General features: G+C 42.8%; 1 protein-coding gene across 1 annotated transcript; it reads left to right on the top strand.

Annotated features, from left to right (window-relative positions):
- The first annotated feature begins 12,261 nt into the window (after positions 1-12,261).
- LOC311106464 (uncharacterized protein) lies at positions 12,262-67,060 on the top strand. Its single transcript, XM_084148800.1, has 22 exons — positions 12,262-12,543; positions 15,566-17,040; positions 19,868-23,522; positions 24,072-24,236; positions 27,867-27,905; positions 28,838-28,956; positions 29,476-29,635; positions 29,853-29,992; positions 31,233-31,359; positions 31,893-31,928; positions 38,939-39,096; positions 39,497-39,623; positions 42,642-42,787; positions 45,847-45,973; positions 47,903-47,932; positions 48,047-48,159; positions 48,466-48,598; positions 49,162-49,301; positions 63,061-63,184; positions 64,706-64,864; positions 65,545-65,707; positions 66,517-67,060. Exons 1-22 carry the CDS (start codon positions 12,541-12,543, stop codon positions 66,603-66,605), a joined length of 7,428 nt encoding a protein of 2,475 aa, XP_084004926.1. The 5' UTR covers positions 12,262-12,540; the 3' UTR covers positions 66,606-67,060.
- The last annotated feature ends 5,029 nt before the right edge of the window (positions 67,061-72,089 follow it).

Genomic DNA, 72,089 nt, shown 5'->3' with positions numbered 1-72,089 from the left:
GACTATTCTCTCTGCTACCACACGGTAAGCAGTACTGGAGTGCCAAGTCTAGGTCCAAAAGACTCTCTTTAATAGCTTCTACCCCCAAGCAATAAGACTGCTGAACAATTAATCAAATGGCCACCTGGACTATTTACATTGATGATTTACAGCAATTTCGAAATTGGGAAGTGCATCATCAGTTCCTCTTGTCATGTTAGTCATTGCATACCTTATAGAGCTATTTATAACTTGTCAGAAATGTCCAGTTCAACTAGCCCATGTCAGCTAACGTTTTTTTATGAAGGTTTTTTAGCCCATTGATATTGTTGCAATTTTGTAGTCACTCAAATATCACATGAATACACATTAGACATGGCAAATGTATAGAATTGCAGGTAATACGTTTTAAACCTGTAAAATTCTCTCCACCAACAAGAGGGGTGTGGACCGTTTGTGTCATAAACAGTGCTTGTGCCCATAGAACTAGACATGGCACGTGTGCGCGGACGCAGAGGGGGCGCGGGATGTTCCCCATTACTGGAAGGGTGGCTCCGAGTGGAAAACGTTTGGGAACCCCTGGACTCTAGTACACTAAAGACCCATTTATACCTGGTTCTAACATGCGTCCTTCGTCCTGATCTTGTCCCACATTCTGATTGTGCCCACATTTCTACACAGGTGTAGACGATTAAAAGACAGGTTTAATCTGATTAGGTACTCAGACAAGAATTAAGTCTGGATATCTTATAGGTGTAGACGGATCTGGATAGTGAAACCATTTAAATAATCATTATCCCGCCCTCTAAAATAATTGACAGGGGACGCCATTGGCTTGTGCCGTTAATATGTGTCTTAAAATAAATAAATATTATTTTGAAAGAATACAGTTGGGCCTTCCTCTGACACCGCCTGGTATATACAGTTGAAGTCGGAAGTTTACATACACCTTAGCCAAATACATTTAAACTCAGTTTTTCACAATTACTGACATTTAATCAGAGTAAAATGTCCCTGTCTTAGGTCAGTAAGGGTCACCACTTTATTTTAAGAATGTGAACTGTCTGAATAATAGTAGAGAGAATTATGTATTTCAGCTTTTATTTCTTTCATCACATTCCCAGTGTGTCAGAAGTTTACATACACTCTCTTAGTATATGGAAGCATTGCCTTTAAATTGTTTAACTTGGGACAAACGTTTTGGGTAGCCTTCCACAAGCTTCCCACAATAAGTTGGGTGAATTTTGGCCCATTCCTCCTGACAGAGCTGGTGTAACTGAGTCAGGTTTGTAGGCCTCATTGCTCACAAACGCTTTTTCAGTTCTGCCCACACATTTTCTATAGGATTGAGGTCAGGGCTTTGTGATGGCCACTCCAATACATTGACTTTGTTGTCATTAAGCCATTTTGCCTTTGGAAGTATGCTTGGGGTCATTGTCCATTTGGAAGACCCATTTGCGACCAAGCTTTAACTTCCTGACTGATGTCTTGAGATGCTGCTTCAATATATCCACATAATTTTCCTTCCACATGATGCCATCTATTTTGTGAAGTGCACCAGTACCTCCTGCAGCAAAGCACCCCCACAGCATGATGCTGCCACCCCCGTGCTTCACGATTGGGATGGTGTTCTTCGGCTTGCAAGCCCTCCTTTTTCCTCCAAACATAACGATGGTCATCATGGCCAAATAGTTCAGTTTTCATCAAACCAGAGGACATTTCTCAAAAAAGTACGATCTTTGTCCCCATGTGCAGTTGCAAACCGTAGTCTGGCTTTTTTATGGTGGTTTTGGAGCAGTGGCTTCTTCCTTGCTGAGCAGCCTTGCAGGTGATGTCAATATAGGACTCGTTTTACTGTGGATATAGATACATTTGTACCTGTTTCCTCCAGCATCTTCACAAGGTCCTTTGCTGTTGTTCCGGGATTGATTTGCACTTTTCGCACCAAAGTATGTTCATCTCTAGGAGACAGAACACGTCTCCTTCCTGAGCGGTATGACGGCTGCGTGGTCCCTTGGTGTTTATACTTGCGTACTTTTGTTTGTACAGATGAACGTGGTACCTTCAGGCGTTTGAAAATTGCTCCCAAGGATGAACCAGACTTGTGGAGGTCTACAATTTTCTTCTGATGTCTTGGCTGATATCTTTTGATTTTCCCATGATGTCAAGCAAAGAGGCACTGAGTTTGAAGGTAGGCCCTGAAATACATCCACAGGTACACCTCCAATTGACTGAAATTATGTCAATTAGCCTATCAGAAGCTTCTAAAGCCATTACATCATTTTCTGGAATTGTCCAAGCTGTTTAAAGGCACAGTCAATTTAGTGTAAGTACATTTCTGACCCACTGGAATTGATATACAGTGAATTATGAGTGAAATAATCTGTCTGTAAACAATTGTTGGAAAAATTGTGTCCTAACCGACTTGCCAAAACTATAGTTTGTTAACAAGAAATGTGTGGAGTGGTTGAACAATTAATTTGAATGACTCCAACCTAAGTGTATGTAAACTTCCGACTTCAACTGTATCTGTCAAATTATTTGCATACAGGGAGGGACCACGAGATCTAGTCACAATGCGGACACAGTGGACGGATAGGAGACACATTTTACTTCCATGTGTAAAGCAATGACTACAATGTGTGCACAATCTGAATGTGGGTAAGATCTGGACAAATGAATTATTTTAGCACCAGGTATAAACAAGACTTAAGTCAGCACTTTTCACAAAGTCTCATGGTTTCAGTTTGTTCAGGGGTGACTAACTTCGTCCACCAGTATCTTTTAGAGAGAGAGAGAGAGAGAGAGAGAGAGAGAGAGAGAGAGAGAGAGAGAGAGAGAGAGAGAGAGAGAGAGAGAGAGAGAGAGAGAGAGAGAGAGAGAGAGAGAGAGAGAGAGAGAGAGAGAGAGAGAGAGAGAGGGATGCTGAAGGAGGGTGGCGGAAACTGGACTGACTGAAGGAGGTAGAGAGGGAGATGGAGATGGAGAGAGAGTGAAAACTATTGAGGAAGTTGAAGAAGCTGCACATGGTTTTGACTCTGGAACCAAAGTCCCATAGCCTGGAGTCCACCACACTGAATGCACAATCCATTCACTACACACCACACTGTAGTGAAACCACACAATATTGAAACAAAGCATGGATTCTGTGTGGAATCCAGGCTACCAGAACCATGAAACACAGAGCAAACTGTGATATAATAGCCTATTATTACGAACTTGTGTGGACTGATGTCTCTGGTGAGTGTGGGTGGGCGGGTGTGTGTGTGTTTTTGCCTGTGTGCCTGCTTATCTGTCTGTCTGTCGGCCCATCCTTGCGTCTCTCAGTCTGTCCGTGAGTACGCATGTGTGCATGCCCTCCGCTATATTCATTGAGCAAGACTCTACGCACGATTCATGATGTTCTGTGTTTCTGTGCTGAGCTATAAATTAAACCCCCTAGAGTCGATGTCCCCATCAAAATCCGTCTGTTTAAGCCTTCCGCATATGCAGTGGAAGGTGGCCGAGCTAGAGCAGTGTTTGTCAGAACATGAGACATCCCGAAAATCGGTCTTGTCACGAAAACGTCTGTAGCGTGTGAACCTCTGAACCTATCTACGGAACGATTAGAACCTTACAGACATAATTGTATACTCCGTTTTGCTCTATGGCCCCCGCGAGTGTCACAGGACTCATCTGAAATAGGTACCGACGATCTGCCAACTTCACTGATCTGCATATGAAAAGGTGAGACTCTCATGAACACGTACATGTCGGTTGTTTTGCACTAGGATGCCCACAAGACTCGTCTGAAGGTAGCCCGGTACCAGTTAAAAAAACGAATGCAAGTATACAGTACATACAGTACCAGTCAAAAGTTTGGACACACCTGCTCATTCCATGGTTTTTCTTTAGTTTTACTATTTTCTACATTGTAAAATAATAGTGAAGACATCAAAACTCTGAAATAACACTTATGGAATCAAAAAGTGTTAAACAAATCAAAATATATTTTCTATTTGAAATTCTTGACAGTAGCCACCCTTTCCCTTGACAGCTTTGCACACTCTCAGATATATGACAGCCACTTTAGAACAAACTTATCTTTGATTTATTCCATGTATGATTCTGTTATTCAATGCGTTTCTATGGGCTAATAGCAGTAAGGCCAAATTCAATGTTTCATTTTTTTTATACCTAAAGGGGTCCTAATTCAAAGTCAAATAGCTAAATTATCCTTGGTATGACCATCTTAAAATAATTCCATATGATAGCTTAGTAGAATCCCCCTTAAGGATGAAATGTACGGGCATGTCTATTTATACATGAAGACACTGCAGTTATGTGGGAATGCATTTCTGATCAACTGAAAGGGTCAGACCTAAAATGACCTGTACTGCTGTTTTTCTAATAAACAGCCTTGGCTTCGGGTAATAATCAAATAATCTATTTACAGTTTGGTGCAAATTCACTGAAGGCATAACATGGCAAAAACAGACGTGGGTTCAAATAGTGTTCATTTTTTTTACAAATACTTACAGCAGTGTAGATTTAGCTTGCATGGCTCAATGGAACCAATGGAATAGTCCCAAAAGTGCATACCCTGCCCATCTTGTACCTTAGGCAGGCGTTATCAGACACTCAAAGTATTTGAATGGAGACAAATACTATTTGAACGCATCTGCGCCTTTGAGTTTCTTTTGTGTTGGTAAATGACATTTGCATAATGTAAACAGCAAATAAAAGTCATAGGCAAGCTTCAGAACATGCAGCTGCATCTAATCTAATCTCCATTTCCTTGAATTAATCTTTGTGATTGACTAATATGTTTCATCATACAAACACATTAGTCAATCACATATCTAGATGACAACGGGGAATATTGGAAGTTGTCCTCATACATACAGTATCTATGAGATACAAGGAGATTGTCTCATTGTAAATTGAATAGGAGATTACTTGAAGCTGCATTCACCTTAAAAATCTTGCGTCCCAAATGGCACCCTAATCCCTATAGTGCCCTACTTTTGACCAGAGAACTACACTGCTCAAAAAAATTAAGGGAACACTTAAACAACACAATGTAACTCCAAGTCAATCACGCTTCTGTGAAATCAAACTGTCCACTTAGGAAGCAACACTGATTGACAATACATTTCACATGCTGTTGTGCAAATGGAATAGACAACAGGTGGAAATTATAGGCAATTAGCAAGACACCCCCAATAAAGGACTGGTTTTGCAGGTGGTGACCACAGACCACTTCTCAGTTCCTATGCTTCCTGGCTGATGTTTTGGTCACTTTTGAATGCTGGCAGTGCTTTCACTCTAGTGGTAGCATGAGACGGAGTCTACAACCCACACAAGTGGCTCAGGTAGTGTAGCTCATCCAGGATGGCACATCAATGCGAGCTGTGGCAAGAAGGTTTGCTGTGTCTGTCAGTGTAGTGTCAAGAGCATGGAGGCGCTACCAGGAGACAGGCCAGTACATCAGGAGACATGGAGGAGGCCGTAGGAGGGCAACAACACAGCAGCAGGACTGCTACCTCTGCTTTTGTGCAAGGAGGAGCAGGAGGAGCACTGCCAGAGCCCTGCAAAATGACCTCCAGCAGGCCACAAATGTGCATGTGTCTGCTCAAACGGTCAGAAACAGACTCCATGAGGGTGGTATGAGGGCCCGACGTCCACAGGTGGGGGTTGGGCTTACAGCCAAACACCGTGCAGGATGTTTGGCATTTGCCAGAGAACACCAAGATTGGCAAATTCGCCACTGGCGCCCTGTGCTCTTCACAGATGAAAGCAGGTTCACACTGAGCACATGTGACAGACGTGACAGAGTCTGGAGATGCCGTGGAGAATGTTCTGCTGCCTGCAACATCCTCCAGCATGACCGGTTTGGCGGTGGGTCAGTCATGGTGTGGGTGGCATTTCTTTGGGGGGCTGCACAGCCCTCCATGTGCTCGCCAGAGGTAGCCTGACTGCCATTAGGTACCGAGATGAGATCCTCAGACCCCTTGTGATACCATATGCTGGTGCGGTTGGCCCTGGGTTCCTCCTAATGCAAGACAATGCTAGACCTAATGTGGCTGGAGTGTGTCAGCAGTTCCTGCAAGAGGAAGGCATTGATGCAATTGAGCACATCTGGGACATCATGTCTCGCTCCATCCACCAACGCCACGTTGCACCACAGACTGTCCAGGAGTTGGCGGATGCTTTAGTCCAGGTCTGGGAGGAGATCCCTCAGCAGACCATCCGCCACCTCATCAGGAGCATGCCCAGGCGTTGTAGGGAGGTCATACAGGCACGTGGAGGCCACACACACTACTGAGCCTCATTTTGACTTGTTTTAAGGACATTACATCAAAGTTGGATCAGCCTGTAGTGTGGTTTTCCACTTTAATTTTGAGGGTGACTCCAAATCCAGACCTCCATGGGTTGATAAATTTGATTTCCATTGATCATTTTTGTGTGATTTTGTTGTCAGCACATTCAACTATGTAAAGAAAAAAGTATTTAATAAGATTATTTCATTCATTCAGATCTAGGATGTGTTATTTTAGTGTTCCCTTTATTTTTTTGAGCAGTGTATATAGGGTAGTGCACTATATAGGGAATAGTGTGCCGTTGGGGATACAACTAAGAGGTGTGTGGTGACTACAAGTAAATGCATTCAAATGAGGAGACTGGATGCTGACAAACACAGTCCATTAATTTGTTTCTCTGCCAAGGGAGGTAATTTGTCGAACACTAAATCTGCCGTCCACCATTGTCCCTTGACAAATCTAATGTTCTCATAAACAGGAGACAGGTATCATTTGTTTTCTTGAAAAGTCTGCGGTGACAGAGACATTTATACATTACTGCTTACCTTGATGGACATTTTTTTAAGTATTTCATCGTGTTCTCTCTCTAACACTCTCTCTCGAAGTCCTGTTAGCATACGGTTAGGTGTTATAGGGTAGCTAACATTGTTGAGACACTTAGCAAAATGTATTTGCCACTGCATCCCTTCTGCATATTAGATACTGAACAATTAATTGGAAATAATTATTATATATTGCTTTTAGTATATAATAAGAAAAAAATATATATGCCATTTAGCAGACGCTTTTATCCAAAGTGACATGCATTCATACATTTTACGTATGGGTGGCCCTGGGAATCGAACCCACAACCAGGGACTGTATTCATGAAGCTGATCTAGTATCAGTTCACGCCTGTTCATATACTGTTATTCATAATGATTAAAAGGATAAACTGATCCTTTTAATCATAAAGGCCTGTCCGTCTTTTATGAAGACGGACAGGCCTTGGATTCGTATCCCAGCGGTGCCTCAAATTTGTTACCCAGTATTTGAGTTTTTAAAATTAAAATGCCAAAACTATTGATTTTTTATAATGTAATCACAAGCTAACAGTCGGTTTACATATGCAACTTGACTTTGAAAACTGAACTGAAAGTTTCACAGCAAGAACACATCCATTTGGTGTTGTGACTGATTTATTTAAACTGTATACAGAGTAGCCTGTGGCACTTGCTCTCTCTGTTACATAAATGCAGAAGTTGAGAACGAATCACTGTGTTTATCGTTGGAGAAAGAATGTCTCTATGGCAACTCCGGACTGAGTGGGAGGGACGGAATTATGCGTTCTTACATCTCCTCTGAACGAAGTGTTCCATCAGCCTTCGGATGCATCTTAAATGGCACCCATAGTGTTCTGGTCAAAATGAGTGCATTATAAAGGGAATATAGTGCCATTTGGGACACAGTCTTCGTCCTCTCCCAAAGCAATGTTCTGTTAGGTCAGCAAAGCAGAATCCAATCTGGAAACCCAATCAATGAATGGATGGAAGACGGTGGGTGGTTACTAGTGACTGTTCACTGACTCACATTCTGTACACACACACTCAAGTGCACACACACAGAGATAGAGATAGAGAGAGAGAGAGAGAGAGAGAGAGAGAGAGAGAGAGAGAGAGAGAGAGAGAGAGAGAGAGAGACCCTTGTCCTCATTGCATAAATACACTATTCATAAAATGTATTGCGGTACTCTGACACAGACTAGAATTTCCACATTAGAAACATGAATGCCTGCTTTTGTTACAATGACTATGTATTTCCATCCTGCATGTTGACCATTTGCTTCCATGCTTCAGGGTGATGTTTCCCCTAGGTACAGATCTACAATCAACTTCCCCTACCCCAATCCTTACCTTAACCATTAGTGGGGGAAATGCTAAACTGACCCAAGATCAGTGTCTAGGGACAACTTTGCCCCCTAGTCCTGCTTCCATTGAGGAGTGTGGTCCTTGAAGGTGTAATGACCATGTATTACCAGAGGGTGGGGCAGTGGAGTAGTACTAATTATGGTTTACAAAGTAGGAAGTTGCCCCTAGTTGCAGATCTGACATCAATTTTGTGTATTCCACCCAAATGGTTAAGGTTCGAATTCAGGGAAGGTAGTCTGATCCTAGACCTGTGCATAAAGGGTAACTCCTACACAGAGTTCTTATTTACCAATATGGATGACAGTCTGTTGAATGAGTTAACACCTTGGTATGTCGACAGCAGCGATTCAGTGAAAGAGAATGAGACATAGTGACAAGATGATGGCTATGAGATTAATGGGAATGCAATGAAACCGTGGTGGGTTGGTCATTGCATTATCAATCAAACTACAGGAACAGTGTGACTTCCACTGTATAGAACACTTGATCAACAGCATACTTCAATGCTAGGAATGTTATCAGGAAATTATACAAGAGTGCAACAGTGTTCATTAATCAAAGATCAAAAAAACTTTGAGGAAGAAGGCCTATTTGACCACATAGCTAACGTTCATGACAACTTGGGATGGGGGGAGGTTTTAGCGGGTGGAAGAGCGAAGAACAATTGGAGGTTTACTCAGTAGCAGTGCAAATATCATGGTACAGCTATACAGACACTCAATCATTATGGTACTTTTTAATGGTAAGTTTACAAACATACATTATGATAAATATAATTGAAACTTGTCTCTCATTGTGGTAAAATGTGAAATAAGTATAGCCAGTTATAATTGTAATGGCTTAGCAGATAATAATAAAAGACAATCAGTATTTACCTGGCTAAAAGAGAATGAATATAATTTATATTGTTTACAGGAAACTCATTCAACATTTTTATATTCAGTTGTGTTGAAAAAGGACTGGGGGGGAGGGGGGGGGGGGGGGCAAAATATACTTCTCCCATGGGCAAATAAAATCAAAAGAGGTGATGATATTAATTAGCAATAATTTTGTTCCGAATGTGCAAATTGTCCAAACAGATCCGCAAAGTAGATGGATTATTTTAAATATGTTATTGGACCATAAACAGATTTGGCTCATTAAACTATACGGTGCAAATAATGATGATCCACGCCTCTTTGAAAATATATAGAATAATGTATCAAGCCTACAAGCAATACAAGACTACTATTATGGTGGGAGATTATATTACGGTTTTAAATACCTCAATGGACCGTAAAGGATATCACACTACAAGGTATCACCCTCATGGACTTAAGGAAATCACGAATATCATGGACATATTGGAACCAGCTGATGTATGGAGGCTTAAATATCCTGACCTAATGAGATATATTGTACATGGCGGAGGCTCAATCAATTTAGTCGTCTTGACTACTTTCTTATGTAATTCTCGCTGGCACCAAAAGTTAAAAAAGTGTTGATAGGGGACAGAATGCGGTCGGACCATGAAATAATTGGCATATACAGTGTGTTCGGAAAGTATTCAGACCCCTTGACTTTTTCCACATTTTGTTACGTTACAGCCTTATTCTAAAATGGAATAAAATTAAAATAAATCCTCAGCAATCTACACACAATACCCCATAATGACAAAGCGAAAACAGATTTTTTTGAGATTTTGCAAATGTATTAAAACGTATATGCAGAAATACCTTATTTACATAAGTATTCAGACCCTTTGATATGAGACTCGAAACTGACCTCAGGTGCATCCTGTTTCCATTGATCATCCTTGAGCTGTTCCTACAACTTGATTGGAGTCCACCTGTGGTAAATTCAATTGATTGGACATGATTTGGAAAGGCACACACCTGTCTATATAAGGTCCCACAGTTGACAGTGCATGTCAGAGCAAAAACCAAGCCATGAGGTCGAAGGAATTGTCCGTAGAGCTCAGAGACAGGATTGTGAAAAGGCACAGATCTGGGGAAGCGTATCAAAAAGCAGCATTGAAGGTCCCCAAGAACACAGTGACATCCATCATTCTTAAATGGAAGAAGTTTGGTACCACCAAGACTCTTCCTAGAGCTGGCTGCCCGGCCAAACTGAGCAATTGGGGGAGAAGGTCCTTGGTCAGGGAAGTGACCAAGAACCCAATGGTCACTCTGACAGAGCTCTAGAGTTCCTCTGTGGAGATGTGAGAACCTTCCAGAAGGACAACCACCTGTGCCACTCCTCAGTAAAAGGCACATGACAGCCCGCTTGGAGTTTGCCAAAATGCACCTAAAGACTCTCAGACCACGAGAAACAAGATTCTCTGGTCTGATGAATCCAAGATTGAACTCTTTGGCCTGAATGCTAAGCGTCTATACATTTTTACTGAACTGTAATTGAAGTTAGTGGTTACTACTGGTTTCAGATGGCGAGAGACACTGTCCGCCATGTTTGGTGTTTTGGTAAGGGCTCGGATTGACGTCACACACCCAAGAAGCCTCAACCAATCACTTGACGGATATTAATTACTTTACCTCCGGAAAGGAAGTTTCACAACCGGATATGTGATAACCCTACATCTCCCAAAAAAAGATTGTCAAAGGGAAAAAAATTATCTAAGACATTTAAAAAAAATGAATTGTTAATAGTATCCTTATTTTTAAGATATCAATGCTAAACTTAACATGGTTCATCATGGTAATGTCTTTGATGACCCTAAAAGTTTCAAGTTGATAGGCCATTGTGAAGTGGATTTACATAGGATTTAAATTGACATTTAATAACTCAGCCATCTCTTAACCAATCCCTTAGCTTTTCTCAAACTAAGTTAAGTGATGTACCATGGGCCTACATACAATTTGGTGTTATTTGGACTTATGGTTCATGAGAAGAAGCTTTCAAAGTTTTTCAAACATTTCCAAGATGGAGGAAAATCTATCTCGATGGACCTTATGGGTCCTTGAAGTGAATTTGTTCAGCATGAGGAAAAAACCCTACATACAAAGTTTCAAGTCTCTAGGTCAAACGGGGCAGCGGATATGAGGGTTTAAGTGAGACTGCTTATAACAGCGCCATCTATAGGCCAATCGGTGCCATTCTTTTTTACCAAGGACTCATGGCCTCTAGTTTCTGTGTGCCAAAATTTGAAAAATAGTTACCAATCTGTGCTTGAGTTATTTGACCATGTCAAGGAAAACAATTATCTAAGAAAAACAATGGGTTTCACAGCTTCACAGCTTCACTGTGAACCCCTAATAAGGGGACTACTGTCTGCCATCACTTTGACCAACTATCTATAAAGAAACAGTGACAGGAAACCAACCAAACGTGGCATTAGGTAAAGGTTAAACAAGTGATTATAGCCTTTTACTTTCTCTTGGGTTTATAGGGGAGCAGAAAAGATTTAATCAACAATGTTACCTTTATATTGACAATGTGGAGTGATGGGATTGGGTGGTATTATTTTGGGACGTAACCTCTCTCTTGTTATTTGTTCTAATCCTCACATTCTAGGTCACTCCGTGTAGTCAGTAAATATCCCAAATAGTGTCCTACAGTATCTGTCTATTTCTAAGTAAAAAATATTAGCCTTTAATGACTGTGAATAACCCGTTTTTCTGGGATGTGTCTACATGTATTTTCTAAATTATTGTACATGTTAATTAAAGGCCTGTGTTTTTGGATCCCACCAGCGTTAGTATAAGGACGTTTATGCAAAACAGTGTTTAAATGTTTAATAGGGTTGGAGAGAGGCAGATTTCAACTCCAATAGATCAATAATTAATCAGGGGGGAGGTGGGGTATCAATAGGTGTGTGTGTGTTGTGTGTGTGTGTGTGGGTGGGGGGGGGTGCTTGCGTGCGCCCATTTGTGTGTGTGCGCGCACCCATGTGTGTGTATGTGCGTGCGTTCACCCTGTGTGTGTGTGTCTCGTGTTTGTGTCTTTGAGAGTGTGTTTATGTTTGTGTTCGACTGAAAGTGTACAACAGACCGCCATAAATGTCATACTGTGTCACCAGTCTTTCTCCCTGGGGTGTTACCTGAGCTGGGAAGATTCCACCTGTTCCTCAGCCCTCCTCTGAGAAAACCACTCAAATGACATGGATAATGCGATGTTATTGGCTTCATTCAAAAGTTGTCTCTCAACACTTGACAAGGACATTTGGACTCATACAATGAATTTCTTAGGTATTAGGTTGTAGGAAAAAGTGCTGCTTCAGACATTACCTCACCTCAGAGAGGCGGTGGCCGAGTGAGAGTTATTTTAACCGGCTCTTTCTCATAGTCACCCCGGCGAGTTCCATCTGAACCGATTCATGGGATATTTGGAAAGGATTTTAAAACGGAGGCGTTATCATGGTAAGATCTCCCTCTCTAACGATCGTCTTTAACCATAATTAGGGTATGGCAGAAGCCATGCCTGAACTTGTGAATTTGTCTAACAAATGAACTGGGCGTGTTAAATGAGGCAAAAATAAAGGAATGCCACTGACATTTTGGTAGACTGTTTCAGGATTAGCTGCCTGTTGCACGCCAAGCTTTTATAAAGGGCACTGTAAATACTTGAAGTAGGCCTAGGGAATGCATCTGTTCGACTTGGTTTATCTTTCTGAGTGATATATAAATAGTCTGTTCTACTAACTTTTATTTAGGCTTCTATTACATTCTATTATATTATTATATTCAGTGTAGGAAATAACTATCCTATGATTATGATATTTGACTGACTTAAAACGCAAGTTGATGTTTTATTGGGATGCGTCTTGTCCATGAGGCAGAACGATTTCTGCTAGATGGGCCAGGTGCAAAGTCAACGTTGGCTATATTGTAAAAATACATGAATAAAACAATTAAAATAAATGTTGCTTTTTGGTCTTAATTTAAGATTAGGGTTGGGCTTTAGGGTTAGAAGTGTGGTTAATGTTAGGGTTAAAATACGATTTTATGACTTTGTGGCTGAGCCAGAACAAGATTAATGACGAAAAACGCTAACCTGAGACAAAAACAGTATTAATATTGCCGACTAGGCTAATGACCATTTGACCCACAACAATTCTATCGGACTCCATAAAAGTGGAAAAAATAAATTAGGCAATTTGTAAATATTTGTTAATGTGCCTTGTGGCTATATGGTAATTCTATTCACAAATAGACAAACAAATAGAAAAGACAAACAGACAAACAAAAACGGTATGTTATCCTGAGACAGCCAGTTATTTTAAAGGTTCATTAGCCTAGTCCTTAACCACTTTATGAAAAGACTGACTTGAGCAGCCCACCTACAGTTGTTGGTAAACTCTTTGAAACTAGACTGGGCCTTGTGCAGGCAAGTCCAATGCATTCCCGAAGAAAACTTGTGACAGATATTTTACCACTAGGCTGCGTGTGCGCGCTGTTCACACATAAATAATTAACCAACTTCAACTCAGCCCGCACACATATCTCTGATTCTGCTGTCAAGTCGTCTCCCGCATGCACGTTATTGTTCTTCATGCTTCCTCTGTTGACATACATGGAAAATACTTTTACAACAAGTTTTTTTCTTTAAGTCACTATTGCATACTTCTGACGGAATTATGAGACTGTCCTATTCTGTACTTAGACTTGACAGCTGTTAATTTAGGGTTTAACACTTTGGAATGGGAGAAAAGTTTTCCTCTGTAATTTCAGGTAAGTTGTTCTTTAGACTTTTCTGTCGAAAAAGTGAGGTCTGATATCTATCATGTTCTTATGTCTTTTAAATTTTTGATGTATAGGCCTATTTTTTTTTCTTGTTTGAAATGCTCTCAAATAATAATAATTTGCATAAGTGCATGTTCCTTTGCAACAGAGCTAAATAGATGTTATTATTAGGATGATTATATATTATAATTCTGTTTTATGGTCTATAGGTTTAAATGTTTTAAAGCCTAAACCATGTTGACATGTAGCATAAAGACTCTGAATGGTATGGTACTTGGCTCTTGGGTGAGTTGAGCACCTATAACAAAGGAATAATTAGTACAGTACTACTGTTGCATGCATTCATTATGTTGAGAGCTGCACAGAACCTGACATTGACAAACACCAAATAACCCTTGACCCCTCCATCCTTTCGCCTCTCTGCAATATTGACTGTGCCATATTCAACTTATAGTACACTTACTTAAAGATAGAATCCTTAGTTGAAACAATAACAAAGCGGTGCCCCGGCTTCTGTTTTGGTAAAAAGCTGAGGGATGGACCTGGAGAAATGTAACCACTCTCAAATTCATAGACATAGCTATGGATGCAAGGACTGACCATCCATGATATAAAAAATATAGTTTTAACCATGTTTTGAGGCTATACATAGTTTGTTTACATTTACATTGTTTACACACATTGGTGTAAAACAAGTTTATATTTTGGGTTGTGATGGGGTACAACAGTTGAACTAAGCTCATAAGGCATACTAAGTTGTATTCTTCAAGAATCAATGGGTATATATCATTCATATCATCAAGTACACATATTGAGGTAGCAACTAAGGATTCTAGCTTTTTTTTAGGGGGTAGATCAGCTTTAATATTGCAGATAGATTGTAACTTCCATCAATGTAATTGTCTGCATCACTTCCAATCCCCCATATGTTTTATTTTCTTCTCGCAAATATATATATTTTACAATAATTCTATTTTGTTTGTTTTTACTGCTGAACTTCCTCTACCCTCGATGATTCTAGCTTTTAAAGCCTGTAGGTATAATGCATTATGATGCTGTTATAATTTATTTCACCTTTATTTATACAGGTAAGTCAATTAAGAACACATTCTTATTTACAATGATGACCTGTCAAACACATCAATAAACAACACAACAATAAACAACATTTACACTATACCTATCTATATACACATCAATTACACAATATATGAAAAGCAAACACAAAACACAAAAAGTAAAACACAATCATATGAAACAAACATTCTTCAGTAAAAAGGCCCTCTAACATCCACCTGAATTGCCCTAGAGGCACCAACTCCACCCACTTTAAGGACTTTTGAAGATCATTCCACATGAGGCCTCTTCATTGTACGACTTGCTATAAGCACATCTGACCCCCTTGTACTGTCTTATAATCATGACATAATGATCCTGACTAAATTACTGTCTATTTGAGTCATTGGAAATCTCCTACATAGAGGGACATAACATAGCTTTGTAATAAGACATTATAATGGCTCATACATGCTTATAACACGTTATAATGCATTATACCTGCAGATTTTAAGTAAAGTGTTACCACTTATGCTTATGCATGTACAGAATCTGCATGTGTATTGGCACTGGCAGTCGGTGAGTATGTCTTGAGGTATGTGCGGAGACATGTCTAATGATTTTTCTGTCTGCCTCTACTCAGACACCAGAGGAGCACAGTACTGGTGTCCTGGGCCGGATCGGGAGCTGGTTCTCACCCTGGAGAGGAAGAGGAAGCCCCAGGAGTCCCAGTGACTATGCTTCCCTGCCCCTGACGGGTGACCAAGGCCCCAGGCCAGAAGGAGAGGGGGCCCAGGAAGACCCTGTGAGGGGAGAAGAGGAGCAGCAGGAGGAGGGACAGAATTCCCAGCCTGCCAAGTGGCATCTCTCCAGGGATTTTGAGGAGACGGACGCCAGAGCGTCTACCCACAGGGACAGGCCCCTCTCTGCAGCCAGCAGCCACAGTGAGCTGGAAGAAGAAGGAGAAGGAGGAGGTCCTAGGGAGGAGGAGGAGTGGTGGAGTGCCTCGCAGGGAGAGGAGGAGGGAAGCAGTGGAGCGAGCAGGAATCCTGCCCCGGAGAGGAATGCCAGTCATCTGACATGTGTGTTTATATCCGCCCCTGAAGAGGGAGGAGCCTGGGAGGACTCTGACCGGCAGGAACACACCCAAGCTCACACACACACCCAGGCCCAGCCCCAAGCCCAAGTCCAGGCAGGCAAGCAGTTGCATGTGTACCTGGAGGAGACGAGCGTCAGCCAGAGTGGAACGTACACCTACACAAAGCAGGAAGTGCTCCTTACTACCACCACCAGGGTGAAGAAAAGCGTCCAAGTGGTTCCCAGAGCGAAGTCATCCAAGAGTGCTGATTTGTCAGCAGAGAACACCAATACAGAGGAGAGGTCCGAGCAGCGCAAAGACAGAACCTGTCTCAAAGCTGCTATCGGGGTAAAAGGTCATAGCAATTACAGTGCCCTGGTAGGAGTGTCACTGAAGTCGCACACAGAGACACAGAGGGCTATTTCTGAGCTCTCGGGTGAGAAAGAGTCCGACACAGACAAAGATACAGACACAGACACAGACATAGACATAGACAGAGACACAGACACGATGGGGCGTAAGAACTCAGCAAGGAGGCGGTCCAGGAAGAGCTCCTCCGAAGACAGAGGAGGAGCCAGTTCTCAGGAGAACACACCCACCAAACCCCAGACTGCAGCCGAGAAATCACCTACATCCTCAGATAATAACACACCTACACCTGGAGACGCCACCCCCTCCTCCTCGAAAGACAAACATGCCTCAGTGATCTCACCTGAGACAGGTAAGCAGGGGTCAACCACCTCCAGTGGCGTTACAATGGAAACAAGGAAGGGAGTAGAAGAAGCCCAGGAGGACCAAGACACACCTGTACATGCCATCTTAGCGGCTGGGGAAGGGGACATGGACATACACATGCTCAAAAACACTAGCCAGTGCCGGCTGGAGAGGCGCACAGAGAGCGCAGAGTCCAAACGGCTGAGCATAAAGGTATCACACAGTGAGGTGAAGTTTTTTGCGAAGAAAGTGATGGTGAACCCAGAGAAGGATACAGAGGATAAGGATACGGATAAGGGAAAGGTGAAGCCCGAGGTGAAAAAGAGGTGAGTTGTTCGTTTTTACATGTAGGTTGATTACTAGATTGCTGTATTGTTAGATAACCTACTTCCTGACTTCTCTGTTTATGAATCACATATGTCATTTAAATAATTGCAAAGACCTCTGTTTATAGTGAAAAAGAGAGAATGATATTGTACAGTGCCTTGCAAAAGTATTCATTCCCCTTGCCGTTTTCCTATTTTGTTGCATTACAACCTGTAATTTAAATGGATTTTTATTTGGATTTCAAGTAATGGACATACACAAAATAGTCCAAATTGGTGAAGTGAAATGAAAAAAATAACTTATTTCAAAAAATTCTAAAAGATAAATAACGTAAAAGTGATGCGTGCATATGTATTCACCTCCTTTGCTATGAAGCCCCTAAATAAGATCTGGTGCAACCAATTACCTTCAGAAGTCACATCATTAGTTAAATAAAGTTCACCTGTGTGCAATCTAAGTGTCACATGATCTGTCACATGATCTCAGTATATATATATACACCTGTTCTGAAAGGCCCCAGAGTCTGCAACACTACTAAGCAAGGGGCACCACCAAGCAAGCGGCATCATGAAGACCAAGGAGCTCTCCAAACAGATCAGGGACAAAGTTGTGGAGAAGTACAAATCGGGGTTGGGTTCTAAAAAATTATACGACACTTTAAACATCCCACGGAGCAAGATTAAATCCATTATAAAAAAATTTAAGAATATGGCACCACCACAAACCTGCCAAGAGAGGGCCGCCCACCAAAACTCACGGACCAGGCAAGGAGGGCATTAATCAGAGAGGCAACAAAGAGACCAAAGATAACCTTGAAGGAGCTGCAAAGCTCCACAGCGGAGATTGGAGTATCTGTCCTAGGACCACTATAAGCCGTACACTCCACAGAGCTGGGCTTTACGGAAGAGTGGCCAGAAAAAAGCCATTGCTTAAAGAAAAAAATAAGCAAACACTTTTGGTGTTCACCAAAAGGCATGTGGGAGACTCCCCAAACATATGGAAGAAGGTACTCTGGTCAGATGAGACTAAAATTGAGCTTTCTGGCCATCAAGGAAAACGCTATGTCTGGCGCAAACCCAACACCTCTCATCACCCGAGAACACCATCCCCACAGTGAAGCATGGTGGTGGCAGCATCATGCTGTGGGGATGTTTTTCATCGGCAGGGACTGGGAAACTGGTCAGAATTGAAGGAATGATGGATGGCGCTAAATACAGGGAAATTCTTGAGGGAAACCTGTTTCAGTCTTCCAGAGATTTGAGACTGGGACAGAGGTTCACCTCCCAGCAGGAAAAGTATCCTAAGCATACTGCTAAAGCAACACTCGAGGGGTTTAAGGGGAAACATTTAAATGTCTTGGAATGGCCTAGTCAAAGCCCAGACCTCAATCCAATTGAGAATCTGTGGTATGACTTAAAGATTGCTGTACACCAGCGGAACCCATCCAACTTGAAGGAGCTGGAGCAGATTTTCCTTGAAGAATGGGCAAAAATCCCAGTGGCTAGATGTGCCAAGCTTATAGAGACATACCCCAAGAGATTTCAAATCAAATCAATTTTTATTTGCCACATGCGCCGAATACAACAGGTGTAGACATTACCGTGAAATGCTTACTTACAGCCCTTAACCAACAATGCATTTATTTCTTAATAAAAAAGTAAAATAAAACAACAAAAAAGTGTTGAGAAAAAAAGAGTGAAGTAAAATAAAATAACAATAGGGAGGCTATATACAGGGGGGTAACGATGCAGAGTCAATGTGCGGGGGACCGGCTAGTTGAGGTAGTTGAGGTAATATGTACATGTGGGTAGAGTTAAAGTGACTATGCATAAATCATTAACAGAGTAGCAGCAGCGTAAAAAGATGGGGTGGGTGTGCAAATAGTCCGGGTAGCCATGATTAGCAGTTCAGGAGTCTTATGGCTTGGGGGTAGAAGCTGCTGAGAAGCCTTTTGGACCTAGACTTGGCGCTCCAGTACCGCTTGCCGTGCGGTAGCAGAGAGAACAGTCTATGACTAGGGTGGCTGGAGTCTTTGACAATTTTGAGGGCCTTCCTCTGACACCACCTGATATAGAGGTCCTGGATGGCAGGAAGCTTGGCCCCAGTGATGTACTGGGCCGTACGCACTACCCTCTGTAGTGCCTTGCGGTCGGAGGCCGAGCAGTTGCCATACCAGGCGGTGATGAAACCAGTCAGGATGCTCTCGATGGTGCAGCTGTATAACCTTTTGAGGACCCATGCCAAATATTTTCAGTCTCCTGATGGGGAATATGCTTTGTCGTGCCCTCTTCATGACTGTCTTGGTGTGTTTGGACCAGCTGTAATTGCTGCAAAAATTGGCTCTACAAAATATTGACTTCGGGGGGGTGAATTGTTATGCACACTCAAGTTTTCTGTTTTCTTGTCTTATTTATTGTTTGTTTCACAATAAAAAATATTTTGCATCTTCAAAGAGGTATGTATATTGTGTAAATCAAATGATACAAACCCCCCAATTTTGTTTTTCAAATCCAGGTTGTAAGGCAACAAAATAGGAAAAATGCCAAGGGGGGTGATTACTTTTGCAAGCCACTGTATCTGTAAAGGGAAAACTATCTGTAAATCAAAATACCTCCTACGTTTGTTGCCATTTTAACTCCAATCTCCATTTAGCTGATGTACAAGATTAAAGTATTGTCAAAACACTAAATCCATTGAGATATTGTTACTGTTGTGTGTGAAATAAAGCAAATACAGTGCATTTACAGCTAGATACATTGAATATCAAGGTTTGCGTTCACATTGAAAATATATTCCAACATGCTTCTTTGTTTTCATTGTTCACAGACCACCTGATCTGAAGAAAGTGGACGAGGAACCCAAGACCACTCAGCCTATCGTGCGGATCGCAGATAGGATCAGCCTGTTCGAGGGAAGAGCGACAGGGGTTGCCAGTCCCAGTAAGTCCAACCCCAGAAGTGCAGACGTCATAGAGCGGCCAAGAACAGATGTAAACAAAGAGCTCGGGTTGCCAGATCAGCGGGCGAAATTGGTGGAACGTGGCAACGCCAGTTCCAGCTCGACCCCCCCTGTTCCGGAGAAATTAACGACGGTCCAGGAGTGGGCAAGGAATTTTGCAGAGGCTCAAAACATTGAGGATAAAACAAAGCTGACTCACAAGTCCTCTGGTATGGCTGGAATGTCCCAAAATGCTACCGCTTCTCCCACTTATGCTGTGTCAAAGACAACTAAACAGGACATTCAGGGAAAACTGGCCATCGCAGAAAAGACTCCTAATCGGACCTCCCCGAAGAAAGAGATAACATCAAAACCAGCAGAGCCAGATACCACCACAGTATCCGTCATACCAGTTCCTAAAGCAGATCAGACAGACTCTAAACCAAAGGACAAAGAGGCTACTAAAACAGTGGCGCTACTAAACAGACCTACCAATATTGAACTAAATTATTTAAGCCAGCTGACCCCTCAGGTGGACTCAACCAATAACGTCAGCCTCCAGCCCAAAGTCCACAGCAAACAAAACTCCAGGTCCAAGAGACAGAAAAGCAAAGGAGGGGAGGCAGCCAATCCCCTGAGGCCGAGCATCGACATCAAACAGGAAGTGTCAAACACTGAACAGGAAGTGGTCAACAGCAAACAGGAAGAGGCAGGCACCACAAAGAAAATGTCCACTGCCTCTGAGCAGGAAATTAAGACAGTCACATCGCCACAATCTAGACAATCTGTAGGTGTTAAGTCAGATGTTGAAAAACAATCTGTCAGTCAAAACAGCCAGCAAACAGACAGTAAAACTGAAGGTAAACAAGAAGAGACAGGCACAAAAAATAAAATGTCTGCTGCATCTGAGCAGGAAGTGAAGATAGTCACATCGCCACAATCTAGTCAATCTGTAGATGTTAAATTAGATTTAAAAAAAGAGTCAGTTAGAGAAAACAGCCATCAAGCAGTCAGTAAAAAGCCAGCGACCTCAAACGAGTTGATAGTGTCATTGTCAGTTGAAAAAGGCGATTCTAACAAACTGTTAAAGGAAAAGACAGAATCACTCACACCTCCAAATGTCAACAAAGACAATAAAATGGCTACCTCTGATCCTATCAGTGTAAGAAAAGAGCCCAATATTAAAACTGTAGACATTCTACCCTCACAGAGTTCTAAGGGAGAGAAGGCAGAGGGGGGAAGCTCTGGGGAGACCTCTACGGTTAAGACAAATCAAAATGTTCCCAAGGAAAATAACAAAACCTCTCTGCCCTCACATTTGCCTAAGAAAGAACAGCCTCCTGTTCCATACCCCACTCCTGTGGAGCAAGGCTCACCTGTCCCACACACTCAAGTCGACAACAAACCAAAGCAGCCTGAAAAGAAAGCAGCAGAAATGGCAAAGCAGCTTAATAAAAAGACAGATACAAAGACAGATTTGCCTTCAGGCACTAGACATGACACCCCGGAGACAGCCGCTAGCAATGTTAAGAGCAAAGAGGACACAAAGCTCATTACAGAGCTAGTCACATCCAAATCAGTGTTGAAACAGACAGATCCAGCTGTCCAACCCTCTGTAACTCCTATTAAACCTCCAGCCTCACTACAGGCTCCCACACAGCCCGTCAGCCAGACCTCTTTTCAGTCAGATAAAACTGTCGGTAGTGTAGTCACCCAAATTGATAAGTCAGCAAAGGGAAAAGACAATGATAAATGTGTAGTCGAGCCTCCTAAGGAAGGGTCATCTACACATGTGCCTGAGCAGAAAACTAAATCTAACCATCAGGACCCTGTATTAAAAAAGCAGCAAACCAAGGCCTCAAAGCAACCACAGTCCGTAAAGTCATCTGAGGCTAAAACAGATAAACCTAGCAATGACACACCGACACACGGAGTGAGCCTTACCCCAGAACTGACCCCCTCGAAGCCTAGTATTACAGTGCCAGTAGCAGGGAAGGACCCCACTGTAAAAGCAGAAACCAATGCTTCAAAACCTTCATTGGGTTCTACCCAGAAGTTTTCGGACACCAAAGCCTCAGGACAGACAAGGGGTCAGAGGGAGAAAGAACCTCTGGTCCAAGTGAAGAGGCCTTTACCGGCACCAAACACAAAGAGCAGTGAGGGTCTAGGGCTGGATGTTGGGAAGGAGAGCTCCACTGTAAAGACTATAGCCCCAGAGGTAAAAAAATCTGAGGATGTGAAGGAGAGGAAAGCTCTGCCAAGCCAATCACAGAGTGAGGACAGAGAAAATACAGTGACATTGCCCTATGGAAAGTTGGCAGAGGGTATAGGGGAGGCACCACAGCAAAAGTCATCTACTACTACTACTGTGGTAGAAAGGTCAGCTGGTGACAAGCCAGAAATTGTGGTAACAAAGCCTCCTCCTGTTGTGAATGATGAGATCCGCCCGGTAACACAGCCCCAGACAGCCACTGAGAAAGCAACCTTTCCCCCCAGTCCAGACAAAGCTCAGAAGATACCCTCTTCTACTGAAACCACTAAACAGAGCCTAGTCTATCCCCAGCATCCATCCCTGAATAAGCTTGCCTTACTGGGAGGCGGTGGCGGTGGCTTGTCCCCCCAACGGGACACACCTTCCAGCTGGCTAGATGTGGACCATCGCTTCCCCAAGCCGAAGCTCCTCCGCCCCCCCGAACCCAAGCTCAGCTCGTCGGTCAGCGAGAGCGACCTCTTGGACAATTCCGGAGAACTGGACTACGACGACTTCATCGAAAACATCAAACGCCTTGGTGTGCCTTTCTCGTTGCCACCACGGAAGAACCACCACCACCATCATCCCAAGCCACCCTTCACTATGCCAGCCATACGGGAGGACCGCTTTGAGAAGCCCTTTGACCCTGACGAGTTCCAGTTCAGCCTGAGGAGGAAGAGGGAGTTCTGTGTGGAGACGAGCCAGAGTCTTCTGGCTAGTCTCCAGAGAAGTGAGGTCAAAGGGGAGCTAAAGCCGGCCAGGGCCAGCATCATGCTCAAGAGCCTTGACACCCATTCCAGGCTCCTCTTGGAGAGGGAGAAGACCACCATGGCAGAGGGCGAGGAGGAGGAGAAGAAAGAGGAGCAGGGGAAGGTGGTGAAACCTCTTATGTCACGCTTGGAGGGGAGCTGTATTCTCAGTACCCTGATCAGCTCCTCCACCCGGGGCAAGAGGCCCGGAGCCCAACCCCAGAAGGACATCACTCCAGGTGGGGAGATGTCGCCCACAGAGGCCCCTCACCTCCAACCCAGCCTTTCACCAGTCACTAAGCCACCCCAGACTACCCCCACTTCCTCTGGGGAGGCTACCATCCAGAGTCCTCCTAACCTGGGGAACAGACCCACTACCCATGCTGCTGTGGTCAGTGATTCAGGTCCTCCTCTCCCCTCCTTTTCTCCACTCCCCTCCTTTAATGACATCAAGCTGCCGGATTATTTAGAGAAGTACCTTTCTCCCCGGGAGCCTGCTGCAAGATTAGAGATGAGCATAGGGCAGGAATCGCTCAACTCTGAGGTCAGTTTTCTACACAACTCTCAATTCTATTGAGTAGTGCTTGCATCATACACCACATGTTTAATCTAAAGCTTTTAAACATCTCAATTGCAGTTGTTCCCAAACCTCTCTTCGGATGCTTAACCTTACAGATGTGTGAGTACTGGCATAGACCAAATAAGTGGAACGGCTGGGGCTACTTGTGGAGATTCTTTGGGGAAAAACTGACATTGAGATGTTCAAAAGCTATAGAGTGAGAGATCAACCTTGTTTGCATGGTGTGAAATGCAAGCAGTACTGTATGTACAGTACCATACAAGTTAATCTCACAAGTGCTAACAAGCAGCAAAGTTATTGGACAATGATAAGAATCATAATGTATGCATTGCCCGTTGATCAGAGGACATTCTCACAGAACGTAGATGTTCTGTTCCGTGTTTAAACAGGTTACCCTATTTCAGTCCGTTTTTTTGTATTTCATAGGTTTTTTACAGAGAAGCCTATCTAACTGCCTTATATATTGACCTTTATCTGATGGGTTTTTAATTGTTATTTTTTGGGTTATAACAGGGAGGGATGAAGCCACTTGGAGGAAGTGGTGGTGGAGGCTTGAATATCAGGCCTGGACTAATAACGCTGGATGGAAGACCTATGAGTCTTTCTCTGGTTCCTCCATCCTCACTACCCGAGGTCCAGCCCCCTCTGGCTGGCCCAATAGGGACTTGTGCTGACCATGTGAGTGTGTGTGGGAGGGGTGTGTGTGCGGGGTGGAGGTGGGTAGAGGGGGTACACATGTGTGTATTTGTGTGGTGGGGGTGTGGGGGGGGGGGTGAGTATAGTGTGTGGGGGTGTGTGTTATATAAAACAGTTAAATTAATTATCTTAAACATGTAAATGAAACAAACCAAATTCTAACCGTGAGTTAGAAACGCCTGGCTCACAAACAAGTTTAGATCATTAAAACAAACACTGACAAGCAGCTCTTGAATCTGGATTTTATGACACTGAAGATAACAATCTGGAGAACATGTCACAGGACTGTTTTGTTAGCATTGATGATGTCATCCCCACAGTGACCATACGTACATACCCCCACCAGAACCCATGGGTTACAGGCAACATCCGCACTGCGCTAAAGGCTAGAGCTGACGCTTTCAAGGAGCGGGACACTAATCCCGAAGCTTATAAATCCCGCTAAGAACTCTGATGACCCATCAAACAAGCAAAGTGTCAATAAAGGACTAAGATCGAATCTTACTGACGCTTGTCGGATGTGGCAGGGGTTGCAAACAATCACGGATTACAAAGGGAAACCCAGCCGCTAGATGCCCAGTGATGCGAGCTTATCAGCTAAATGCCTTCTCTGCTCGCTTCGAGCAACACTGAACCATGCATGAGAGCACCAGCTGTTCCGGATGACTGTGTGATCTCATTGACTACAGTTTAGCGTTCAACACCATAGTGCCCTCCAAGCTCAACACTAAGATCAGGACCCTGGGACTGAACACTTCCCTCTGCAACTGGATCCTGAACTTCCTGGCGGGGGTGTGCGTGCTTAGTCCCCTCCTGTAATCCCTGTTCACCCACGACTGCATGACTCCAACACCATCATTAAGTTTGCTGACGACGGTGGTAGGCCTGATCACAAACGATGATGAAACAGCCCATAGGGAGGAGGTCAGTGACCTGGCAGTGTGGTGCCAGGACATCAACCTTTCCCTCAACGTCAGCAAGACAAAGGAGCTGATTGTGGACTACAGGAAACTGAGGGCCGAGGACGCCCCATCCACATCGACGGGGCTGTAGTGGAGCGGGTCGAGAGCATCAAGTTCCTCGGTGTCCACATCACTAAGGAATTGCCTTGGTCCACACACACCAACACAGTCATCAAGAAGGTACGACAACACCTCCTTCCCTTCAGGAGGCTGAAACTATTTGGCATGGGTCCTCAGATCCTCAAAAAGTTATACAGCTGCACCACTGAGAGCATCTTGACTGGCTGCATCACTTGCAAATGGCAATTGCTTGGCATCCGACTGCAAGGCGCTACAGAGGGTAGTACATATGGCCCATTGCATCACTGGGGCCAAGCTCCCTGCTATCCAGGACCTCTCTATACCAGGCCGTGTCAGATGAAGGCCCTAAACATTGACAAAGACTCCAACCACTGCACGCCAAGAGGTACCGATGCACCAAGTCTGGAACCAACAGGACCCTGAACAGCTTCTACCCCCAAGCACCCCCATCCCCCCCTTTGGACTAACTGTTTTGACTCATCACATACACTGCTGCTACTGTTTATTATCTATCCTGTTGCTTAGTGACTTTACCCCTACCCATATGTACAGTTGAAGTTGGAAGTTTACACACACTTAGGTTGGAGTCATTAAAACTCGTTTTTCAACCACTCCACAAATTTCTTGTTAACAAACTACAGTTTTGGCAAGTCGGTTAGGACATCTACTTTGTGCATGACACAAGTCATTTTTTCAGACAGATTATTTCACTTATAATTCACTGCATCACAATTCCAGTGGGTCAGAAGTTTATATACACTAAGTTGACTGTGCCTTTAAATAGCTTGGAAAATTCCAGAAAAGGATGTCATGGCTTTAGAAGCTTCTGATAGGCTATTTGACATCATTTGAGTCAATTGGAGGTGTACCTGTGGATGTATTTCAAGGCCTACCTTCCAACTCAGTGCCTCTTTGCTTGACATCATGGGAAAATCAAAAGAAATCAGCCAAGACCTCAGAAAAAAATTGCAGACTGGTTCATCCTTGGGAGCAATTTCCAAACGCCTGAAGGTACCACGTTCATCTGTACAAACAATAGTACGGAAGTATAAACACCATGGGACCACGCAGCCGTTATACCACTCAGGAAGGAGATGCGTTCTGTCTCTTAGAGATGAACGTACTTTGGTGCGAAAAGTGCAAATCAATCCCAGAACAACAGCAAAGGACCTTGTGAAGATGCTGGGGGAAACAGGTACAAAAGTATCTATATCCACAGTAAAACAAGTCCTATATCGACATGACCTGAAAAGCCGCTCAGCAAGGAAGAAGCCACTGCTCCAAAACCGCCATAAAAAAGCCAGACTACGGTTTGAAACTGCACATGGGGACAAAGATCGTACTTTTTGGAGAAATGTCCTCTGGTCTGATTAAACAAAAATAGAACTGTTTGGCCATAATGACCATCGTTATGTTCGGAGGAAAAAGGGGGTCGCTTGCAAGCCGAAGAACACCATCCCAACCGTGAAGCATGGGGGTGGCAGCATCATGCTGTGGGGGTGCTTTGCTGCAGGAGGGACTGGTGCACTTCACAAAATAGATGGCATCATGAGGAAGGAAAATGATGTGGCTATATTGAAGCAACATCTCAAGACATCAGTCAGGAAGTTAAAGCTTGGTCGCAAATGGGTCTTCCAAATGGACAATGACCCCAAGCATACTTCCAAAGTTGTGGCAAAATGGCTTAAGGACAACAAAGTCAAGGTATTGGAGTGGCCATCACAAAGCCTTGACCTCAATCCTATAGAAAATGTGTGGGCAGAACTGAAAAAGCGTTTGCGAGCAAGGAGGCCTACAAACCTGACTCAGTTACACCAGCTCTGTCAGGAGGAATGGGCCAAAATCCACCCAACTTATTGTGGGAAGCTTGTAGAAGGCTACCCGAAATGTTTGACCCAAGTTAAACAATTTAAAGGCAATGCTACCAAATACTAATTGAGTGTATGTAAACTTCTGACCCACTGGGAATGTGATGAAAGCTGAAATAAATCATCCTCTCTACTATTATGCTGATATTTCAAATAAAGTGGTGATCCTAACTGACCTAAGACAGGTAATTATTACTAGGATTAAATGTCAGGAATTGTGAAAAACTGAGTTTAAATGTATTTGGCTAAGGTGTATGTAAACTTCAGACTTCAACTGTACATATCTACCTCAAATTACCTCATACCTCTGCACATCGACTCAGTACTGGTACCCCATGTATATGTGGTCCTCTGTAGCTCAATTGGTAGAGCATTGCGCTTTTAACACCAGGGTAGTGGGTTCGATCCCAGGGACCACCCATACGTAAAAATGTATGCGCACATGACTGTAAGTCACTTTGGATAAAAGCGTCTGCTAAATGGCATATTATTATTATTATATAGCCACGGTATTGTTACTCATTATGTATTTATTCCTTGTGTTATTATCTTTCTATTATTTTTATATTTTTCTCCCTGCATTGTTGGGAAGGGCCGGTAAGGAAGCATTTCACAATTAGTCTACACCTGTTGTTTAAGAAGCATGTGACAAATAACATTTGATTTGATATTACAGTATTCATGTGGCTTTTGTGTTTCAGAGAGAGGCTATAATCGGATTCCACAGACGCCCAGGAAAGGTAGGCACAGCTTCACACAAATATTTTGAAAGACTGAAGACAGAATTGAAAGAATGAGCTGGATGGAAGAAGAAGCTAATGTCTGTGTCCCAAATTACACCTTAATCCCTATGTAGTGCACTACTTTTGACCGTGGCCCATAGGGCTGTAGAGAATAGGGTTCCTTTTGGGATGTTGCCATTGTGTTGTCGAAGACATCTACTTCGTATGGCTTGGTATCGAGGGCAAACGGGGTTGTGAGCGAAAGGATCTATACAAATCTACAGCTGGATATGTTTAAGAACAAGCTATTCTGTACTGGCAAGAGCTCTGTGCATTGTGGAATCCCTATTGGCCCTGGTCAAAAGTAGTGCACTATAAAGGGAATAGTGTTCCCATTTGGGAGGCAACCTCTCTCTTGGTATTTTGTGAGGTTATATAATACTTGAAGACTAGAATTAGAAGTGAATGGAATGAAACATTCAAACAAACTCTCATGATAGCTCCACCAACTTAGTAATATAATGAGTCACCCACTGAGTCATACGATGTGATGGAATATCAACATCTGATTCAGAGAGTGAGAATTAATGTACTTCCTTCTCTTGATGTTTTGAAGACAGTTCGTGTTGGTAGTAGGATCATGGAAGTTTGCTTCTTCAAAAATAGATCAAATCAACACGTTTGAAAACGAGGCAGCGACAGCATTTTTCTTTTTCTCTTGATGCTTTGAAATGACACATGGTTTTCTCATGTTAGATGGTGTTGTTCGAGCATTTCCTTTTCTCTTGATGTATTCTTCAAGAAAATAAAAACACACACACTGCACCTTGTCAGTATCACTTTAGTTTATTGAGCTTACGGTCTCCCAGCCTTCGTCAGAGTTTCTCAGAGCTTATTTTTCTCTTGATGTTTTGAAATTACAAAATGGCCTCACTGTTCCTATGATTTAGATGGTGTTGTTTGAGAATGCCCAGTTTAGCGGCCAGACCTATGAAGTCTTCAGAGACGTGGTCGATGCCACCCAGCTCCAACTGTCTCCTATGATTTCTGTGAAGGTGGTGAGAGGATGGTGAGTCACAGAGCCTGAACTGGCTCATATTCCCTACTGAGAAAATGTTCTGTTTTCTAATTTCAATCAAGGTTTGGAATAGGAATAGCCAGTTTGCCAAAAACACACACTGCTTTTTATGCTCTGTCTGGCATCTGAAGACAGCATATTAGATAACTTGCAGCCTCGTACTTAGCAGAGAATATCTGTAATGCCTAACTGAGTCATTAGATGGGTTCAAATACCATCCCATCTGATGACTTATGCCAGGAAATAAAATGCATGAACATGATAACAATTTTATTGGCTGTTTATCAGTCATATGAGTTCATATTTATGAATCAACCCTAACCCTAGGTTAAAGTTACTGACCGACATGCTAGTGGGACACGCACAAACAATAAACTAGTCCAAAGTCCAGAGAAAGTTAAATTAAAAGAAACTGAGACATAGATCATTTATTCATCATATTGTCCCAATTAGTCTATTTCCAAGATTCATGTTTTATGTTTGTTTACCTGTTACTATTTCTCGTTGCAGCTGGGTGCTTTACGAGAGGCCTGGGTTCGAGGGGCGTTCGATTGCTCTAGAGGAGGGGCCTATTGAGCTGACAAATGTCTGGGCAGATGCAGGGCCACCAGGTTCACACCCCCACGTCGACCCACCAATGGTCATCGGCTCCATCCGACTGGCAGTATGGGTGAGTGTCCACTCCTTGCTATAACATTTTCTACATAGAGAGACATAACATATTATAAACCTTATATTAAGACATAATAAAAGCTAAAACATGCTTATAACAAGTTATAAAGCATTATGCCTGTCAGCTTTAAATAAAGTGTTATCACAGTGAAATCAGTCATAATTCTCCCTCCACAGTGAAGTGACTGTTCCTGGGTCTGTGTTCCCCTCTGTAGGACTACAGCATCCCCCATATTGACCTGTTCACTGAGCCAGAGGGCCACGGAAGGCTAGCACAATACCATGACGACACAGTAGAGATCGGCTCCTTCGGTATCCCACAGAACACAGCTTCCATCAAAGTCCACTCTGGGGTGTAAGCCTGTATATGGTTGTTTTATTTACATGTTGCCGCGAAATGCCTATGGTACCTCTTCAGTCCACTTTAGGGTGCTTCTCCTAAATGCTACATCTTTAAATGAAAATGATACCTCTTTGATCCACTGTGGGTGGTCAGTGTCTGTGGTCCTCCTCCTAAATGGTACCTCCAAATGTCTATGGTACCTCTTTAGTTTGTTTAGTGTGCTGCTTGGCTGTAGTTGTAAACCTCCTCAGTTTGACAAATGAAAACAACATGATGGGAAGAAACTGGTAAAAGTGGGGAGACAAAGACTGAGGTAGAGAGAGATTTTTTTTTTTTTTATAGAGAATCTGGGAAAGATTTTAAAGGTTTGTTATTCCACGTAGGAGGCACGTTTCAGGACATTGTGTGACCCGGCTCCTAGCAGACGTAGACCGCAATAGACCATTTCCCCTTACGTCGTCGAACTGCTACTAATGGCTGGTTTACTTTGGCCTGTGTTGTCTTAGCAACTCCTGCTGTGGTGCCTTGTCTGACTCATACATGGAATGTCTGGGTAGCACATGTACAGTATTTCTTTCCTTAGCGTCACTCAGGGTTAGTTGGCATCGTGCAGTATGGGGGGAAAATAAGCTTTCAAACCATTGGATAGAGAATAGAGTTTAGCTGTAAATATATCACTGATGTTTTATGTGTGGTACACATACATAAGAAGAACCAGGATTGGCATCAATAACATAGCATTTCAGATTAGTAAATTCAGGCGATAAATTGAAAATAAATCCATGATTTCAAAATTGGCCATTATTTAAATCTAATCTCAGTTAACCTGCAGACCGATTCAAAGTTAAGACAACTTGGACATTCACAAAAATTATTCATTGATGTAAGCGAGCAGATCTCAAGTCTGGATTGGCCCGCTGCTAGTCTCTTGTGGTCAGACGCATGTAACATAGAGTAATATTGTAGCATCTGTCAACAGACTGTGGGATGTGCCGACTAACAAGGAACTTTGTTCCCGGAGCGCCAATTTTGGAGGGTGGAGACTTCTCTACTCTTGTTAGTATCTCCCCCAGAACTTAATGGAGAATCTGACGCAATTATGCAAGACTTTAGTTCTGGGTTTCTGAGATAAGATCGCTGCTGAGTTTTCTGAATTGGAAAGGGAGGTACTCCAGCCCTGGTTAGAAGAACAGATACATGACCCATTAGTATGTACATAATGGTGAGTGATTCCTGTCCCTCCCCAACACAGGTGGTTAATGTTCAGTGACCCAGGGTTCCAGGGCCTCCTTGCGGTGTTGGAGAAGGGAGAGTACCCCTGTCCCGAGGCCTGGGGGTTCCCCACACCCTTCATCGGATCCCTCAGACCTCTCAAAATGGTGGGTGATGCAGCATCTCAAACAACTGTATTACTGTGCATGAAATACATGGATTAAACTTAATTTCCATAAAATACATGGAAGAAGGAAGGACAATGAGCAACAGACACAGCTTGTGTTGATTTACAATGAACCTTTACGTTTTTATCTTTCTCCTAAACCTTTTCTTTTACCTTTTTGTTCTGTTCTCAATGTTGAATTCCCTTTTCAAACACAGGTACAAACATTGAGCAAATCTGGCCCAAGGCAGAGGAACAGTACATACAAAGGATGAATCACTGTCGTACCAAATTACTAATTATTCTCAGGCAGAATGCACTCATTCAAATGAATTGAGGCATTTCCAGTCTCTGGCGATGCAGTATCTCACTATCTCTCCTTCTCTCGGTATCTGTCTCCAGCAGTGTCGCAGTTCATTATGATATGTGTGGAAATTGCATAATTTGCATACTGCTGACTTCCATCTTGACACTGTGTGCTTTTAATTAGTGGAACATAGTGTGGTTGTGAAATATTCTCTCTGTGTGTTGCAGGGTGGCTTTAAGGTGGAGAATCCTAATGAAGTCAAGGTACATCAGTTTTCTAGGGTTAGGGCAGTCTTGGGTGGTTCACTTCAGACCTGGGTTCAAATAGTATTTGTTTTCTTTTAAATACTTTAGCTGCAAATTATTGACCTTGCCTGGTACAATGGAGTTAATAGAATAGTCCCAAAAGGACAAACCCTTCTGGCACACCAGGCAGGCTCAGTCAAACGATTAAAGTATTTGAAGGAAAACATATGCTATTTGAACCTAGGTCTGGTTTACATGTGCATTTGGAAAGTATTCAGACCCCTTCCCTATTTCTAAAATGTATTAAATAAATAAAAATCCTCATCAATCTACACACAATACCACATAATGACAAAGCGAAAACAGGATAATGATTGTTTATTGCACAGCTGAGGAACATGCTTCCAGAGAGTATATACTTTTTCATATTTTAAGAAAAAGTATACAGTGCATTTGGAAAGTATTCAGACCCTTTCCCTTTTTCCACATTTTGTTACGTTACAGCCTTATTCTAAAATGGATTAAATAAAAAAAATCCTCATCAATCTACAAACAATACCCCATAATGACAATGCGAAAACAGGTTGTTAGACTTTTTTGCACATTTATAAAAAAGAAAACAGAAATACCTTATTTACATGAGTATTCAGACCTTTTCCAATGAGACTCGAAATTGAGCTCAGATGCATCCTGTTTCCATTTATCATCCTTGAGATGTTTCCTCAACTTGATTGGAGTCCATATGTGGTAAATTCAATTGATTGAACATGATTTGGAAAGGCACACACCTGTCTGTTGACAGTGCATGTCAGAGCAAACACCAAGCCATGAGGTCGAAGGAATTGTCCGTAGAGCTCCGAGACAGGATTGTGTCGAGGCACATATCTGGGGAAGGGTACCAAAATTATTTTGCAGCATTGAAGGTCCCCAAGAACACAGTGGCCTCCATCATTCTTAAATGGAAGAAATTTGGAACCACCTAGAGCTGGCCGCCCAGCCAAACTGAGCAATCAGGGGAGAAGGGCCTTGGTCAGGGAGGTGACCAAGAACCCGATGGTCACTCTGACAGAGCTCCAGAGTTCCTCTGTGGAGATGGGCGACCATCTCTGCAGCGCTCCACCAATCAGGCCTTTATGGTAGAGTGGCCAGACAGAAGCCACTCCTCAGTAAAAGGCACATAACAGCCCGCTTGGAGTTTGCCAAAAGGCACCTAAAGGACTCTCAGACCATGAGAAACAAGATTATCTGGTCTGATGAAACCAAGATTGAACTCTTTTGCCTGGATGCCAAGCGTCACGTCTGGAGGAAACCTTGCACCGTCCCTACGGTGAAGCATGGTGGTGACAGCATCATGCTGTGGGGATGTTTTTCAGTGGCAGGGACTAGGAGACTAGTCAGGATCGAGGGAAAGATGAACGGAGCAAAGTACAGAGAGATCCTTGATGAAAACCTTCTCCAGAGCGCTCAGGACCTCAGACTGGGGCAAAGGTTCACCTTCCAACAGGACAATGACCTAAGAACACAGCCAAGACAACACAGAAGTGGCTTCGGTATAAGTCTCTGAATGTACTTGAGTGGCCCAACCAGAGCCCGGACTTCAACCCGATCTAACATCTCTGGAGAGACCTGAAAATAGCTGTGTAGCAATGCTCCCCATCCAACCTGACAGAGCTTGAGAGGATCTGCAGAGAAGAATGGGAGAAACTCCCCAAATACAGGTGTGCCAAGCTTGTAGCGTCATACCCAAGAAGAATTGAGGCTGTAATCGCTGCCAAAGGTGCTTCAACAAAGTCCTGAGTAAAGGGTCTGAATACTTATGTAAATGTGATATTTCCGTTATTTTATTTTATTTTTATTACAAAAATTTACAAAAACCTGTTTTTGCTTTGTCATTAAAAAAACAATTTCATCAGTTTTAGAATAAGGCTGTAACGTAACAAAATGTGGAAAAGGTGAAGGGGTCTGAATACTTTCCGAATGCACTGTATACAGTGTGGTCCTAAATGATTGACACCCTTGTAAAGAAGAGATTTTGTTAAACAAGTCACATTTTTATTTTTCTCAAAAAAGGTAGGGGTACAAATTATTGACACCCCTGTTGATGTGTGCTCGGGGTTATTGTCTTGATGGAAGATCCACATGCGGAAAGTTTCAGCCTCCTGCCAGAGGCAACCAGGTTTTCGGCTAAAATGTCCTGGTACTGGATACATTTCATGATGCCATTGCCCCAGGACCGGTGGAAGCAAAATAGCATCATAACATCAAAGATCCACCACCATATTTTACAGGAGGTATGTTTTTTTTCTTCTGCTTATGCATTCTCATTTCGACACCAAACTCACCACTGGTGTGTGTGGCCAAAGAGCTTTATTTAGCTTTGGTCAGATGACATGAAAATATAGCTCTTTGGCCACACACACCAGCGGTGGGTTTGGCATCAAAATGATAATGCATGAGCAGAAAATAACCCCATACATACTATAAAATATGGTGATGGATCTTTGATGTTGTGGGGATATTTTGCATCCACTGGTTCTGGGGCCCTCGTTAAGGTCAACGGCATCATGAACTTTACCCAGTACCAGGACATTTTAACCAAAAACCTGGTTGCCTCTGCCAGGAGGCTGAAACTTGGACGTTGGTGAATCTTCCAGCAAGACAATAACCCCAAGCACACATAATATCCACCAAGAAATTGTTAATTATCCACAAAATCAACCTTTTGCAATGGCCATCTCAGTCTCCAGACTTGAAACCCGTAGAAAAGCTTTGAATTGAAGAGGGCAGTCCATAAGCACAGAAGAAGGATATCAATGCTCTGGAATGATTCTGTATGGAGGACTGGTCTAAGATCCCTAACAATGTGTTCTCCAACTCATAAAACAATTTAGAAAAATGCTCAGTGCCGTTATCCTCGCAAGGTGAGGTATTGAAAGGTATTGAAAACAGGGGTGTCAATCATTTTGACCCCTACCTTTTTGAGGAAAATTAATGTTAATTGAAAAACAAAATCTCCTTCTCTAAGCAAAATATTAATAGATATTTTTTAATTTTAGCATACAATATAGCTCATCTTTTTCAAGGGTGTCAATAATTTCTGACCCCACTATATATATATATATATATATATATATATATATATATATATATATATATATATATATATATATATATATATATACAGTGGGGAAAAAAGTATTTAGTCAGCCACCAATTGTGCAAGTTCACCCACTTAAAAAGATGAGAGAGGCCTGTAATTTTCATCATAGGTACACGTCAACTATGACAGACAAATTGAGAAGAAGAAAAATCCAGAAAATCACATTGTAGGATTTTTAATGAATGTATTTGCTAATTATGGTGGAAAATAAGTATTTGGTCACCTACAAACAAGAAAGATTTCTGGTTCTCACAGACCTGTAACTTCTTCTTTAAGAGGCTCCTCTGTCCTCCACTCGTTACCTGTATTAATGGCACCTGTTTGAACTTGTTATCAGTATAAAAGACACCTGTCCACAACCTCAAACAGTCACACTCCAAACTCCACTATGGCCAAGACCAAAGAGCTGTCAAAGGACACCATAAACAAAATTGTAGACCTGCACCAGGCTGGGAAGACTGAATCTGCAATAGGTAAGCAGCTTGGTTTGAAGAAATCAACTGTGGGAGCAATTATTAGGAAATGGAAGACATACAAGACCACTGATAATCTCCCTCGATCTGGGGCTCCACGCAAGATCTCACCCCATGGGGTCAAAATGATCACAAGAACGGTGAGCAAAAATCCCAGAACCACACGGGGGGACCTAGTGAATGACCTGCAGAGAGCTGGGACCAAAGTAACAAAGCCTACCATCAGTAATACACTACGCTGCCAGGGACTCAAATCCTGCAGTGCCAGACGTGTCCCCCTGCTTAAGCCAGTACATGTCCAGGCCTGTCTGAAGTTTGCTAGAGTGCATTTGGATGATCCAGAAGAGGATTGGGAGAATGTCATATGGTCAGATGAAACCAAAATAGAACTTTTTGGTAAACACTCAACTCGTCGTGTTTGGAGGACAAAGAATGCTGAGTTGCATCCAAAGAACACCATACCTACTGTGAAGCATGGGGGTGGAAACATCATGCTTTGGGGCTGTTTTTCTGCAAAGGGACCAGGACGACTGATCCGTGTAAAGGAAAGAATGGGGCCATGTATCGTGAGATTTTGAATGAAAACCTCCTTCCATCAGCAAGGGCATTGAAGATGAAACGTGGCTGGGTCTTTCAGCATGACAACGAAGGAGTGGCTTCGTAAGAAGCATTTCAAGGTCCTGGAGTGGCCTAGCAAGTTTCCAGATCTCAACCCCATAGAAAATCTTTGGAGGGAGTTGAAAGTCCGTGTTGCCCAGCGACAGCCCCAAAACATCACTGCTCTAGAGGAGATCTGCATGGAGGAATGGGCCAAAATACCAGCAACAGTGTGTGAAAACCTTGTGAAGACTTACAGAAAACGTTTGACCTGTGTCATTGCCAACAAAGGGTATATAACAAAGTATTGAGAAACTTTTGTTATTGACCAAATACTTATTTTCCACCATAATTTGCAAATATATTCATTAAAAATCCTACAATGTGATTTTCTGGAATTTTTTTTCTCATTTTGTCTGTCATTGTTGACCTGTACCTATGATGAAAATCACAGGCCTCTCTCATCTTTTTAAGTGGGAGAACTTACACAATTGGTGGCTGACTAAATACTTTTTTCCCCACTGTATATATATATATATACACACACACTACCAGTCAAAAGTTTGGACACACCTACTCATTCAAGGGTTTTTCTTTATTCTTACTCTTTTTTACATTGTAGAATAATAGTGAAGACATCAAAACTATGAAATAACACATACGGAATCATGTAGTTACCAAAAAAGTGTGAAACAAATCTAACTATATTTTATATTTGAGATTCTTCAAATAGCCACCCTTTGTGTTGATGAGAGCTTTGCACACTTTGACTTGTACTGTATATATGTATATATGTACACTACCGTTCAAAAGTTTGGGGTCACTTAGAAATGTCCTTGTTTTCCATGAAAACATACATGAAATGAGTTTGAATAGGAAATATAGCAAAATGAATAGGAAATGTAGTCATTGACAAGGTTAGAAATAATGATTTTTAATTGAAATAATAATTGTGTCCTTCAAACTTTGCTTTCGTCAAAGAATTCTACATTTGCAGCAATTACACCCTTGCAGACCTTTGGCATTCTAGTTGTCAATTTGTTGAGGTAATCTGAAGAGATTTCACCCCATGCTTCCTGAAGCACCTCCCACAAGTTTGATTGGCTTGATGGGCACTTCTTACGCACCATTTTATTATTATTATTTTTTTCACCTTTATTTAACCAGGTAAGCCAGTTGAGAACAAGTTCTCATTTAAAAAAAAAAAAAAAAAAAATTGGTCATTTAGCAGACGCTCTTATCCAGAGCGACTTACAGGAGCAATTAGGGTTAAGTGCCTTGCTCAAGGGCACATCGACAGGTTTTTCACCTAGTCGGCTCGGGGATTAGAACCAGCGACCTTTCGGTTACTGGCACAACGCTCTTAACCACTAAGCTACCTGCCACTAAGCTACCTGCGATCTGACCATACGGTCAAGCTGCTCCCACAACAACTCAATAAGGGTTGAGATCCGGTGACTGTGCTGGCCACTCCATTATAGACAGAATACCAGCTGACTGCTTCTTCCCTAAATAGTTATTGCATAGTTTGGAGCTGTGCTTTGGGTCATTGTCCTGTTGTAGGAGGAAATTAACTCCACAGGGTATGGCATGGCGTTGCAAAATGGAGTGATAGCCTTCCTTCTTCAAGATCCCTTTTACCCTGTACAAATCTCCCACTTTACCACCACCAAAGCACCCCCAGACAATCATATTGCCTCCACCATGCTTGACAGATGGCATCAAGCACTCCTCCAGCATCTTTTCATTTGGTATGCGTCTCACAAATGTTCTTCTTTGTCATCCAAACACCTCAAACTTCGATTTGTCTGTCCATGACACTTTTTCCCAATCTTAGCCAGTCTAAGATATGGCTTTTTCTTTGCAAATCTGCCTAGAAGGTCAGCATCCCGGAGTCGCCTCTTCACTGTTGACGTTGAGACTGGTGTTTTGCAGGTACTATTTAATGAAGCTGCCAGTTGAGGACCTGTGAGGCGTCTGTTTCTCAAACTATACACTCTAATGTATTTGTCCTCTTGCTCAGTTGTGCACCGGGGCCTCCCACTCCTCTTTCTATTCTGGTTAGAGCCATTTTGCACTGTTCTGTGAAGGGAGTAGTGCACAGCGTTGTACGAGATCTTCAGTTTCTTGGCAATTTCTCTTAAGGAATAGCCTTCATTTGTCCGAACAAGAACAGACTGACGAGTTTTAGAAGAAAGTTATTTGTTTCTGGCCATTTTGAGCCTATAATCGAACCCACAATTGCTGATGCTCCAGATACTCAACTAGTCTCAAGAAAGCCAGTTGTATTGCTTCTTTATCAGTTTTCAGCTGTGCTAACATAATTGCAAAAGGGTTTTCTAATGATCAATTAGCCTTTTAAAATGATCAACTTGGATTAGCAAACACAACGTGCCATTGGAACACAGGACTGATGGTTGCTGATAATGGGCATCTGTACGCCTATGTAGATATTCCATAAGAAATCAGCCGTTTCCAGCTACAATAGCCATTTACAACATTAACAATGTCTACACTGTATTTCTGATCAATTTGATGTTATTTTAATGGACAAAGAAATTGCTTTTCTTTCGAAAACAAGGACATTTCTAAGTGACCCAAAACTTTTGAACGGTAGTGTACATATATTAATTAATGTACTATTTTAGCATGTTGTCGGCTAACATGTATCATAAGTCTGATTAGGGAAACACATGGAAAAACAACAACATTAATCATTACTGTTAGGCCTTGGGGTCAATCAGGGGTTGACCACCATCTGAACTGCTCCCTCTTACCTATGACCTTGGTCTCCTCAGGCTGTGGTGTATGAGCAGCCTGGCTTCGAGGGATTCTGTCTAGAGATCGATGGGGACGTGTTCTGTTTTGGAGATGGAGGAGACGGAGAGGGAGAGGCATCGAACCTGGATTCAAACAGACTGAAGTCAGTGGGCTCTGTGAAGATCCTTGGAGGACTGTAAGTTATATATCTCTGTGCAAAAAAGTCCCTATATCTCTCAAAACGTTAATATATATATAATACCTTATTACTGGTCAATATGACAATACACAATAAACAAATAGACAGTGTTACAAAATGTTACCATCAGTGACCCTCAATCCTGCTCCTGGAGAGCCACAGTACTGGAGACTTGTCCCAGGTTCAAACCATTCCACCTGATTCAACTAACTGATCTTCAACACCTTGATAACGTGAGTCAGTTGTTTCACTGCTGCCCTGGAACAAAAACCTGAAGTACTGAAGCTCTCCAGTAGCATGAGTTTAGGATCACTGTGTTACAGTAACATACATATGATATAATATACAGTCTTTACAATGTAGACATTGCCTAATGCCCTTTTATCTGCTGTCCTAGCTGGGTGGGGTATGACCAGCCAGGGTTTGAGGGTCACCAGCATGTCCTAGAGGAGGGAGAGTACCTGGACTGGAGGGATTGGGGAGGAGGGACTGATCAGCTGCTGTCCATACGTCCTGTACTGGCTGTAGGTATCATACTATGACGTTTAACTGAATTGTGCAACATTTACTTGAATAGTATCTACATAGGGACAACATAGCACATTAATAACCCATAAATAACACATGTATGAGCGATGCATTAGCATTTTATTTATGGCAGGGGTGACCAATCCTCCTCCTGGAGAGCTACTATGTATGTAGGCTTTTGCTCCTGCCCAACACAAACACAACTGATTCGGCTAATCAAGGTTCTGGGGAGCAGCTGGTTAGTAAAATCAGGGCCCGTATTGACAAAAGTGCTGATCTAGTATTCGTTTTGCTGTTTAGATCATGAATAATGAATAAGATTACATGGACAGGGGGGACCTGGGCCGTATTCACAAAGCATCTCAGAGTGGGACTGCTGATGTAGGATCTGGTCCCCCCCTGTCCATGAAACCTTATTCATTATGATCTAAAAGGCAAAACTGCTCCTAGAACAGAACTCCTATTCTGAGATGCTTTTTGAATACATGCCCTGGTCCTAGATCCTAGATCAGCACGTTTTATAAACACATGTTATGTGTTAGATTAGGGATGTAGCTAAAGCCTGCAGGAAGGACGAAGGTTGGACACTCCTGAGTGTACCACCAAAGCTTGTCTATTATACTGATGAGATATTCGAGTGAACGCTCTAACAATGGAAATGCATGCCCTCAAAGATGGAAGGCAGCCGGGAGGAGGAGAGATCAGGTGGGACCATTCTAGCCAATGAGAGGGCAGACACACTTGCGAACAACGGGCCATAGAGATAGAGGACTCATCTTTGTATCTGTGCCAATATAGAGTCTGTGGAAGCATGGGCAGCACCATTGAGGCTATCTCCATTTTAAAGTAGTCAATTTTCTTACATTTACATTACATTTTAGTCATTTAGCAGACGCTCTTATCCAGAGCGACTTACATTTAGTGAATACATATTTTTTTATACTGGCCCCCCGTGGGAATCGAACCCACAACCCTGGCGTTGCAAACGCCATGCTCTTATCATTGGCTGATTGCTCCCAACTCATTGGAATCCACACCCAGTTGACTACTTTAAAATGGTGGAAGCCCTCAATGGCAATGTCTATGCTAAAATGGGTTTTATCCATGATGGGTGCTCTATCTATCTCTATGACAACGGGCACAACTCTGATATACAGTGAGGGAAAAAAGTATTTGATCCCCTGCTGATTTTGTACGTTTGCCCACTGACAAAGAAATTATCAGTCTATAATTTTAATGGTAGGTTTATTTGAACAGTGAGAGACAGAATAACAACAAAAAAATCCAGAAAAACGCATGTCAAAAATGTTATAAATTGATTTGCATTTTAATGAGGGAAATAAGTATTTGACCCCCTCTCAATCAGAAAGATTTCTGGCTCCCAGGTGTCTTTTATACAGGTAACGAGCTGAGATTAGGAGCACACTCTTAAAGGGAGTACTCCTAATCTCAGTTTGTTACCTGTATAAAAGACACATGTCCACAGAAGCAATCAATCAATCAGATTCCAAACTCTCCACCATGGCCAAGACCAAAGAGCTCTCCAAGGATGTCAGGGACAAGATTGTAGACCTACACAAGGCTGGAATGGGCTACAAGACCATTGCCAAGCAGCTTGGTGAGAAGGTGACAACAGTTGGTTCCATTCGCAAATGGAAGAAACACAAAATAACTGTCAATCTCCCTCGGCCTGGGGATCAACGCAAGATCTCACCTCATGGAGTTGTAATGATCATGAGAACGGTGAGGAATCAGCCCAGAACTACACGGGGGGATCTTGTCAATGATCTCAAGGCAGCTGGGACCATAGTCACCAAGAAAACAATTGGTAACACACTACGCCGTGAAGGACTGAAATCCTGCAGCGCCCGCAAGGTCCCCCTGCTCAAGAAAGCACATATACAGGCCCGTCTGAAGTTTGCCAATGAACATCTGAATGATTCAGAGGAGAACTGGGTGAAAGTGTTGTGGTCAGATGAGACTAAAATTGAGCTCTTTGGCATCAACTCAACTCGCCGTGTTTGAAGGAGGAGGAATGCTGCCTATGACCCCAAGAACACCATCCCCACCGTCAAACATGGAGGTGGAAACATTATGCTTTGGGGGTGTTTTTCTGCTAAGGGGACAGGACAACTTCACCGCATCAAACATCAGCCTCGAAACCTTAATGACTTGGAAAAGATCTGCAAAGAGGAGTGGGACAAAATCCCTCCTGAGATGTGTGCAAACCTGGTGGCCAACTACAAGAAACGTCTGACCTCTGTGATTGCCAACAAGGGTTTTGCCACCAAGTCAAGTAAGTCATGTTTTGCAGAGGGGTCAAATACTTATTTCCCTCATTAAAATGCAAATCAATTCATAACATTTTTAACATGCGTCTTTCTGGGTTGCTTTGTTGTTATTCTGTATCTCACTGTTCAAATAAACCTACCATTAAAATTATACACTGATCATGTCTTTATCAGTGGGCAAACATACAAAATCAGCAGGGGATCAAATACTTTTTTCCCTCACTGTAAAGTCATCTTTTTCAATGTTGCCAAAATGCCACGTGCATCCACTTATATCAGTGCATTCGTAACAACCTAACCATTACAAAACGTATATTTGATCAAATAAGCCTGATTTAGCAAATTAGCAATTCAATTTTTTGTTGACCAAATTCAGCACTCTCTCATTGATCTCCATACAACAATTCCTCACTTCATGGGCTTATTTTCATGGACAGAGTAAAACCTCTCGCTTCGCCTCTTCCTCTCTGGTACCATTCAAATTGCTGTGGGGTGAGGGGTTTTGTACGTTCTAGTAATTCTACTTCTATGGGTGTGCCAAATGACTTGTGGTCCTGTGTGTCTCAGTTGGTAGAGCATGGCGCTTGCACTGCCAGGGTTGTGGGTTTGATTCCTGGGGCCACCCATATGTAAAATGTATGCAAGCATGACTATAAGTTGCTTTGGATAAAAGCGTCTGCTAAATGGCATATATTGTTGTTCATAATTTTTTTCCCATGACAGGATTTCATGTCCCCGCACATCAAAATGTTCAGCGAGAGAGACTTTGGCGAGTTGGGCGGTAACATCGACCTCATAGAACCTATCATCAATATGGAGGAGATTGGCTACGGGCTGAAGACGCAGTCTCTCCACGTTATGGGCGGAGTGTAAGTCTGATATCTCATTTTCTTTCTCTGTTTCCACCTCTGATGTGCACTGTTAAAGCTGCAATCTTCAATTTCAACAACTTGACCATGCCACTTTCTTTGGTAAGTTTAGGGATAGGGCTAGGGAAATATAACCACTTTCAAATTCAAAAATACCTATTGATCCATGACCATTAATTGAAATGACCTTTTAACAGCAGGGAATATTAGATTGTGGCTTTAAGTCTCCCTTGCCAGGTCTTTTTGTTTAATAGGAAAATGACCAGTTAGTTGAATAGAGAATGCCAGGACGGTGCTCTGCTATTCAGTTTGAATGTAATGAGACAAACTGTAACCCACTCATTTACTGTCCTGATTTAAATACTCCAGTGAGCTTATGTAGCTGAGGTCAGGGGTCAGAGGTCAGGCAAGTTTAATTATTATCACTGCATCTGAACAGTTGACTTCCGTGAGTTAACTTCCTGCCTACCTGTGTAGGTGTGCTATAGTGGCATGTGTACTACCTGACTGACAAAACCGGAAATCTTAGTGTTCTAATAAAAAGAAGTTAGTTTCCTGCTAGCTGTGAAAAAGTTAGCTGACTAGCCAAACAGTGTAGCTTCTGAAAGCATATTTGAACCTAGTTAAAGGTAGAGTCAGCGAAGTAAACAGCAATATTGGGACGATTTTTGCAACAACTAAGAAAGGAAAGGAAAGGAGCGTTGAAGCACGAGTGTAAACTTCTCTGCTTTTTTGGTCCCGCAGATATCAGGTTGTAGCTATTGAAACACACCCGTGCACATGCACAGATACTCTGTGAATACGCTGGGAGTGCATCGTCTGCTGCGCTGCTCGTGGCAATGTCATATCACAGTCTCAGTTTAAAGATATGCAAGTTATAAGTGAGCCTAGAGATTGACACACACTATCTTATAGCATGTGCAGCCCTCTATAATAATATTAATATAATATAATATGCCATTTAGCAGACGCTTTTATCCAAAGCGACTTACAGTCATGCGTGCATACATTTTTGTGTATGGGTGGTCCCGGGGATCGAACCCACTACCCTGGCGTTACACGCGCCGTGCTCTACCAGCTGAGATATAGAGGACCACAGCCTTAACACTATTACAAATGTGCCTGTGCTAGCTAATTGTTTCTCACTATATGTCTAACGCGTTCATTCATGTACAGTATAAAGTTCATTCTCTCCAGCTCAGGGTCTAGTTCAGTAGGGTTGAGTTCAGTAGGGGTTTTAAAAAGGAAACAAAAACAAGCGTTTCTCATTGGACAAGTTCAGGTAGTCCCTACATGTTTCACTCCGTTTTTGTACGTTTTGTCCCTAATAAACATGATTGTAGTTGTAGAGCTGACTATAGGCTGGCTGCCACTCCCCGCCTCAACACGTTGAGACAGGGCGCCAAACCGCCTCAGATGTTCAGTTCAGTCCACACCTAATTTCCTGTGTCTATCTGTCAGTTGGTCATGTAACCAGCCCACATCCCTGTGTCAATGGCCAGAGGGCATAAGCGTGGGAACAAGGTGGTGCAGGAGTACTGAAATAAGTCACAGGCGGTCAGAGTTAGCTGAATGACAATATAATAATCCTTTCAATTACAACTGTAACAGTGTTGTCTTATACAAGGATTTACTAAGCTTTCTGGTTCAATGTTTTGGGATAAAGGGCTAACCAGGTTAAATGCTTGTGAATGACTTGTGGAGTTTTGAAGTTATCAGCGGCAAGTTGGGCTAAATTCATGTTTGGGCTTTATTTTACCTATCCCAAGTTTTGTTTACAGACTAGGCCTGTTTTCTTGTATTGACAAATCATAAATCATACCTTGTATTTCCTTTTTTTGTTGCAAATTTGATATTATCATATTGTTGATTACTTTATTGACATGCTGAACATTTCGTTTTTGGTAGAAGAAAGTAGACATAAAATGTATCTACAGTACTTGGAATTCATTGCCGTATAGCTCACAAAATGGTGGTGTATTGTATGTGCAGCGGAACACTTTGCCTTGCTTTTGGAGGTACATCTCTGGTTATGTTAATGTGTTGTGAACCCTGTTACCCTGTTATTATAGTGTACTGTACAACCTCATCGTTGTCGTGCTTCTTCCGTTTGTGAAGTTCTAACTAAACTCTGTGATTCAACCTGTTGACTCAACCCAGCAGATAGAGACTTGTCTGTGGTCTTCAACACACACACACACACATGCAGGCATGCACGCACACACAGACACACACACTATTTATCTCGCTCTCGCTCTCTCACGCTCTCACACTCTCTCTCACTCTCCTCAGCTTCTGCTGTGGTCTTTTCTATCCTGTACGCACACACACACACACACACACACACACACACACACACACACACACACACACACACACACACAGCCATCAAAGATACTTTAATCAAAGACAACATTAATTAAAAGTGTGCATGGGAACGTAAGAGCTAATCTTATCTACATGTTTGATCTGAAATGTCAATGTTAATGTAAAATATTAACCTTGGTTTTATTACATTAATTAGATACTTCTTAGATACGTCTTGCTATCTATTCAGTTGCCATAGATTGTGTCTTCGGGTGACATCCATCTAAAGAGCACAGATCTGTAAAAAATAAAAATAAAACTCATAATGTGCAGCACAGTTTAATCTGAAATGTTTCTCTAATGGTGTGTGTGTTTAGGTTTGCCAAATTCTGGTAACTTTCCCTAAATTCCCCGGATTTCCAGAGATCCTGCTTGGAGGATTCCGGATTTCCTGCTTATTCCGTCCTGATTCCAGGAATCCTCCAACCGGGATTTCTGGAAAGCCTGGGAAGTTTGGAAAACGTACTTGAATTTAGTCAACTGTGTGATTCGTGGATGCATGCGATGCAACCACATGTTGCAATCTTTGGAACTTCTGTTAGAAATTATATTGTTATTTTGCTCACTGCTCACTGCCAATTGTTCACCAAAATGTTGGCCCTCGGACTGAAACATCGAGGGACTAACTGAACTTGCAAAATGTTTTGATATGTTGTGCCCTAATGAATATGGCCCCCATGTGTCCCACCTAGGTGGGTGGTGTTCGAGGAGGCAGGGTTCTCTGGAAAGGTGTATGTGTTGGAGAAAGGCCTCTACGGAAGCCCGGAGGACTGGGGGGCCCTTAGCTCCAAAATCAGCTCCATCATGCCCGTCATTCTGGTAAATAATGTACAGTACCAGTAAAGAAGTTTGGACACACCTACTCCTTCAAGGGTTTTTCTTTATTTTTACTATTTTCTACATTGTAGAATAATAGCGAAGACATCAAAACTATGAAATAACACATATAGAATCATGTAGTAACCAAAAAAGTGTTAAACAAATCAAAATATATTTTAGATTTTAGATTGTTCAAAGTAGCCACCCTTTGCCTTGATGACAGCTTTGCAAACTCTTGGCATTCTTTCAACCAGCTTCATGAGGTAGTTACCTGGAATGCATTTTAATTAACAGTTGTGCCTTGTTAAAAGTTAATTTGAGGAATGTCTTTCCCTCTTAATGCGTTTAAGCCAATCAGTTGTGTTGTGACAAGGTAGGGGTGGTATACAGAAGATAGCCCTATTTGGTAAAAGTCCATATTATGGCAAGAACAGCTCAAATAAGCAAAGAGAAACGACAGTGCATCATTACTTTAAGACATGAAGGTCAGTCGATCCGTAAAATTTCAAGAACTTTTAAAGTGCAGTCGCTATGATGAAACTGGCTCTCATGTGGACCGCCACAGGAAAGGAAGACCCAGAGTTACCTCTGCTGCAGAGGATAAGTTCATTAGAGTTAACTGCACCACAGATTGCAGACCAAATAAATGCTTCACAGAGTTCAAGTCACAGACACGTCTCAACATCAACTGTTCAGAGGAGACTGTGTGAATCAGGTCTTCATGGTCGAATTGCTGCAAAGAAACCACTAATAAAGGACACCAATAAGAAGAGAGACTTGCTTGGGCCAAGAAACACGATCAATGGACATTAGACTGGTGGAAATCTGTCCTTTGGTCTGATGAGTCCAAATTTGAGATTTTTGGTTCCAACCGCCATGTCTTTGTGAGATGTAGAGTAGGTGAATGGATGATCTACGCATGTGTAGTTCCCACCGTGAACATGGAGAAGGTATGATGGTGTGGGGGTGCTTTGCTGGTGACACTGTCTGTGATTTATTTAGAATTCAAGGCACACTTAACCAGCATGGCTACCACAGCATTCTGCAGCGATACGCCATCCCATCTGGTTTGCCCTTAGTGGGAAAATAATTAGTTTTTCAACAGGACAATGACCCAAAACACACCTCCAGGCTGTGTAAGGGCTATTTGACCAATAAGGAGAGTGATGGAGTGCTGCATCAGATGACCTGGCCTCCACAATCACTCGACCTCAACCCAATTGAGATGGTTTGGGATGAGTTGGACCACAGAGTGAAGGAAAAGCAACCAACAAGGGCTCAGCATATGTGGGAACTCCTTCAAGACTGTTGGAAAAGCATTCCTCATGAAGCTGGTTGAGAGAATGCCAAGAGTGTGCAAAGCTGTCAAGGCAAAAGGTGGCTACTTTGAAGAATCTAAAATCTAAAATATATTTTGATTTGTTTAACACTTTATTTATTACTACATGATTCCATATGTGTTATTTCGTAGTTTTGATGTCTTCACTATTATTCTACAATGTAGAAAATAGTAAAAATAAAGAAAAACCCTGGAATGAGTAGGTGTGTCCAAACTTTTGACTTGTACTGTGTATTATAATTATACATTATTCATATTATAAAGTATTAATATTGCAAATTTAAATGATTAACTTTATAAAATAATTGAAATACAATTGAAATATACTCGAATCAGTTACCTCCTTTTGGAAGGGGGGCAACGTGGGAGGATTGACATGGGCCATACCGTATGGATGATGGACAAAGAGATAATGATAATTACAAAGTAATCTATGGAGTGGGAGTAGTGCACTTTATAGGGAACAGTGTGCCACTTGGGACACCCAGTGAAAATAACAAAGTAATCTATGACCAATAGGCTGATCCAAGAACTGTAAAATCATTTCCTCAGTTCTCTTAATAATGCCCTCATTTGTGGTTTATTTTTAGGATAATCTGGGAAAATCAGCCAATTTTAAGGTAAGTCAACTAAAAACAACAGAACCAACCTACATGTCTTTGTCATTTTGGAAACCACTCCATGAAAGCCACATATTTGACAGAATCTGACTTTGTATCTGTTGTGTATCTCAGATACAGTTGTTCTCGGAGCCTGGGTTCCAGGGTTCTGTCCAGGTTCTAGAGGACAGTGTTCCTGCCCTGCCACACGGGTTCTCCCTGGGTTCCTGCAGGGTGCTGGCTGGCAGGTGAGTACAGCACTTACAGCATGTTATTCCTCCAAAGTTCTACACTGTTCCATAATACTGTTCCATAGATGCATTTAGTAACATTTATAGTATCTTTCCTTTACCATTAGCTACATAATTTGCTAGATTAAGGGACTTGTGCCCAAAGTAATGTATATCTACATTTAGTAAATACTAGTACTTTGTACATTTGCTGTTGGAACATTATGATGATGTAATGGAGAAAAATAATACCTGATTGACAAATTGTCTCCTCTTTCTGTTTGTGTGTGTGTGTGTGCACATGTGTGCTTGTGTGTGTTCCAGCTGGCTGGCGTTCGAGGGCCAGCGCTTCACTGAGAGGAAGTATGTGTTAGAGGAGGGGGACTACCCTGATCTGAGGGCCATGGGGTGTGTGGGGCCCAACTCCTCTGTCCTGTCCATGCAGACCACTGGCTTTGTGAGTACCGTGTCTATTATCTATCTGGTTGTGTTCCAAATGGAACCCTATTACCTTTATGGTGCACTGCTTGGAATATGGGGCCATTTTAGACATTCTGTCAATCCTCCATGGCACAAATAATAATGTAATGTATAAATGGCAGAAAGAAAAAACTGCTTTTTCCAGTATTTCATCCAATACATTTTGGTCCCACAAATCACATGACTCATTAATCCCAAAAAGTCATTGTTTTTGGACAATTGTTTGGTGTAAAGGGTAACCAATAGGAATAGTGGCAGAGTCTATCTCGATATATGCTGCTTGGCTAGGGAGATGTTTGAGTAGGTTGAGTCGAGGTGATTTAGTTAGTGGAATGTTTAAGGTCGGTATCTCATGATATTTAAATGTATGAAAATGTTTAGTCATTCAAACAATAAAAAGGTCACCAGACATGGAAAGAGTGATTGTTCTTCATGAGGTTATCAGGGGACATAATAACCTTAAAAACCTCAAACTTACTCAAAATAACGTTGGTATTCCTCTCTCTCTCTCTCTCTCTCGCTCTCTCTCTCTCCTCATAGGAGTTTTCTCTGCCCTCGGTCACCCTGTTTGAGAGGTCAGGTCTGCGGGGAAAGAGGGTGGTTCTGTCCGCCGGCTCGATCAACCTGCAGCTGGCCGGAGGCTGCAGCCGGGTCCAGTCTGTCCTGGTGGAGGGAGGGATGTGAGTACACACATTACAGTCCATCTTTATGTCTCTGTCTGTTTGTCTGTCTGCCTTTATGTCTGCCTACATGCTTGCCTGCTTGTCTTTCTGCCTACCTGCCTGTCTGTCTGTCCGAGGTCATATGTTTGTATGCATGCAGCCTCCTAGTCTCGCGCACCAGACACTCCTCCCCAAGCTGTGCGCTCAAGCATGTGGACAAAGTGATGGGGCCCCTCCTAACCGCAGACAGAGCTCTGTGTGTGGGTGTGTTGCTTGGGAGGGAGTGTGTGCGTGCGTGCATGCATGTGTGCGTACATGCGCTTTTGTCTAAGAGAATCGTACAGGGTTCCCCAGGAAACAAGATCTTTATTTCCTTACAGTCCATACAGACCTGGTTTACAGTTTATGAGTGTTCAGGCTTCGGCACATATTTAGACCTGGCTTAGTTGACTAATTGGGTTCAAGCACATGTGCACACTCTGTAGGTATGTAATTTGGAGCTGAAGTACAGGTGTAGACCTGGTTTGTATGAATGTTGAGGCTTGGGCACTGGGGTAGACCTGTTTTATATGAGCATGCCCATGGATTTACCTGTGATGGTTTCTGACTTATAAACTAGAAATATCCTTAATCATGTCACAGAGGGAGGGAGAGGAATGCAGGACGTGTAAGTACTGACAGAACATGTTATTGGTAATTATCAAGTATCCTATGGAAATGAGGAGTGCCGTGGTCTTGGTTCTACACCAGAAGTTAATGGTTATCTGTAGGAGGAAAGTGTATGGTGGAGGCAATCACATGGTTGCAGTCACTGATAAGGGTGGATAGCTGTGGATCAGTGAGGAGTGAGGTCAGGTCAGGTCACATTAAGGTAGAAGGAACAGTTTATTGCCCACATCACTTAACTTCCTGCCTAGCAATAAACACGTAATGTTTAGAGGGAAGGGAGAATACTTCACCCAAATTGGGGTATATATACCCAGTGGGTGAATAAACTTGGTTGAGCTTTACTAATCGTCCGTGAGTTTTACTCGGTTAGTTTTGAACCTAACACCTGGTTTATATGAGTAATGGGGTGTAAGGAAACACAAGGCTAGTACAGGTAATTGGTCCGGATGGATGTCTATTGCCCATTCAAATCCTGGCAACAAGTTTGAGGTAGGAAAAAAGTGAATGGGGCTGGGGTACATGTGTTATACCACTGTACTATGAGTTGATCTATTAAATGATTAGCGTATACAGCTCAGAGGTCACAGGACTAAGATATGCAAATAACAAGGTTGGGGTGTGCAGCGAATAGCTGGATAGTTACTGTTGGTGACCTAGGAAATGGGTAACTGGGCTGATTGTAATGTCTTAGCAGATAATAACAAAAGAAGAACAATATTTACATGACTCAAAGAGAAGGAATATAATATATATTGTTTACAGGAAACTCATTCAACAATTCTAGATGAAGTTGTGTGGAAAAAGGACTTGGGGGGGGGGGCAAATATACTTCTCCCATGGGCAAAGAAACTCAAATGTGCAAACTGTCCAAACAGATCAGCAAGGTAGACAGATTATTTTAAATATGTTATTGGACCATAAACAGATATGGCTCATTAACCTTTACGGAGCAAATAAGGATGATCCACACTTTGACAATATATATAATAAATTATCAACCCTGCAAGCAATACAAGACTCTATTATTATGGTGGGTGATTATAATACTGTTTTAAATAGCTCAATGGACCGTAAAAGAAATCACACTACAAACTATCACCCTCATGCTCTTAAGGAAATCATGAATGTCATGGATACATTAGAACTAGTAGATATATAGAGGCCTAAATATCCTGACCTAGTGAGATATACATGGCGGAGACTGAATCCAGCTAGTCGTCTTGACTTCTTTCTTATGTCATTCTCGTTGGCACCAAAAGTTTAAAAAGTGTTGATAGGGAACAGAATGCGGCCGGACCATCATATAATTGGCATATACATTACTCTTACTGAATTTCCACGTGGGCGAGGATATTGGAAATGTAATCAAAGCCTATTGGATGATAACTTGTTTTTAACTAGGACAGAGGAATTTATAACTGATTTTTTTCTGACATAACATAGGTACAGCAAATCCCCTTATTGTATGGGACACTTTTAAATGTGCCTTTAGAGGCCATGCAATTCAGTACTCGAAAACAAAAGCAATTTAGGTCAAAAGAGTCCATACTAACAAAGCAAATAGAAGGTCTAACAGAACAGATAGATAGCAATAAAAACTGTAACATAGAGGCTCAGAATACATTAGAGGAAAAACTAAAAGAAATGGAGAAACTTATTCGAGAAAGATCAAGTGTAACATATTATAAAAATAAAGCAAACTGGATGGAATATGGGGAAAATTGCACCAAATTCTTTTTAAATCTTCAACATAGAAATGCTACCAAAAATAATTTACTGAAACTGGTTTCAAATGACGGAGTCACCCATGATTCCCCAAATGATATTTTGAAGGAAGAAGCAAAGTACTTTAAGCATATGTTTTCATTTCAGTCGCCTCCATCTCCTCTAACTGAAGCTAATTGTAGTTTATTTTATTTTATTGATAACTTTAAATTAACAGCCATACAGAAAGACTAATGTGAAGGTTAAATTACAGAGGTGGAACTTCTGGATGCAATTAAATAATTTAAGTCCAGGAAAACTCCAGGGTTGGATAGCACACCAGTACAGGTATACCAAACCTTTTTTGATATACTCAGAGGACCGTTATTTGCATGTTTTAACCACTCCTATGTAAATGATGGATTATCAGACACTCAAGAAGAAGGTCTAATTTCATTACTACTGAAACAGGATACAAGTGGGAAATATAAAGATCCAGTTCATTAAAAAAATTGGAGGCCCCTTACACGTCAAATCAAATCAAATTTTATTGGAATACAACAGGTGCAGACATTACAGTGAAATGCCTACTTACAGCCCTTAACCAACAGTGCATTTATTTTTAATAAAAAAAGTGAAATAAAACAACAACAAAAAAAGTGTTGAGAAAAAAAGAGCAGAAGTAAAATAAAATAACAGTAGGGAGGTTATATATACAGGGGGTACCGGTGCAGAGTCAATGTGCGGGGGCACCAGCTAGTTGAGGTAGTTGAAGTAATATGTACATGTGGGTAGAGTTAAAGTGACTATGCATGAATAATTAACAGAGTAGCAGCAGCGTAAAAAGATGGGGTGGGGGGTGTTGGTGGGGGGCAGTGCAAATAGTCCGGGTAGCCATGATTAGCTGTTCAGGAGTCTTATGGCTTGGGGGTAGAAGCTGTTGAGAAGTATTTTGGACCTAGACTTGGCACTCCGGTACCGCTTGCCAATGCCGTAACAGAGAGAACAGTCTATGACTAGGGTGGCTGGAGTCTTTGACAATTTTGAGGGCCTTCCTCTGACACCGCCTGGTATAGAGCCAGTACACAAATAGACAGGTATTCGTACACACTACCCTCTGTAGTGCCTTGCGGTCGGGGGCCAAGCAGTTGCCATACCAGGTGGTGATGCAACCAGTCAGGATGCTCTCGATGGTGCAGTCTCCTGAGGGGGAATAGGCTTTGTCGTGCCCTCTTCATGACTGTATTGGTGTGTTTGGACCATGATAGTTTGTTGGTGATGTGGACACCAAGGAACTTGAAGCTTCAACCTGTTCCACTACAGCCCCGTCGATGAGAATGGGGGCGTGCTCAGTCCTCTTTTTTTTCCTGTAGTCCACAATCATCTCCTTTGTCTTGGTCACGTTGAGGGAGAGGTTGTTATCCTGGCACCACACGGCCAGGTCTCTGACCTCCTCCCTATAGGCTGTCTCATCGTTGTCGGGGATCAGGCCTACCACTGTTGTGTCGTCGGCAAACTTAATGATGGTGTTGGAGTCGTGCCTGGCCATGCAGTCATGGGCGAACAGGGAGTATAGGAGGGGACTGAGCACACACCCCTGAGGGGCCCCTGTGTTGAGGATCAGTGTGGCAGATGTGTTGTTACCTACCTTTACCACCTGGGGGCGGCCCGTCAGGAAGTCCAGGATCCAGTTGCAGAGGGAGGTGTTTAGTCCCAGGATCCTTAGCTTAGTGATGAGCTTTGAGGGCACTATGGTGTTGAATGCTGAGCTGTAGTCAATGAATAGCATTCTCACGTAGGTGTTCCTCTTGTCCAGGTGGGAAAGGACAGTGTGGAGTGCAATAGAGATTGCATCATCTGTGGATCTGTTGGGGCGGTATGCAAATTGGAGTGGGTCTAGGGTTTCTGGGATAATGGTGTTGATGTGAGCCATGACCAGCCTTTCAAAGCACTTCATGGCTACAGACGTCAGTGCTATGGGTCGGTAGTCATTTAAGCAGGTTATCTTAGTGTCCTTGGGCACGGGGACTATGGTGGTCTGCTTGAAACATTTTGGTATTACAGACTCAGTCAGGGACATGTTGAAAATGTCAGTGAAGACACTTGCCAGTTGGTCAGCACATGCTCAGAGTACACGTCCTGGTAATCCGTCTGGCCCTGCGGCCTTGTGAATGTTGACCTACTTAAAACTCTTACTCACATCGGCTACGGAGAGCGTGATCACATAGTCATCCGGAACAGCTGGTGCTCTCATGCATGCTTCAGTGTTGCTTGCCTCGAAGCGAGCATAGAAGTGGTTTAGCTCGTTTGGAAGTCTTGTGTCACTGGGCAGCTCGCGGCTGTGCTTCCCTTTGTAGTCTGTAATAGTTTTCAAGCCCTGCCACATCCGACGAGTGTCAGAGCCGGTGTAGTACGATTCAATCTTAGTCCTGTATTGACTCTTTGCCTGTTTGATGGTTCGTCGGAGGGCATAGCGGGATTTCTTATAAGCGTCCGGGTTAGAGTCCCGCTCCTTGAAAGCGGCAGCTCTACCCTTTAGCTCAGTGCGGATGTTTCCTGTAATCCATGGCTTCTGGTTGGGGTATGTATGTACGGTCACTGTGGGGATGACATCATCAATGCACTTATTGATGAAGCCAGTGAGAGATGTGGTGTACTCCTCAATGCTATCTGAAGAATCACTTTTTTATTAACCGAGTCACTGGTGCTTCCTGCTTTAGTTTTTAGCAGGAATCAGGAGGATAGATGGTCAGATTTGCCAAATGGAGGGCGAGGGAGAGCTTTGTATGAGTCTCTGTGTGTGGATTAAAGGTGGTCTAGAGTTGTTTTTCCCCCTCTGGTTGCACATTTAACATGCTGGTAGAAATTAGGTAGAACGGATTTAAGTTTCCCTGCATTAAAGTCCCCGGCCACTAGGAGCGCAGCCTCTGGATGAGCATGTTCCTGTTGACTTATGGCCTTATACAGCTCATTCAGTGCAATCTTAATGCCAGCATTGGTTTGTGGTGGTAAATAGACAGCTATGAAAAATATAGATGAAAACTCTCTTGGTAAATAGTGTGGTCTACAGCTTATCATAAGATAGTCTAACTCAGGCGAGCAAAACCTCGAGACTTCCTTAGTATTTGATTTTATGCACCAGCTGTTGTTTACACATATACACAGACCGCCACCCCTTGTTTTACCGGAGTCAGCCATTCTATCCTGCCGATGTAGCGTATAGCCCACTAGCTGTATGTTGTCCATGTCATCGTTCAGCCACGACTCGGTGAAACATAAGATATTATAGTTTTTAATGTCCCATTGGTAGGATAACCGTAATCTTAGGTCATCCCATTTATTCTCAAATGATTGAAGATTGGCTAATAGGATTGATGGGAGAGGCAGTTTACTCGCTCGCCGTCGGATCCTTACAAGGCACCCCGACCTACGTCCACGATATCTCTGTCTCTTCCTAATGCGAATGACGGGGATTTGGGCCTTGTCGGGTGTCTGTAGGATATCGTTCGCGGCCGCCTCGTTGAAGAAAAAATATTCGTCCAATACGAGGTGAGTAATCGCTGTCCTGATATCCAGAAGCTCTTTTTGGTTATAAGAGACGATGGCAGAAACATTATGTACAAAATAAATTACAAATAACGCGGAAAAACACACATAATAGTACAATTGGTTAGAGGGCTGTAAAATGGCAGCCATCTTCTCTGGCGCCACAGTGTTGTGATGCAAAAATTCTAGCAAAATGTATAGCGCATAGAATTTAAAAGGTATTGTCGGACATTATTCATTCTAATCAGACAGGTTTTTTACATTAACGATACATTGGAGATAATATAAGGCAAGTACTGGAAACAAAAGAACACTATGAAAAATCTGGTAAACCAGTCCTGCTATTCATAGCAGACTTTGAAAAGGGATCAAGTACGACTGGAGTTTATATATAAATGCCTGGAGCATTTCAATTTTGGAGAATCTCTTATAAAATGGGTTAAAATCATGTATAGTAACCCTAGGTGTAAAATACTCCCATACCCTAGGTGTAAAATACTCCCATACTCCTGAGTGGCGCAGTGGTCTAAGGCACTGCATCGCAGTGCTAACTGTGCCACTAGAGATCCTGGTTCGTATCCAGGCTCTGTCGCAGCCGGCCGTGACCGGGAGACTCATGGGCGGCGCACAATTGGCCCAGCGTCGTCCAGGGTAGGGGAGGGAATGGCCGGCAGGGATGTGGCTCAGTTGATAGAGCATGGCGTTTGCAACGCCAGGGTTGTGGGTTCGTTTCCCACGGGGGGCCAGTATAAAAAAATTAAAAAAATGTATTCACTAACTGTAAGTCGCTCTGGATAAGAGCGTCTGCTAAATGACTAAAATGTAAATGTAAATGTAAATGTAAATAGTAAATCATGTCTATTTCTCAAAAAGTTTTAAACTGTCAAGAGGAGTAAAACAAGGTTGTCCATTATCAGCATATCTATTTATTATGGCCATTGAAATGTTAGCTATTAAAATCAGATCCAACAATAATATCACACTCCAATACATTTCAATAGAAAGTTAGCAAAAATAGATAAGATCTTGCTACCATGGAAAGGTAAATACAGTTTACATTTTGTCATTTAACAGACACTCTTATCCAGAGCGACTTACAGTAGTGAGTGCATACATTTTTGTACTGGTCCCCCATGGGAATCAAACCCACAACCCTGGCGTTGCAAGCGCCATGATCTACCAACTGAGATACACGGGACCACAAATACCTGTCTATTTGTGGAAAAATCACCCTGATTAACTCTTTAGTATTATCCCAGTTTACCTATTTGCTTATGGTCTTGCCTACGCCTAGCGAACAGTTTTTTTAATTATTTGACACAAAAAGATTCCATTTTATTTGGAACGGCAAGCCAGACAAAATTAAACGGGCCTATTTATATAATGAATATGAATTCGGAGGACAGAAATTATTAAATATTAAAAAATTAGACCTATCACTAAAAGCTTCAGTCATACAAAAGTTATACTTAAATCCAAACTGGTTCTCTACCAAATTAGTAAGATTGTCTCACCCCATTTTCAAGAATGGCCTTTTCCCCTTTATTCAGATTACAACCTCTTACTTTCAGTTATTTGAAAAGGAAATCATCTCCCAAATATCACTATTTCTAAAACAAGCCATAGAAAGTTTGTTACAATTTCAATTTAATCTTCCAGGACGACAGAACAAATAATGCATCAAATATTGTGGTTAAACTCAAATATACTAATTGATTAAAAAAAAAACATTACTTTTTGATTGTAAAAAAAAAAGTTTAATCTTCGTAAATTATATCATGGAAATGTCTGCGCTACCCAAAATTACAACCAAATAATTGCAGCACTACTGCAAAAATGGAAGAGGAAAGTGGAAGGGGGAAAAAGAAAGAAACTTGTCTGTCGGCCCTGCATTAAAGAACATAACTGGTTAAAGAAAATTGTGATAAATAAGAAAGTATACCAGTTTCATTTAAGGACCAAAGGATTGACAGCCGTCCCATATAGATTGCAAAATAGTTGGGAAGAGATTTTGACGTACCGATTCCATGGCATAGTGTTTATGAATGGATACGCAAAATGACGCAGATTCAAAACTTAGAATTTTTCAATTTCCATTATTATTACATTTACATTTACATTTACGTCATTTAGCAGACGCTCTTATCCAGAGCGACTTACAAATTGGTGCATTCACCCTATAGCCAGTGGGATAACCACTTTACAATATGTTTTTTTTTTATTTTTTTTTTATTATTATTATTAAAAAAAAAAAATCAGGGGGGGAGAGTGGTAGAAGGATGACTTTATCCTATCCCAGGTATTCCTTAAAGAGGTGGGGTTTCAAATGTCTCCGGAAGGTGGTGAGTGACTCCGCTGTCCTGGCGTCGTGAGGGAGCTTGTTCCACCATTGGGGTGCCAGAGCAGCGAACAGTTTTGACTGGGCTGAGCGGGAACTATGCTTCCGCAGAGGAAGGGGAGCCAGCAGGCCAGAGGTGGATGAACGCAATGCCCTCGTTTGGGTGTAGGGACTGATAAGAGCCTGAAGGTACAGAGGTGCCGATCCCCTCACAGCTCCATAGGCAAGCACCATGGTCTTGTAACAGATGCGAGCTTCAACTGGAAGCAAGTGGAGTGTGCGGAGGAGCGGGGTGACGTGAGAGAACTTGGGAAGGTTGAACACCAGACGGGCTGCGGCATTCTGGATGAGTTGTAGGGGTTTAATGGCACAGGCAGGGAGCCCAGCCAACAGCGAGTTGCAGTAATCCAGACGGGAGATGACAAGTGCCTGGATTAGGACCTGTGCCGCTTCCTGTGTAAGGCAGGGTCGTACTCTCCGAATGTTGTAGAGCATGAACCTGCAGGATCGGGTCACCGCCTTGATGTTAGCGGATACGACAGGGTGTTGTCCAGGGTCACGCCAAGGCTCTTCGCACTCTGGGAGGAGGACACAACGGAGTTGTCAACCGTGATGGCGAGATCATGGAACGGGCAGTCCTTCCCCGGGAGGAAGAGCAGCTCCGTCTTGCCAGGGTTCAGCTTGAGGTGGTGATCCGTCATCCATACTGATATGTCTGCCAGACATGCAGAAATGCGATTCGCCACCTGGTTATCAGAAGGGGGAAAGGAGAAGATTAGTTGTGTATCGTCAGCGTAGCAGTGATAGGAGAGGCCATGTGAGGATATGACAGAGCCAAGTGACTTGGTGTATAGGGAGAATAGGAGAGGGCCTAGAACTGAGCCCTGGGGGACACCAGTGGTGAGAGCACGTGGTGCGGAGACAGCTTCTCGCCACGCCACTTGGTAGGAGCGACCGGTCAGGTAGGACGCAATCCAGGAGTGAGCCGCGCCGGAGATGCCCAGCTCGGAGAGGGTGGAGAGGAGGATCTGATGGTTCACAGTATCAAAGGCAGCAGACAGGTCTAGAAGGACAAGAGCAGAGGAGAGAGAGTTAGCTTTAGCAGTGCGGAGAGCCTCCGTGACACAGAGAAGAGCAGTCTCAGTTGAATGACCAGTCCTGAAACCTGACTGGTTTGGATCAAGAAGGTCATTCTGAGAGAGATAGCAAGAGAGTTGGCTAAAGACGGCACGCTCAATAGTTTTGGAAAGAAAAGAAAGAAGGGATACTGGTCTGTAGTTGTTGACATCAGTGGGATCGAGTGTTGGTTTTTTGAGAAGGGGTGCAACTCTCGCTCTCTTGAAGCAGGAAGGGACATAGCCAGCGGTCAAGGATGAGTTGATCAGCGAGGTGAGGTAGGGGAGAAGGTCACCGGAGATGGTCTGGAGAAGAGAGGAGGGGATGGGGTCAAGCGGGCAGGTTGTTGGGCGGCCAAAATTCTTGCTACCAATAGAACGTTATTTATATGGGGGATACAATCTTCCAGCTCTGCAGATTTTGCTGCGAAGAGACAGAATCATTAGATAATTTGTTTTGGTACTGTCCATTTGTAGCTTGTTTTTGGTCAAAGGTCCAGGAATGGCTGAAGGATTGCAATATTTACCTGGAGCTAACCCTGCAGATAGCACTACTGGGTGATCTGAAAAGTCATAGTCAATCGATCAATAATATGATAATACTTTTAGCAAAAAATTTTATTTTCAATTTACAATGAGAATAGAAGGGTTCAGAACTTTTGTGAAACATCACAGTACAGTTGAAAAATATATGGCAAATAGAAATCCAATATGGATCGTGTTAAGAGATAGATGGGAGGTGTTGAATGGAGCTGAAGGATGGGACTAATAACAACTAACAACAACTAATAACAACAGGATAACTAATGTAAAGCATACTGAGTCCATAATAAGTATATGGGTTATAGGTTGAGAGCTTTTGTGAAAGAGCACAGTTAGAAAGATATGGCATATAGAGGCAAACATCATGAAAATGATCAGAGAGGTTGAGGGTAGAGGAAGTTCAGGAGTAAAAACAAACAAAATATAATTATTGTTAAATTGACTGTGTCCATAAAATGTATATACAGTGGGGAAAAAAAGTATTTAGTCAGCCACCAATTGTGCAAGTTCTCCCACTTAAAAAGATGAGAGAGGCCTGTAATTTTCATCATAGGTACACGTCAACTATGACAGACAAATTGAGAAAAAAAATCCAGAAAATCACATTGTAGGATTTTTAATGAATTTATTTGCAATTCCTTGTTTTACTCTGGAATTTTCCAAGCTGTTTAAAGGCACAGTCTACTTAGTGTATGTAAACTTCTGACCCACTGGAATGGTGATACAGTGAATTATAAGTGAAATAATCTGTCTGTAAACAATTGTTGGAAAAATTACTTGTGTCTTGCACAAAGTAGATGTCCTAACCGACTTGCCAAAACTATAGTTTGTTAACAAGAAATTTGTGGAATGGTTGAAAAACAAGTTTTAATGACTCCAACCTAAGTGTATGTAAACTTCCGACTTCAACTGTATTTTTGCGAGAGAAAAAAACATATGGGGGATTGGAAGTGATGCAGACAATTAGATTGATGGAAGTTACAATCTATCTGCAATATGAAAGCTGATCTACCCCCTTAAAAAAAAACATGGCTGCGATCGGCAAGAAACAGGGATGAGGTGAATTGGCAAAGGAACTAGAGTCATATGAGTAACAAATAGGGCATTTAGTGCTAGTATATGGGTGTACCTGTACTTGAATGTATCAATATTAGGGTATTGGCATGTGGGTGTTAGGGTTAGGGCATGAGGGTAACAGGGCTGGGGTATGTGGGTAACTGGGTTTAGGTGTGTGTGCTTACATTCAGAAAGTATTCAGACCCCTTCCATTTTTCCACATTTTGTTACTTTACAGCCTTATTCTAAAATTGCTTAAATTATTATTTCCACTCATCAATCTACACACAATACCCCATAATGACAAAGCGAAACAGGTTTTCAAAATAAAAATAATAAAAAATAATAAAAAAATGAAATAACTGAAATACCGTATTTGCATAAATATTATAGACTCAAAATTGAGCTCAGGTGCATCCTGTTTCCATTGATCATCCTTGAGATGTTTCTAAAACTTGATTGGAGTCCACCTGTGGTAAATTCAATTGATTTTACATGATTCGGAAAGGCACATACCTGTCTACATAAGGTCCCATAGTTGACAGTGCATGTCAGAGCAAAAACCTAGCCATGAGGTCAAAGGGGTTGTCCGTAGAGCTCCGAGATAGGATTTTGTCGAGAAACAGATCTGGGGAAGGGTACCACAAAATGTCTGCAGCATTGAAGGTCCCCAAGAACAAAATGGCCTCCATCATTCTTAAATGGAAGAAGTTTGGAACCACCAAGACTCTTCCTACAGCTGGCCGCCCGGCCAAACTGAGCAATCGGAGGAGAAGGGCCTTGGTCAGGGAGGTGACCAAGAACCCGATGGTCACTCTGACAGAGCTCCAGAGTTCCTCTGTGGAGATGGGAGAACCTTCCAGAAGGACAACCATCTCTGCGGCACTCCACCAATCAGGCCTTTATGGTAGAGTGGCCAGATGGAAGCCACTCCTCAGTAAAAGGCACATGACAGCCCGCTTGGAGGTTGCCAAAAGGCACCTAAAGGACTTTCAGACCATGACAAACAAGATTATCTGGTCTGATAAAACCAAGATTGAACTCTTTGGCCTGAATGCCAAGCGTCACATCTAGAGGAAACCTGGCAGGGACTGGGAGACTAGTCAGTATCGAGGGAAAGATGAACGGAGCAAAGTACAGAGAGATCCTTGATGAAAACCTGCTCCAGAGCGCTCAGGTCCTCAGACTGGGGGCGAAGGTTCACCTTCCAACAGGACAACGACCCTAAGCACACAGCAAAGACAACGCAGGAGTGGCTTCGGGACAAGTCTCTGAATGTCCTTGAGTGGCCCAACCAGAGCCCGGACTTGAACCCAGTCGAACACCTCTGACGCTCCCCATCCAACCTGACAGAGATTGAGAGGATCTGCAGAGAATAATGGGAGAAACTCCTCAAATACAGGTGTGTCAAGCTTGTAGTGCCATACCCAAGAATACTTGAGGCTGTAATCGCTGCCAAAGGTGCTTCAACAAAGTACTGAGTAAAGGGTCTGAATACTTATGTAAATGTAATATTTCAAATACATTTGCAAACCTTTCTAAAAATGTGATTTTGCTTTGTCATTATGGGGTATTGTGTGTAGATTGATGAAGAAAAAACACTGATTTAATCCATTTTAGAATAAGGCTGTAACATAACAAAATGTGCAGAAAGTCAAAGGATCTGAAGACTTTCCGAATGCACTGTATGTAGATTTTGGGGCTGAGGAATGGAGGTAAATGTAATTTTATTGTATTATAGGCAGAGCACTTTGTTCCCATTGGTCCCAATTTTGACTGCGAAATAAAACATAATGTTTTAAATAATTTCAATATTGGTATTTAAAAAAGCAATATGGACTACATGTTCGGCATAAGATTTGCATAGTGGCATGTCTGGGGAAAATTTGGGAATTCATCAATGTATTAAACAAACCCAAAGGTATCTCATGTCATAGCACAACTTCACTGCCACTGTCACTTGCCATTAACACCCCCAGAACAGTTCATCAACCTTTTGTAAACATAGAACACAATGCACTTCACACAAGGTGCCTGTGTGGGAATTATAGTTGTAGCTATTATTGCATAGATAGTTTAGTGAGGTGACTACAGACCTATTATTGCACAGTTCACAGTTATGGAAATGGTGCATCAAGTTTAGTGTAGAACTAATCTTGTCTACCAGCCGTCTCTCTCCGAAGCAATTTAGACTGGGAACGAGGTTAGTGTCGAACGCAAGGTCAGCAGGAAGTAGGAATCTCAAATCGAGGCATCATGGGAAGAGGGAAGGGAAATGTCGGTGAGATGAGGTCTGGTCCAGGACCGGTGGAAAATTATTGATTGTGTGTGATATTCAGACTGGAGGTGTGGACTCACCTCTGGAACACACGGGAACACAAGGGGACCCGGCAGGGTCTATAACTCAAGAGTGGGACATTCTTGCAGGGAGAGAATGGAGCTTTTGATTCCAGATAAAGCGATAAAATTAGCAAAGGCCCAAACGCACAGACACATGTTACTGTGTTGATGTGTTTTTATGGGGATTGAGTGAGTGAAAAGGCAAAGGAATAGTTTCTTAAAATGACATGTGAGACACCTAGTTTGGTAACTGTGTTTTTACCTTGTCTTTGATTGACACTGTAAGAAATAATTTCAGTCAAATGTAATATGTGAGATACCAAGCTTTGCTAGGGTGTATTGTTACTTTTTTATTGACACGTGAGTTTAATTGACACTTGGTTTTGATTGATACTTGACTATGACTAACACTTGGGTTTTGAGTCACACTCGGTTTTGATTGACCCTTTACTTCTTTGATTGACAGGTGGATGCTGTATGAGGGGATCAACTACCGTGGTGCTCAGATTCTGCTGAAGCCCGGCGAGGTGCCTGATTGGCGCACGTTCAGTAGCTGGCAGCGAATCGGATCCCTGCGCCCACTGATCCAGGTGAAAAGCCATCTCAAATGTGATTACGTGATTATGTGGGCGCACAGAGATTGAGGCCGGGATTCAATCCAAGGCACGTCAATAGAGCTGCGCACTATAACAGACTTTTAAATGGAATTTACACTTGAGCCAAAATGCGAGCTCTACAAGTCAGGGAAAAAGCATTTTTAAAGGTGCTTTTTCAGCTCTCTAGTGCACTGCTCTGTAACAGGCCTAGGATTGAATCCCTGCCTAAGCCCAAAGGTGTTCGATGGGGTTGAGGTCAGGGCTCTCTGCAGGCCAGTTAAGTTCTTCCACACCAATCACGACAAACCATTTCTGTATGGACCTCACTTTGTGCACGGGGGCCTTGTCATGCTGAAACAGGAAAGGGCCTTCCCCAAACTTTTGCCACAAAGTTGGAAGCACAGAATCGTCTAGAATGTCATTTTCTGCTGTAGCGTTAAGATTTCCCTTCACTGGAACTAAGGGGCCTTGCCCAATCCATGAAAAACAGCAACAGACCATTATTCTTCCTCTACCAAACTTTACAGTTGGCACTATGCATTCAGGCAGGTAGCGTTCTCCTGGCATCCGTCAAACCAGATTCGTCCGTCGGACTGCCTGATGGTGATGCGTGATTCATCACTCCAGAGAACGAGTTTCCACTGCTCCAGAGTCCAATGGCTGCAAGCTTTACACCACTCCAGCCGACGCTTGGCATTGTGCATGGTGATCTTAGGCTTGTGTGCGGCTGCTCAGCCATGAAAACCCATTTAATTAATCTCCCGACCAACAGTTCTTGTGCTGAAGTTGCTTCCAGAGGCAGTTTGGAACTCGGTAGTGAGTGTTGCAACCGAGGACAGACGTTTTTTCCGCACTACACGCTTCAGCACTCGGCGGTCCCGTTCTGTGAGCTTGTGTGGCCTATCATTTCGCGGCTAAGCCGTTGTTGCTTCTAGACGTTTCCACTTCACAATAACAGCACTTACAGTTGACCGGGGCCACACTAGCAGGGCAGAAATTTGACGAACTGACTTGTTGGAAAGGTGGCATCCTATGACGTGCCACGTTGAAAGTCACTGAGCTCTTCAGTAAGGCCATTCTACTGCCAATGTTTGTCTATGAAGATTGCATGGCTGTGTGCTTGATTTTATACACCTGTCAGCAATGGGTGTAGCTGAAATAACCGAATCCACACATTTGAAGGGGTGTCCACATACTTTTGTATATTTAGTGTACATTGAGAGCACTTTGTACTGAGAACTATCTGTGGTTTATAGACAGTAAACAGAGGCCCTAATCCAGTGTGTGTGTGCCTGTCTGTGTGTGTGTGTGCCTGTCTGTGTGCCTGTCTGTGTGTGTGTCTGTGTGTGTGTGTGTGTGTGTGTGTGTGTGTGTGTGTGTGTGTGTGTGTGTGTGTGTGTGTGTGTGTGTGTGTGTGTGTGTGTGTGTGTGTGTGTGTGTGTGTGTGTGTGTGTGTGTGTGTGTATATGCATGTGTGTGTATCCATGCATGTCCATGTGTGTGTTACCTGAGCAGCGACGGGTGCACTTCCGGTTGAGGAGCCAGGAGGCGGGCCTTTTGATGTCCGTCACCGGGGATATGGACGACGTCAAGCTGATGCGTATCCAGGCAACGGAGGAGACGGGCGGAGTCGAACAGATCTGGTTCTATCAGGATGGACATCTCCACTGCAAGGTATGGCTAGGGACAATTGTCATGGCAACGGGGTGTTTAGAGGTGCAGGTGGACAGGCCAGGAAAGCCCTACATTTAGTGCTGTGGCATAACAAGCACTTGAGCAGGGGTATTTCAATCTGAGGCTGGAGTACTGCTGGTTTTCTGTTCTACCTGATAATTCATTGCACCCACCTGGTATTCGAGGTCTAATCAGTCTTTGATTAGAGGGGAAGAATAAAAATCAGCAGTGGAACCTGATTCGAGGTCCAGATTTGAATATCCCTGCACTAGAACCATCACTGTAGGGTTTGCGCAAAAGTGGGTGTCAGACCCAGTTCTTGGGTAATACATTTTCCCTTTGGAGATTTGTTAAGTATTCTACCTATCTAGTAGTCTATGTCTCGGTCGTGGGTTGCACCTTCAGTACTTATACTTTATACTTCCAGAGAAGAACGTGGCCTTGTAACTTCACATAAATTGAAGTTATTGACCAGGATAATCATGGATTATGGACCAGGATCCAGCATCCATCCATTTTTTGGGTGTAGAATAACTTTTGAGTGAGCAGGCCCATTTTTTTAAGTGTGTGATTTACTGTCTGTAGTTTTGGTATGTATGCTGCACAAATGATTTCCTCTTTAGAGCGTAATCAAGTTTTCCAATCTAATCTACTCTCTGTCTATGTCCCTGTTTGTCCAGATGCTTGAGTATTGCTGTGTGGTTCCATGCAGTAGCGTGGCCATGGCAGGCAGTCGCATGGGCGTGTCCCCTGAGCCTGCCAAACAACATTCCTGCTGGAACATCACTCCTGACGGCCTCATCCGCTATACCGCCACACCCAACCTGCTCCTGGAGGTCAAAGGTGAGGCAGAAACAACAACAGACATGGATTACCAGGGTAATATTCACTAGGCTACAGTGTGCACTGATGAATATGACCCATGTTTGCTGAATTCCAAATCGACCCCCAGCCCTTACTCCCCAGCCACTCCTGTAGATCTGAGAGGATTGGATAGGTAGAAGCAATATGACAACATTTCCACCCAGCCAATCAGAAGGCAAGAGAAAGTGCCTAGGCTGTAGTGGTCTAGGCGTCCATTTGGAATACAGAATCTAGTTTGTGTGTCAGTGTAAGTTATTATTCACTGGTTTCATTTCACTGTCCCCCACGATGAAACCGGAGGGGGGACTATGGATCTGTCTCAGCCCATTCGTACGTTAATACGTACGCACGTTAGTTAGTCACACACGATATCTCAGAAACCACTGGCACGAAACTTGGGTGAATTATGCATCTTGCCATAGAGATCTAGGATTTACAAAATTACACTGATTGGCCCAAGGGTGGAGCTATAGTAATCAACTGAAATTCCAAACTTTGAACAAGCATATCTCCTGTCCCGTTTGATCTTGAAAAAGCTGGATTCAGTATTGTGTCAAGTTTAGAGACGGAAAGGGTTTGAATACCCTAAAAATGTGGCCCTCCTTTCTCGCTTACTTGAGGTAATCACTTATTTGTAAGTGATTGGATAAGTGAAGGCAAGGTTTCCACTTTGTTGCTTTCACTGATCCAACCTTGACCGATAAGTGATTGCCTCAAGGAAGGGAGGAAGGATGCATTTTATGGTCATGGAATAACGCCCAACTCAAACCTTTTGTCTATCTTAACAGGTGGACAAAACTACGACAAAAAACAGGTGATTCTCAACATGTTTGATCCAAACAAACCCAACCAAAGATGGACAGTGGAGATTCTCTGAGGTCTTGTTGTGAGAGGGCAAAACTGGGTGAAGTCACTGAGGCGCAGCTCGCCAAGGGGCCTCAATGCTCTGTGGCGCAGCTGCAGCGTTGTCCCCATTCAGGCCTCAAGGACAAGATGCCTATGGAACAGAACATTTGCTGGTGGAAGAGGAGCTCATATACAGTATACTATTTCCTTTGAGGTCAACACGGAAAATATATCGATCTTCCAGGGAAATCTATAATGTTGTATTACTTCTTCACGGACAAACAAGGACAAAGCAATAGTATTCATTACTCCATTACGAGAAAGTGGACTCAGAAGAGTAAACTTGAAATATTTTCCCTATCCATTAATGTTATCTGATAACATATCATGAGGTTGACATTGTAAAACATTTTATGAATATATGAATTTGTTGGACATTTTATTACAGCCTGTTTGTGAATAAATATAATGTAATGTAATGTGTTGATATTTTGTCACTAGAATATTTGGAATAACAAAATACCTAACAAGGTCTATATATATATATATTTTACTTTGCAGTAATGAATTCTCAACACACAAACCCACAAATATACCAAGATATAAATAAATGTAGCCTTTTGTCGAACAAGCAGTTTATCTGCAGAAACAGCTCTGGGGTAAGTTTCCCCTATGTATGGATCTAGGATCAGCTTCCCCTCCCCTAATCCTAACCTTTACAATTAGTGGGGAAAATGCATAACTGACTCAAGATCAGTGTCTAGGGGCAACTTCACTGCAGAAACACAAACAATGCATCCCAAACATTGTTGTGCAGTAGAGGTCAAGAACAGTGGTGGTCGGTGCCGTTTAAGATGAGGGAGCACAATTTTTTTTTTATTGAGCATGGCCTTATTTCTATTACAGCATATTGGATGACTGCCATTCATAATTCATATTCCCTTCACCCAGCTCAATGTAACATCGATAGGTTTAGGCTACTACATGATACTCACATTTTCCCTATACCCATGCTACACCCTAGCCTATGAATAAAAGTTTACAACGTCGGTGCACAGGTCGAGAGAAAATGTGTAGTAATCAAGGTACAGACAGTGACACGTTCAATACCGCCCTGCATCTAGCTGATCTAGGGTGTAATCATTAGTCCAAAAGTTGCAAATTAGAGTTTCTATTGAACAAATTCAGGTATTGTTCAGATTTTATTCCCCACAGAAATCTAATGAGCATAATAAAAATATCCCCATCAAAATCCATCAGTTTAAGCTAGACATCTGTTGGATGCGCCTCAATCCACCGCATCTGCCTATGTCGGTCGCACTTCCGCATCTGCGGTGAAAGGTGACAGCGCTAGAGCTGTGTTTGTCAGACCATGAGACGTCCCTAAAATCAGTCTTTTCACAAAATCGTCTGTAGCGTCCGAACCATTTGGGCTACACACTAATATGACCCCTCTGTGCAAAGGTGAGACTCTTTGCTCTAGGACGCCCACAGGCCTCACAAGACTCCTCTGAAGGTCCCCCAGTACCAGTTGAAAAAATTAATGGAATTATATATGGAGACTGTTTAAGAAATGTTTTTCAACAGATTCGGGAGAATGAATACACCCCTGATCACAGTCAAACACAGTTCACTTTCATAGCAGCCACATACAAACAGCATGATCACTTTGCTCATTGTATATATAATTCCTTCTCGCATCTACGTGCTGTCCTCCTCTCACCATTTCCCTTCACTTGTGGACTTCACAGTGCACAACACATCAGCTGTCTGTGACCAGGCGAAAAACCTTTCCAAGCCAAACCTTCATATCATAACTGCTAACGTCTACACACAGCCTACATCGTTGTCATCATCAACATAGCTAACAGAACTAACGTGTTAGTAAACCCGCTACAATCATGCAGTACAGTGTAGCAGTTCAGCAGTTACACCGGTGACCCCGGTGGCAATAAATTCATAAAACATAAAAGCTTACCTTGACTTGGAAGAGTTCCAGTGTTGGATAGCCATAGCCAGCTAGCTAACATAGCATCCCTTTGTTTGAGCCGGGTGTTTCAGTAGGCTAAACTAGCTAACTGCAAGTGAAAGTGAAAGAGAAAAAAAATACAAGGAAATATAGCTAGCTCTCTCTCTCTCTCTTGCTGCTCCTTCATTTTTGAATAAATGAATTTGTTAAAAACTGTTCAACTACTCGCCACATTTTATGCACTGCAGTACTAGCTAGCTGTAGCTTATGCTTTCAGTACTAGATTCATTCTCTGATCCTTTGATTGGGTGGACAACATGTCAGTTCATGCTGCAAGAACTCTGATAGGTTGGAGGACATCCTCCGGAAGTTGTCATAATTACTGTGTAAGTCTATGGAAGGGGGTGAGATCCATGAGCCTCCTAGGGTTTGTATTGAAGTCAATGTACCCAGAGGAGGACAGAAAATAGCTGTCCTCTGGCTACACTGTGGTGCTACCCTACAGAGTGCTGTTGAGGCTACTGTAGACCTTCATTTCAAAACAGTGTGTTTTAATCAATTATAACTGAATCACTGGACATTAACACCGGATCGCAACTAGCTAGCCGCAACCGAATTGGATGTTGCTGTTTGGCTAATCACCACTGCCCCTGAAGCAAGCACCAGTTAGCCTTGAGATAGCCTTGAGCCAGGCCCATATCCCGGCTATCTACCTCTCTGTCTACCGGACGGGAGTAGCCAGCTAACTAGCTACTTGCTATTAGACACCGTTAGTGGTTTCTCACCATTGTCCGTGGCCTGCACTACCTACCAGCCAGCTCTAGCCTGGACTATTATCGGCCAGTCTGCACTGTCTGCACAGCGCGTTATCGACCCAGAACATATCGGTTTTTCTGCCGGAATCACTGATTCACAAGACCTTTAACACCGGATCATCGTAGCTAGATAGCTGCAATCAAATGGACGTTGTTGTTGGCTAATCAGCCTTGAGCTAGCTGCGAGCCAGGCCCTTCTCCCGGCTATCTACCTCTCTGTCAACTGGACAGGACCTCCTAGTGTTGACACGGAGCCCCGCCGATCAACACGACTAATCTGCAGACGAAATCGTCTGATGTGATTACAACAGGTTTCCCGTTACGACGTCGACCACGAAGATCCATCTGCCAGCCCCAGCCCGCTAGCACACGCTAGCCGTGCACGGTCTCTTGCTCGCCAGTGCTATAGCAGCCCCCGAACTACCTCCGAACTCTCCTGTTGCTGTTCACCGGACCTTATGATAACTCAGCTATACAGCTGATGCCTGCTGGACTGTTCCTTTATACGGTACCGCATCCTGTTTATGTTTAGCCTCAGCCCAAACTTTGTCGCCATTACCAGCTGTTGTCTTAGCTCTCTCGAATAACACCTGTGATTGCTTTATGCTCTCTCCCATGTCAATATGCCTTGCTTATTGCTGTTTCGGTTATTTTTATTGTACTATTCCACTGTAGATCCCTCAGCCCAGCTCAACCTGCCATACACGCGGAGACCGACTCAATCAGTGCCTCCAGTGATGCTATCTCTTTCATCGTTACCCAACGCTTAGGTTTACCTCCACTGTACTCATATCCTTCCATATCCTTTTCTGTACATAATGCCCTGAATCTATTCTACAACGCCCGGAAACCTGCCCCTTTTTTTCCTCTGTACCCAACACACTAGAAGACCAGTACTTAAAGCCTTTAGCCGTATCCTTATTCTACTCCTCCTCTGTTCCTCTGGTGATGTAGAGGTTAACCCAGGCCCTGTAGCCCCCAGTATCACTTCTACTCCCCAGGCGTTATCATTTGTTGACTTCTCTAACCGTAAAAGCATTGGTTTCTTGCACGTTAACATCCGAAGCCTCCTCCCTAAGTTTGAGTTATTCACTGTGTTAGCACACTCCGCCAACCCTGATGTTCTAGCAGTGTCTGAATCCTGGCTTAGGAAGTCCACCAAAAATTCAGAAATGTCCATCCCCAACTACAACATTTTCCGTCTCGATAGAATTGCTAAGGTTGCAATCTACTGTAGAGATAGCCTGCAGAGCTCTATCGTACTATCCAGGTCAGTGCCCAAACAGTTTGAGCTTCTACTTCTAAAAATCCACCTTTCCAGAAATAAGTCTCTCACTGTTGCCGCTTGCAACAGATCCCCCTCAGCCCCGAGCTGTGCCCTGGACACCATATGTGAACTGATTGCCCCCCATCTATCCTCAGAGTTCGTACTGCTTGGTGACCTAAACTGGGATATGCTTAACACCCCGGCCAACCTACAATCTAAAATAGATGCCCTCAATATCAATATCATCCTGACAAATGTACCCTCTAAATACACCTCCGCTGTCTTCAACCAGGATCTCAGCGATCACTGCCTTATTGCCTGCGTCCATTAATGGGTCCGCGGTCAAACGACCACCCTCATCACTGTCAAATGCTCCCTAAAACACTTTAGCGAGCAGGCCTTTCTAATTGACCTGGCCCGGGTATCCTGGATGGATATTGACCTCATTCCATCAGTAGAGGATGCCTGGTTGTTCTTTAAAAGTGCTTTCCTCTCAATCTTAAATAAGCATGCCCCATTCAAAAAACTCAGAACTAATACAGATATAGCCCCTGGTTCTCCTCAGACTTGACTGCCCTTGACCAGCACAAAAACATCCTGTGGCGTACTGCATTAGCATCGAACAGCCCCCGCGATACGCAACTTTTCAGCGAAGTCAGTAACCAATATACACAATCAGTTAGGAAAGCAAAGGCTAGCTTTTTCAAACAGAAATGTGCATCCTGTAGCACTAACTCCAAAAAGTTTTGGGACACTGTAAAGTCCATGGAAAATAAAAGCACCTCCTCCCAACTGCCCACTGCACTGAGGCTAGAAACACTGTCACCACCGATAAATCTACAATAATCGAGAATTTCAACAAGCATTTTGCTACGGCTGGCCATGCTTTCCACCTGGCTACCACTACCCCGGCCACCAGGTCTGCACCCTCCGCTGCCGCTTGCCCATGCCCAATGTGTCAAAACAGAGGGCCTGTTGTCTGGACCTCTGGCCGTCTCTATGGGTGTGCCACAGGGTTCAATACTCGGGCCGACTCTATTCTGTGTGTATATCAGAGGAAGGCCCTCAAAATTGTCAAAGACTACAGCCACCCTAGTCATAGACTGTTCTCTCTGCTACCGCACGGCAAGCGGTACAGGAGTGCCAAGTCTAGGTCCAAAAGACTTCTCAACAGCTTCTACCCCCAAGCCATAAGACTCCTGAACAGCTAATCATGGCTACCCGGACTATTTGCACTAGGCCTCCCCACCCCATCCTTTTTACGCTGCTGCTACTCTGTTAATTATTTATGCATAGTCACTTTAACTCTAACCACATGTACATATTACTTCAACTACCTCAACTAGCCGGTGCCCCCGCACATGGACTCTGCACCGGTACCCCCCTGTATATATAGCCTCCCTACTGTTATTTTATTTTACTTCTGCTCTTTTTTTCTCAACACTTTTTTTGTTGTTGTTTTAT

This window comes from Coregonus lavaretus (genome assembly GCF_964263955.1).
Source record: "Coregonus lavaretus genome assembly, chromosome: 31".
In the NCBI taxonomy this organism is placed as follows: Eukaryota; Metazoa; Chordata; class Actinopteri; order Salmoniformes; family Salmonidae; genus Coregonus; species Coregonus lavaretus.
The sequence above is the reverse complement of the archived record's forward strand: the minus strand, read 5'-3'. Positions and strand labels throughout refer to the sequence as shown.

What these genes read in the sequence shown, in the direction of transcription:
- LOC311106464 (XM_084148800.1), top strand. An exon ending in TCCACAGACGCCCAGGAAAG is followed by an intron (nt 27,906 to 28,837) that starts GTAGGCACAGCT and finishes CCTATGATTTAG; the next exon opens with ATGGTGTTGTTTGAGAATGC. An exon ending in TGCAGGGTGCTGGCTGGCAG is followed by an intron (nt 48,160 to 48,465) that starts GTGAGTACAGCA and finishes TGTGTGTTCCAG; the next exon opens with CTGGCTGGCGTTCGAGGGCC.